At 45.6% G+C, this 72,089-nt stretch overlaps 3 protein-coding genes across 3 annotated transcripts; all 3 read left to right on the top strand.

The window, feature by feature from the left end:
• Positions 1-24,994: 24,994 nt before the first annotated feature.
• Positions 24,995-28,195, top strand: LOC146812603 (uncharacterized). The gene is made up of 2 exons (XM_085615173.1): positions 24,995-26,380; positions 28,142-28,195. Exons 1-2 carry the CDS (start codon positions 25,184-25,186, stop codon positions 28,193-28,195), a joined length of 1,251 nt encoding a protein of 416 aa, XP_085471299.1. The 5' UTR covers positions 24,995-25,183.
• A 2,055-nt stretch (positions 28,196-30,250) lies between these two features.
• Positions 30,251-32,827, top strand: LOC146812602 (uncharacterized). Its single transcript, XM_085615172.1, has 2 exons — positions 30,251-31,745; positions 32,772-32,827. Exons 1-2 carry the CDS (start codon positions 30,440-30,442, stop codon positions 32,825-32,827), a joined length of 1,362 nt encoding a protein of 453 aa, XP_085471298.1. The 5' UTR covers positions 30,251-30,439.
• A 701-nt stretch (positions 32,828-33,528) lies between these two features.
• LOC146812601 (uncharacterized) lies at positions 33,529-68,306 on the top strand. The gene is made up of 3 exons (XM_085615171.1): positions 33,529-33,585; positions 44,032-45,250; positions 68,059-68,306. Exons 1-3 carry the CDS (start codon positions 33,529-33,531, stop codon positions 68,304-68,306), a joined length of 1,524 nt encoding a protein of 507 aa, XP_085471297.1.
• The last annotated feature ends 3,783 nt before the right edge of the window (positions 68,307-72,089 follow it).

Raw genomic sequence — 72,089 nt, 5'->3', positions numbered from 1 at the left:
TCCTTTTTGCCCAGATTTCCATAAGAAATTTATAATCTGTATTTCACAGACTGATAGGGCGATAAGATAAGAGCTTGTATCGGCAGGATCCTTATCCTTTTTAAGAAAAACTATTACTACCGATTCCTTAAAGCTTTTGGGAGTATCTATACCATCCTTGATTTCATTAAACAATCTTACCAAAAAGGGAAGCAGTTCGACCTGAAATATCTTATACATTTCTACAGGGATCCCGTCTGCTCCACTAGCTTTAGCATTAGCCATACTATTTAATACTACTTGTGCTTCAGGGAGTCCTATTTGAGAGCTCAATGCCTCTGAATACTGCTGCGATAGCAAAGGTAGCTACAATGACTGAAAATATCGCTCAAGGTCTGCCTCATCCACCCCTTGTGTTTCTCCATAGATATGATTAAAATGTGAACTAAACACCTCACCGATACTCTGCTTATCATCTACTAGGAGACCTGTTGCTGGATTTTTTATTTGAACGATTAATTGTACAGCTTTTTGTGATTTTGTGGACCAGGCCAGGAATCTGCCAATCTGCTGACTCTCCTCATAAAGTTTTTGTTGGTAAGCCTTACTTCCTGCAATTTCCTCTGTTAAGAAAAAATCTTTCTGCTTCTCCATTGCCCTAGCTAGCTCTTGCTGCTGTGCCTTTATTATGGGCGCTGGGGAATCTGCAAGAGATATCTTTCGTCTAGCCTCCTCCACCGTAGTTTGAAGTGTGGCAATCTTATTTCTCCGTAGGATATTAATTCTTGCCTTATAAGAAATAACCTGGCCTCTAAATGTAGCTTTAAAGGCCTCCCATACCGTAAATAAAGGGGCCAAATTTACATTGTGTAGAAAAAACTCCTTAATAAACCGTCTGGTTTCTGTTAAACAGATCTATCTTGTAGAAGGGATTTATCAAATTGCCATCTGGATATATTTTTCATGCTCATATTTAATAATAGTGTAAAAGAAACTAGCGAGTGGTCTGAAAACGAGTTGGCGACAATTTCTGCCGGACCCCTAGCAACTAATTTATCCACTAAAAAATAATCCAAACGTGAGGCCGATCTAAATCTACCAGAGTAGCAGGTATATTGGGAGAGAGCAGGATAAGCTAATCTCCAGGGATCTGCGAGTGAGAAATCTTTTGTTAGGCTATTAATTAATTTTGCGGTTTTCGGTTTTAGTTGACGCTTCGTTTTATTTGATGAATCCAGGGCTAGATTCTGAATAAAATTAAAATCACCTCCCAGAACAATAACACCTTCCATACTTATTACTAATTGGTAAATTTGGCCTAGTGCTGCAGTATCGTCCTCGATAAGGCCATAGTAATTTACCAAATTCAGCATTGTTTCCTGAAGCTTGACTTTAACCCACAACCATCTGCCTTTCCCATCTCGCTGGACATCCTTAACCTGCCAGTCAAGTGTGTTTGTAAGTAGAATCCCTACCCCTCGAACGGCTAAATTAGCAGAAGAAAAAAAAGCCTGTGAATACCTTTTGGGAAGTCCTATCTTAGGGTTATCAGATCTAAAATGAGTTTCCTGTAAAAACACAATCTCAGGGGAAAGAGAAGTAACCCAATTTAAAAAAGCAGCTCTTTTCCGCGGGTTAAGTAATCCATTAACATTACAGGATACTATTTTCACATTCTGCATTTAAACATATTCATCTGTAAATCTAAATATTCCCAAGTAACATGGCCTGCATTGAGTAAAGTAAATATGTAAAATCGATTACATTTTTCCTGTTCATTTTTTCCTGCATCTATGCACCCCCCACAAAAAAAGAAAAACCCAGCAACCCTGAACCAACCCACCTCCCCCAGAAATGTGGTCAACCCTTCCGGTCCCGCATCCCACATCTCTCCCTCCCTTAGCAAATGGGGTGCCCTGTAACTGCACCCTAGGTGATCTGCCCCCCACCTATACAACAAAGGAGACCTGAATACCCTGGTGGACATGAATCAAAACGTAGAGCAAATTGACATAGTTGAACACAAACAACATAAAATTCATCTTGTCGTGGTAATCTCCCTCAGAAGCTCCTGAGCTTCTTCTACCCGTGAAAGCATATGGATCTTTCCTTTAGCCAGCACCCTTAATTTAGACTGTTGTGCAATGGATGCCTGTGCTCCTTGGGCCTTAAATAAATACAAAAGTTTAACAAATTCTTTATGCCTACGTGCTGCTCCTGCAGACATGTCTGGAAAAATTTGGCAATTAATACCCTCGCTGATAACAAACTGTCTCTGCTGAATAGCTTTAGTCAGGACGTTTTCTTTAATTCTATAGTCAGCGAAGTTAATTAGGAGTGTGCAGGATATTTAGAGCCTGGGATGGGGTAGGCTGGAACCCGATGAGCCCTGGTTAATGTCAAATCCCCAGTAAAATCCGGTAGCACTTTTTGTTTAAGGAGGGCTTGAACCCAGAGAAGGGTATTGGTACCCTCGCTCCACTCCGGCACTCCCATGATTCTAAGGTTAGAACGGCGTGAGTGATTTTCCAAGTCCTCCAGCTTATTCTCCAGAGCAATCTTCTCCGTCGTCACGGTATTTATTTTCTGAATTGTAGAGCTCATCTGATCCTCTAAATGAGCTATCCTCGTTTCTGCCTCATCAAGTCTGACGGGAATGCCAGAGATCGTTTCCTCAATTTTTTTCAGCCTGAGATGAAATGCAGCAGTCTCGAGCACCTGGGACTTTTTCATGTCTCTGATCTCCTCCAAAATTAGATTAAGCAAAGTCTTAATTTCCACCTGTTGCATGTTACCCCCAGTGGACAAGAGTTGCAATTCTTCTTATGGATTTTGAATCCCTGCATTAACAACTTGACCCAACGATTCCGGGCCCCTCTCCATTATTGCACAAGAAATGTCCGGTATTTGCTGCAGACTCTCTTGAAGCTGCACCGAGATGGTATCTGCAATGGAGACCAGCTGAGGGGGTGAGTGTTGAGCAAATGAGGCTGATGGACTTGCCTGGAGGGTCAGCAATTGTTCCCCCTCAGGACAGGAGGATATTACAGGTACCAGAGACATTAATGAGACCTGAGAAGGCTGAAAAATATTGAACCTCTCAGAAGGAGTTCCTGTTGGATCCTCCCCTGAGGTTACTGAGGTTACTGGCAAGTCTGTACTTAGATGTACTAAGTCTTGGATGGCTAACGACTGGGCGTTCTTCTTAGCAAATAAGGGAAAATCTTTGGAATTTTTTTAATTGTGCCTTATTGGTTCCAGGCGTGGTCTCACTCAGCTCACTGGACTGGCCTTTTTCCCCTTCATTCGGACCATTGCCCATTCCCCCTTGCTGTGACTGTAGCTCATGCGGTGGCTCAAATAAATCTTCTGTAGAGCTCTCAGAGCTTGAATTCAGTCCTGAGCAATTAATCAGACCTGGTTCTTTGATCAAAGTCCGTGCACCTTTTGCTTGTACCAGGCGATTTTTGGCTTTCAACCCGGACGCCCCATCCACTTTTGCAACGGCATTGGTTTGTTTCAAATGTCTGCCCATCTTATATATATATATATATATATATTTTTTTTTTTTTCCCCTTTTCTCGGGAGCCTCAAGCCAGCAAGTACCGGCTTTCAGGGCTAAACAAAAGCCACTTTCTCGCCTCTCTGGGGGCTTACCAGCAGACCTAATAAGCTTAATTCGCAATAGTTTTTTTAAAAAACCCAGCCATGCTCAAGATACCTCAGGCAGGAATATAAATTGGGCTCTGTTGTTTATGCTCTCACCAAGCACAGACACAGCTCCTGCCAGCGCCAGCAGCCTCCAGCCTCCAGCAGTTTAGCAGCTCACGTACCTCCTTAACACTCTCGAGGATTCAGTCTCCGTGTCCTCTGGCTGCCCTTTCATCAGATTCTCGAGATCACAATTGAGATAGGAATTAGGCTTCGTTTTAGCTCCGGAGCTCCTAACATTCCCATTAGCTTATTTCTGCTGCTCTGGGACTGAAAAAAAGTCCTGTCAGCGTCTCGACGTTCCCTGCATCCATTACAGCCTTCACTGCTGTCTCCTCTGCAGTGGGCGGGGCAGCAATCACCTGTGCTACGGAGCTGCGGGAGTCGCCATAGCCCCCGAGTCCATTCTATATAAGGTGAAGGCAACAGGAGAAGGGGAATTCACTTTTTCAGTTTCCTATGGCTGACGAGTCCTGAGACCTTGGCTTACTGATTATAAAAATGTACTGGAACCTCATGCCTGCCCAGGTTTATATCATTTGGTCTTGTGGTTCACTGGACCACTGCATCCTCTCCTAGAATCTGTGTGTTGACCCCATGGTGACAGGGCTGAAACCCTGTGGACCCACTCAGCCTTTCATCCTTCCAAGGTCAATAACACAACTTCCATTGGATAAATATAAACACCTGCCTTTTAGCGCTAAAATACCCCAAGGGTAAACATGTCTTGTCAAATGCACATGTTCTATTTTAGGGGTACGAATCACAGATCAAATACCACCAAGTAGCCTTTTAAACACCTCAGCTCTACACAGATGATGATGATGGTCAAGGACTTTGTTAAAGTACTCAATTGAACTCACAGAGCCTCATTGCGAGCACCCCTAAAATCTAAATGCCCCACATCCCCGTGAGTTACCGATACCAAGAGTATTGATAACTCAGCAGGGCAAACCACGATGGCACCCTCAGAAATGGGGACCTGCAGGTTGAGTCAGTAATTCTGCATGAATCACATGGTAATTCCTTACTTTTCTCCCCATTTTTCCAGACCGTTCACAAACTCACCTGCTTTGAACAGATGTAGTGAAGGACTCCAGAACCCATGTAAATTGCTAATCCCATAATTCCATCGGGGTCGAGAACCCTTGTTCCCGTTCCCATCAGAATTACAGGGAGACAGTATGAGGCCCGTTGTAGTCATTTAATAAGAAGCTCTTTGCTTCAAAATTGAGAGTACAAAATTCAGTTTGATTTGGTGAACCAAGCTTTTGCGAAGACAGGACACAGAGGGGGATATGTACAATGAAGTGGCAGAGCGTGTCGTTAGCCTCCTGGGCTTAACGACAAGCTCTCCCACTTCTGAAACGCAAGGCTGCACCATATTCACAAGAATGTGGTGCAGCCTTGCGTTCTCCGCTGCGATGGTGCTAAATTTAATAACTTAGCGCCAACGCAGGCACCGAGTGCAAGGGTGTCTGTGTGCAGGGGAGGATTGGTTAGGTGTAGGAAGGTGTCCCTTCCTGCACATAAACAATCCTAAAATGCCATTTTGTAACTTTCATGTGTGCTCCTTCATGCACACATGAAAGTTACAAAATGTTTTTTTTTATAAAGGTTTGTTTATTTACAGGAAGGGACACTTTTCATGCTAACCATAGCGTGAAAGGGGTCTTGTGTACAAGGCAGCATTAAGCCACATTAAGTTACATAAGGTGCAGCCCCTGTCGCCACCACAACGTCCGCAAAAGTGATGTTGTGGTGGAGATAGGGGCATGTACATATGTACAGAGATTGCAGAAACATGTAGGTCTGTTAAGCTGCTTACAACGACCCCTGGCCAATCCCTGATCCTCAGCAACTGTCTGCCTGCTCAGCTTCTCAGAATCCATACACCAGATTCCAGAAGTGGAACCATCTCTGCTGCCCAGAAACAGCATCACTGGCACCGGGAAATATAACATTACAGAATATAACAACCAAACTTTGTACAAAAAATTCCCAGAATTAGGTGTAACCTATTTATTTCAATTAAAATATTTTTATTCTAGATGCATACTTCGATTAGCTTTCAGATTCACAATTATTTGTTATCCTTTTGAGGCAACTCATGTTTTATTAAGTCACTCAGAAGCCCCTTGGTTTGCCCCGAGGTTCAGGAGAACAAGGAAATGTAATTCATTCAGAATCATGGGACATGGTCAAGATAATAAGTGGAACCTAGGAAAATGCAGTACTCTGGCTAGATGCCGAGAGTGATATTGATCAGTTAGTATCCGTTCTGATTTATACCTGTTGTGAACATTACTCCTGGATTAAGAACATTCTTAACGTGGAATGATTTGTTTAATGTGTATCTGATCATGCAGTAAGTCCCACAGCCTGGCTCAAATCATAAGTTTTAGTCAAACATAATTCTTTCCTCTTCATCTTGCATTATAACCCCTCCTAACCCTAAGAATACGATTTGTTATCATCACCTAGACAGGGACATGATAAATGCAGTGCCCTGTAAGCGCACTATGATGTCAGAGTCAGGAAAATGACTCCATACCACAAGGACACATTGTTTTCATTCCAGGCTTTCATGCAGTACATCAGTATGTTCTGGCGCTTCCATTCTTGATTACGTCCCGGGGAACATATGGCATCATCATCATGAACACAATTTTTAGGAAAGAAAAGACAACCACTAAAAAAGTGCTAAGCGTGTCACTTTATCACGCACAATGTGTACATTCTAAAATGTTGAAACTTTTGAAATGGAGCCAAGTGGAAGCCATACTAAATGTGCTATATTATATATGCAAGAGTGTGATAAGATTATGAGTGCTGGGCGTGACTTAGTGCTAAATAAATATAGTATAACATATACCAGCTTCTAAAGGAATATTCTACACTCTGTCAGAACCCCTTTCAGAGGGCCACGGGGCATTCAAGGGCTACAGGGCTCAACTGTGGGAGTAGAGGTCTTTTCGTCCTGATGTTCCCAGGCTGGACCTATTACGGATTCTGAATAGCTGGGGCAAGTGCTCCTTCTGCACTTGATTCTCAGTAGGAATGTGGTTAAGCAGTCCAAGGCTCCTCCGGGGGATGGGGGTTGGTGGGGTGGATGCGGGGTAAGGAACATGGGCTCACAACTCAACATATGCATAGCAACAGCATTAAATCATTGTCCAACCAAATACTCACTTTTATGAGAAAAGAGTATTTTATTCCTACAGCTAACAACTCAAAGGAAGAATCCAACGCTCACAAACACAGTCCGCCCTTGAGGTCAGGTATCTACTAGGTATGCCCACTAGGAGTCCAGGTCCCAAGAGTCCACTCTGACTCTGTTCTAAAGACAAAAGTGTTCCAGCTTCACAGTGCTATCCAGCAGCCAGTTCCACTGGGGCCGACTGGTCCAAATTAAGTCTTGACACACCAGCAGGCTCAGAGGATTCCTGAGTGCGTCACCTCTGCAGACGTCAGAGTGGTGGTAGCTGATCCTGATTAGTTCACCGTACGTGGCCCAAGCAGTCTGCATTCAGTGACCCTGGCATGTTCCTGCAGCAACCTGAGGCCCACAAGAACTGACCTGTTAGGTACTGCAGATGTCCGTCCGCAGCTTCTCCCAGGATACGGGAATGCTAATCCTTAGCTGCACATAGGATCCAGCCCAATCAGCACACCGTTCACCACATTTCATTTTGTGGCAGCCCCTCCTATCATATTTGTTTGTCGATCCTTAGCTGCATACGGGCTCCAGCGCAATCTGCACAGCGTTCACTACAATGCACATTGCACCAGCCCCCTCCTAGCATGTAGGGTTGCCAATCCTTCTCTACCCATGAGCTCCAACCTGATCAGCACAGGGTTCACCATGGCTCACCTCACAGCAGCCCTCCCCTGGCATAAGGGGGATGCTGACTTTGTGCTGCATACAGGCAATGACACGATCGGTGCAACAGCTGTTTCCTCCCACATCATAGCGGAGTCCACTCAACGGGATTCCCCACCGGACCTCGCTCTGTCCAATGCTCTCCTCTTCCTCACAGGGCACACTGGTCTTGGCAAATAAGCAGGCAATGGTGCTCCAGGGTAGGTAGTCTTGGATTTCCCAGGTAATGTTCACTCACCCAGCAGGGAGACTAGCAGGCCTTGGCTCCCAGTTCTGGTCTCAGGCAGAAAACCCCTTCTTACCAAGCCCATCTGGCTGCTTGGAGGATGACAATTTTTGGCGTCTATAACTTCCCTTCTTTTAGTCTATTTCCAGACACTAAATGTGATTTAGGGTCTGAGACGTTGACGTTTATGTCGGGGTTTGGTTCTTTTGAAGTGTCCACTCCTCTGCTCTCTTTCTCTGAAAAGCAGTCTGTCACCACAGGAGTGACTTCGTAGCCCCACAACACAGGCCATGGTAGTGACTAGAGTTCACACCTGGATGTCAACCACAGTGATATGCATCAAAAGGTTAGCCCAGGGCCCTAGTCCTATTCTCTATGATTCTCTTATCAGCCCTTTCTCCTTCCTGAGATGTACTCCGACCCCTTCCTTGTGACTATTCACTGAATCAAAGAATACCCTTTGGAGTGGAAACATTGTTCTCCCCCTCTCCTTGGTGTGTCCCATCTAGTTTGTAGAAATGCAGCAATCAACAAATAAATCTGGTGGGATTTCTCTATCACACCATGTGTTCAGCATGTAGTAGGCCTGGATCTCCCAAAATATAGCCCAGGGTCCTCCATGCATTGTACCATTCATAGACACAAATGCATCCACTGCATATACAGAATACACACACTGAAAAACACAGTATCCTCCATCTACAGTACCCCTCAAAGGCACATGTACACCCAGAGCATGTATATAGCATGCTCATGCTGCACAGCACTGTATCCTTCTTGTACTGAACCACTCATAGCCACACATACCCCCAGTGCATGTATGCAGCATACCCATGCTGCACAGCACTGTATGTTTCCTGTGCTGTACCACTCATGGGCACACATAATCCAGCACATATATTTAATATGCATGCACTGCACAGCACTATGTCCTCCATGTATTATGCGTACCACACACAGGCAAGCATAAATCCAGCACATGCATTTAACCTACTCACACTGCACAGCACCACATCCTTCAACACCCTTATGCATCAACCCAAAATCCAGTCGGTAAAATACCGATTCGGTAATAGCTCCTGGTATTAAGGAAAAAATACCCAATCCCAATGCATCAACCCAAAAGCAGAAATCGCTATTTAAGGAATCCTTAAATAGCGATTCTTTAAATAGGGATTCCTTAAATACCGATTCCTTAAATAGCGATTGCATTTAAGGAATCCCAAAGTGAGATTCCTTAAATGCAATGCATCAAAGTTAAAAAATTAGCGATTTCGCTAATAGGGGGAGCAAATTACCATGAAGATGAACTGCATGGTAATTTGCAAAAACTTTGAAAAATGCACTTTTGTGCATTTTTCAAAGTTTCATGTTGCGCACACACATGCCCTTAGAGCATGTGTGTGTGCAACATATGTGCACATATCATTTTCAGGGGTGCAACAGGGTGTCCTTTTGACACCCTGGCACCCTTGAAAGTGCTCCCGCTATTAGCGATTCGGTAATACCGAATCGCTAATACAGACTGGCTTTACATTCATTCCTATGGGCCTCCAAGCCCATAGGAATGAATGGGTAGGTATTCCTTATTACCGATTCGGTATTACCGATTCGGTAATAAGGAATATTAAGGAATCGCTATTTGAATAGCGATTCCTACATGCATAGCCTTTTGCTATTCCTTATTAGCGATTCCTTATTTTTCGCTAATAAGGAATCGCAAATGGCATTGTTGATGCATATGCCCCCAAGTATTGTACCACTCACAAGCACACATATATCCAGTACATGCATTCAGCATACATGCACTGCACAGTACTGCAGGATCCTTGTATTGTACCCTTCCCAGGCACACATACACCCAATGCAGATACACCACTTCTGTGCTGTGCAGCACTTCACACCAAACTGATATAGGCCAATGGTTAGTTAAGCACACAGCAGTGGAACTTTAAAATAAGTGAGACTGTAGGCCTCACTCCGGTGACACAGGTTAAAAGTGATCTATTGCATGATGCGGTATGTCGCCACCAACACCCTCGTGCTGCTTAACTCCTGTAAGCCAGTACCCTGAAGTAAGATCAAAGGTACTCAGGAACTGGGCAGCCCCTAACCTGTCAAGCAGCTGATCAGTCCGGGGAATGGGATGAGTATCAGTCTCAGTCTTGGTGACTGAGTTGATCCCTCTGTCATTCACACAGAACCGGAGTTCCGGTGTGGTGCCCATGGGATAGCTTTTGGTACCAGCACTACAGGTCTGGACCAGGGGCTACTTGAGGGTTCAAACACCCCCAACTCCAACATCTTTGATACCTCTTCCTTGATGCTGGCCCTTACTTTGTCAGACAGCCTATAGATTTTGTTTTTGACAGGACGCTGTCTCCTTTTTTCACATCATGGGTACACAGATTGGTATTCCTAGGAGTGAGTGAAAAAAGAGTAGAGAATTTCCCAGCAAGTGGACACAGTCCCTCTGCTGTCCTGAGTCTGTGTAGGGCAGAGGTTTACACTTTCCACTGACTCATCCTTCTCTTTTGAGGCTAGGAGGTCAGGGAAAGATTCACTCTCTTTTTCCTCCCCACCGTCTGTCACCATCTACATGGTGACCTCAGACCTCTGAAAGTGTGGCTTGAGACGGTTGATATTGAAAACCCTCTGGGGGTTTCTGGGGGACTTGTGGTCCACTAGGTAGGTGATCTCCCCTTTCCTCTCAACAATTGGATGGCCCTGGGCTCCATCACCCACACTTTTTGTCCGGGCTGAAATTCCACAGGGGCAGCCGTCTGGTCATACCACTGATTCATTACCTCCTGGTTGGCCCCTAAGCAGTGAAGCTGAAATTAAAGTCACATAGAAGCCAGGATTCAACATTCAAAATAATTTGGATTTGGATTTGAGCAACAAAATATTTGAGGGCAGCTAAGAAGACAAATGTCCTTTATCAATTCTGGTTTATACTATGGCATTACCTACAAGGATTCTACAACAGTATTCAAGAAGTGGTGGAATAGACTGCAACATTTTTTTAAATGAAAGAAGCCTATCTTAGTGATGGAATCGACATGCGGTACCAGTTCTACATTAGAGTCAATGAGAACTACTTTGTTACAAATGAAAGCATGCAGCCAGATTGTGGGCATATAGGCTTAGGCCACAAAAGTATTGGCAGAGTTAAAGTTGGAGCTCCTGATAATATTTCTGTTTTAGTTGAATTTAATTTTTAAACCTTGAATGACATGTACCATCTAGTGGCAGTCAAACAGTCTACTGTTGAAATTTGAGAGTGGATAACAGTATCAGAAGGAGAAAATATGCCGAAGACCGATTGAGTATCGTCAGCATATATAAAAATAATGGTAAATAAGCTCAAGGAAGCATATAAGTATTAAAAAGTAGAGGGAACAAAATAGACCCATGTGGTACACCATAATACATTTTCCATGAAGAAAAGGAATAAGGGGGTATAGAGACAATTTGCTGATGGATGGCTAAAAAGTCTTTATAAAAAGTCAAGACTGAGTTGCTCAACATAATATCATTCAGTCTTCAAATAAGGATGTTAGACTCTGTAATATGAAGCACAGTTGATGGCTCTAGAAGCACTAGAACTGCTGGACATCTGGCATCCATCATTCTTCTGAGGTCACCCACCTGGAGACCGCCACAATCTCATTACTACGTCCAGGGCGAAAGATGGCTGGTGAGACAAGCAGAGAACTGGATTACACATACTCTCGCTATTGTTCGAAGTCTAATATTTTTTATAAATATAGGAGGAGAGATATAGGTCCAAATTGTTGCAGTCAAAGCTACCTTTTTTATCTTTTTAAATAGTTTGACAACAGCTTTTTTCATACTGAAGGAATTTGCCATGATTCCAAAGAAGTATTGAAAAAAGGGACTTGTTTTTTCATTATTCTTGCAGGACAGATGTCTTTTGAGGGATATGGAAGGTTGGCTCCTATTGGTCACAGCCAAAAGCATAGTTTCTGGGATCATTACAAATTTGGAAAATGCGACATGGTTTGGCTTTAGCTGAGCTGTATTTGCATTTCTTTAAAGGTTATACAATAGATTTTTTGCCATGCTTAATCTGGTCAGGGTATTTTTTTACTTTTGCGTTTTACTTACTTTTTCAGACTGCATTAGACAATTTGCATCATGCCTTTGTAACTGGTGTAGTTCTAGTTTGCCAGCTACTGGTCTGTTGAAAAGCAGGTGTCGTCTTTTTGCAAGAAAAATTTGATTTTCATTGCAGAGGTGTGAAAAGGAGCATGTCATGCATGTCACTGCACTGCGTGGCAGGCACTGCACAGTGCCTGCCACCTGGTACAGGGACATGTAGGGGGGTACCATGGGTACCCCAGTGCACCCACACACCCCCAACACATTGGGGGCCCAAAATGGGCCCCCGGAGATGTTCTCTGCATGCCTTTCCATGGCGGTTCCACCACCGCGGAAAGTTTGGCCACCGCCGACATCATAATCATGCCAGCGGCACCTGGCCCTGCACCGGCATCATTGTAGCAATCCAGTTCCGCCCGCTATGCATGCGTGCAGACTGGAGTCGGCAGAAAATTGGCGAGAGGAGATTCTCACCGCCGCAGTCATCACAGCCATGCTAATGGAACCGGCGGTTTTCAGGGTTGCGATTGCGGGCAGATGTCCGCCGCCGGTCCCGCAGTTGCCACTGCGGGACCGGCTGCGGCCATCCGCCCGCCATCCTAATAGACCCCTTAGCCTCCAAAAGCATCTGCTCATGCTCGCTATTTGGGATCTGCAGCATTTAGCACCAGTGCTTAATTTGAGCCGGTGGTTTCCAGTGCTCGGTGCCGGCACTTAATTCTTAGCTCCGGCGCTTGTGACAATGTGCCACATGGTGGCACTGTCTGCCAAATTTGGGTAGGAGCACAACATCAGCTGTTTATTGTTTTAATATACATTAACAATCACTCATATGTGCCACCCAAGCCATTCTTATAGACTTGGGGGCCTTGAATAGTATGAATCGTCAGTCACACTTGAAGGATTGTGATGTTTAGTAGTTGTGATGGTACTGTCATTGGCAGCGCTGGCAGGTGCAGTGGATGGTGCAAGCTGCCTTGTTCTCCGGGCGAGGGCCCTGGCACTTATGTTTTAAAAATGAGTCACTGTTTAGCACTATTTCTTAATGCAAAATGTACACTTGCATCCATTTTGTAGGATGTAGGAAAATAGCACTTGTTGCCGGGAGTAATTGCGGTGAAAAGTTACCCCAACAGCATATTTAGCACTATTTCACAGCACAAACTGCATTTTCATGCCCATTTTGCATGCGTGGGGTGCATTTAGGGATAGAAAACAGCACTAAATGCCAGGGGTAAATTTGGAGAAGATCCTACCACAATATCTCATTTAGCGAGCGGGTGCTTATGCTCTCTATTTATGTTCTGTTGCATTATTCACTATTTCTTAGGCATTTTTTGCACTAAAAAATAGCACAGAATTACTCTTCTTGCGTATTTAGGGGTAATCTCTCTGTAGTGTTTGGTAATTCAGCGTGATTACACTACACTGAATTATGCGAGTTATGCCTACCCCTAGTCTCAACATCAACCTTAGCTGCACTGGTGCAGGGTTAAGCTTCTACTGAACCTTTAAATCACAATACCGCTTGACCTGTGCAGAGGTTGTTCAAATAATTCAGGGTTAAGCTCAAATGGCCTTCGACAATGAGGCTCATATCCCTTCGAGCCTTGAAAAGTTGTGATACAAGCTCGGCCAAAGAGAAAGGCCTGTCAAGGGGCATGAAAAGGTGTAGCCCTTCGATGATCTCAGCATGTCTATACTAGGGGTGGGCGGAATTTGCGAAATCCACTTTCGCAAATTATCGCGAAAATGTTAAAAATTATCGCAAACACGCGGAAATATCGCGAAGATGCGGAAGTTTTTTTCCCGCATGTTCGCGAGATTTTCTGCATGGTTGCGGCTCGCCAACTTACCCATGTGGTTGCTCGCGGGCACGGCCATCTTGTTTTCAGTTGTCTCGCTGTGCATGATCGCAAGAAGAAAGATGTGATCGCGCGACGCATGACGTCACTGCGGGCGCGAACTGTCGCGAGACAGCGCAAATGGCTAAAAACAATACAACATCTCATGGAGAACGCGACCGGATCAAGAAAACTTGTCGGCGAACGCAGGGATTCAGTTAAGGCGATCGCGCGCGCGCGAGAATGTATTATTTTACAGCGCGAGCAAGAACCAAATTATCGCTAAGCTGCGGAATGCGGAAATTTTGACATTTTCGCGCTTTCCGCGGAACGCGAAAAAGTCAAATTATCTCAATTTCCGCAAACGGAACGAAATTTTAGCCCAGGCCTAGTCTATACCAACAGATGATGCAGGTAGTCAAAGAGGCGTTTTTGAGATGGATCAGGCCAGGCAGTCTACATGATCTCGTGGTGCCAGTGCAAGAACTCCTCCTCTAATGGTCTCCCATGCAGGCTTCAGTTCAGGTGAGCTTCGTTCAGGGCACTGCTGCCAATTCATTTCTCAGTCTTCCAAGCAAGGCTCAGCAGCAGTTCTTTGCTTAATCCTGGAATGGAGAAATATATTAGCAACACAAAGGGCCAGGTTTAAAGTTAATTGGATGGAGTAATCTCTGTTGGCATTGCGGAGGATTTTAAGTCTGCCAGGCCGAGACTACTCAGCCGGCAAAATTTAGAAATGACCTCCAAGCTGGCAGTCATTTATAAAGCATTGGCAGGAACCACCATCACGACCGTTTCTGTCAATGCTGTTTACAATTTGCTGCAGGGCTCGGTCAACAAGATGGAGGCCGACATCAAAGTATTTTGTATTTAATTTTCAAAAAGAAAATCCCAAAGCTGGATTTTGGTTTTAAAAAGAATAAGAAAATGTTCTCCTTGCCATGGCAGTCCTCTGCCATGCCAAGGTGATCATTTAACAGTATTCACTGCCACTTACCGCAAGGGATTTTCTGGCGGTGACAGGCAGTGAAATCTGAGCTCTAATTCTGCCCATCTAAATTAGGTAGGCAGAATTAAACGTCTGCCTTTGACGACCCTTGCTCTGCAGGGCTATCAGAGGGGTTTGGTCATGGTGGAGAAGGAGTAGGGTCCGCCGTGATTAATCTTAAGGGGGCATATCACCAACAACCAGCGATAATTATCACTATGCGCACTTAGTGCTAGGATAATTATCGCCGGCTATCGCTGGTTTCTATCGCTGAGATAGCACGCGATCAGCGACGCTTATCTCAAAAGCGATAGAAATACCAGCGATAGCTACATATTTTACAACGATCGACGAAACGTTGGTGATAGGGGAGGGCAGACTTAACCATTATATCCACCTTCCATTGGACATAATGGCTAAGTCAGATTAAAAGCCGGCGTAAGAAAAGTAGCGATAAGCGCGGTTAGCGCTACTTTTCTTATCGCCCTGCCAATTAGCGGGAGGTTTTATAATAGGAGAAATGTCGGTTAGCTATATTTCTCCCGTTATTTGGGGGAGGAATGCCCACTTTGCATCTCATTAGAGATGCACAGCTGGGCGTTCAGGGTAAGGGTGAAAATGCATGGAAACACGCGCTAATGTGTCCATGCTCATAGGGCGTTAAGATTATCACCGTTTTAGCGGCAAAAAGTGCCGCTAAAGCAGCGATAATGCCCTTGATGATATGCCCCTAGGTCCGCCCGCTTTTACATTTGGCGGCCAGACCATTATCTTGGTGGTATGTATTCTCTGTCACAGATGCGGCGGAGTGTACATATCAGCAAGATATAATTCAGGCCCAAAGTTTGCACAACGTTTGTGCCTTAATCTGGATTATACGAGGAATATGACTAGCACTGTGCGTTTGTCCTGCACCAATTTCACCAGGTAATAACTGGTAGAATTTACGTGGTGAAAAAAATTCAATATTTTGGGCATCTGAATGGGGGCAATTTTCAATTTTACTCTGCTAACCCCATTTTGGGGCACATAACTCAAAATGGGGAGGTATAAAGGCACCTGGTAAATACTGCACTCAGCAGAATCTGTATTTACTGAGTATAATATCACCTCTTAGAATAAAGCAGATATCAGAAAAAAATTCCAGTGTGTTTGTATCTTCCTCCCCAAGTACTCGCTCTCGTCTTTTCAGCCTGCATCACTCTTGCTCTCGTCTTCAGATATGTTTTTCTCTATTCAAGTTCCTTTTGTTTCTCTATTCTTCTTGTCTCTCTTCCTTTTGTCTCTCAGTAGAACCTACTCATTGTGCCTGTACTCCCTTTCTTCGACATTCCTAAAACCAGTAGTAGACGGGTCCTTCTGGTCCCCAGACCATTTCTTCGCTCTTAGTAGTTCTTGAGTGTCTGTTGATGGGGCTCAGTGGCCTCTGCACCACTTATCTATATTCGCTTATTTCCTGGTGCCCTGTTATCTCATTCGCCCTACAGGGCGCGCGCTCTCCTCCTGGGCAACGTTCCTCCAGCTCTGACTGGCGTCCAGCATCCTCTCGGGGAATCGAGGGCAGCCCGGCCCTGGGGAACCTGGGCCTGCACATGTCAAGGCCGGTGGACAAGAATATGTTCAGGCCTACGGCCCCAGGCCCAATGACTCCTAGGTGTAGGAGGCCATGTTTTATCGTTAATCGATCGCTAACATTTGTTTTCCGTAAAACGCGGCTCGGCGGTGGGGAGTCTCGCGCCACCGCCTCCCTCAGCTGCTTCTTCTGAGCTGCTCTCGTAATGACGGCGCAGCCGGGCAGGTGACCTTTCTGTAATTGGCTCTTTCCGTGTACGTCCTGCTCGCCGCCACGCGCCACCTCAGAGCTCTGGTGCAGCGAGAGAGACCCTGGCAGGCGGGGAGTAGGGCTGAGGAGCAGCCGAGGCCTAGAGCCCTGTTATCACGTGCCTGCCCCACACTCCCTCTCAGAGCGGCGCTCCATTTCCTCTCCCTCTGATCCCGTCGGAAGCGCAGCCTAGGGAGGCACACTCGTCTCCTCTGTCCTGCGGCCCTCTCCAAAAGACAAGCTGGCGAGAGAGCTGGGAGCCACGCATCTGAGTTGCAGGTGTGAAACCCCGGTGGCGCGGCTCAGTGTTTCATCCTTTCATGGCTGATATCACGGATTTCATTTTACTGAAATCCAGTGTGTTAAAAATACAGTAAGTATACGGTGCAAGACAGTGCAAAGATACTCACTGACGGCGAGCCAGTGCCTTACAAACTGATGCTGTCTTCCGTGTAGGGGTAGTGCACAGATGTGATGAGGTTCTCCCATTAAAAGTGTAATTGAACTGCGGGAGGTGAGTTTGTGTTCCATTTGAATGCAAAGTGCTGTGAATATAAGAACTTGCACTGTCCCTTTAAGTATATAGCATGATTTATGAGATGTGTCTGCATTGCCCTTTTAAATATGAAACGACCCAGCTAAGAGATGCTGTTACTTTCCTATCGATAGTAGAGCAGCCCCTTTGTAAAGTGCATGCATTGTGCTATTAATATACAAGTTCGGGTGAAAGTGCAGATATTTTGATATTGAACGTAAAACCCTGTTGAAAATTGCCAATATTTTCGATATAGAAGTGCCGGATGTGACAAATTAAATTTGCAGTAGTTCTGCTACGACCTGATGTTAAGGACCCATTAACTTTTTATGCACTTTCCCTTCCAATGAACTACAGGTTTCCAGTCACCCAGAAACATGAATTAAGTTTCTAAATTTTATATAAAAATGCATAATGTATTTTACTTCAGGGCACAATAAAATGCCTAGGACTCATCCTGGAACAGGATGCTGTAGTGAAATTCTCAGCAATTGTGCTGAAATGCCTGGGACGGATTTTCGGCTGCATAGATCTCCTTCAACAGAGTTTAGGCCACAGCAGTGCTCTGCTCTCTTGCATGGACTATGCAAATGGAGTAAACCCAGAAATCCCTTCTAAACAAAGTACAGTAGGTGCAAAACTCAACAGCCAGGCTAATTCTACACCATAAACTCTAGGACCACAGGGTCTCAACTGCATTAGAAGTGAAAGTTCAGCACCACGGACAGTGGCGGCTGCCACTCAGGAGCTGAAATGTACTACGGAGTCAGCAGTGAGAACTGCGTCTGTAATGCTGAAAGGTGGATCACGTCAGACTAGAATCGCACAGTTCAGCACCACAGATAGTGTTGCTACTGCTTTAGAACTGAAAGTTCAGCACCACGGACAGTGGCGGCTGACAATGAAATAGCTGAAATGTACTAGAGACGACAGTGAGAACTGCGTATGTACTGCTGATAGGTGGAGCACAGGAGACGGGCGATTGATGCTTTAAAATTGAAAGATCAGCGCCGCAGACAATGGCGACTGACACTGAGGAGCTGAAATGAACCACTGTGCCGACAATGAGAACTGCGTCTCTAATACTGAAAGGCGGAGCACGGCAGACAGGCGGCTGTTGCTGTAGAATAGCACAGTTCAGCACCACAGACAGTTAGGGTGACCAACCGTCCGTAAATTTCACGGACTGCCCGTAATTTGGGCCTTTTGTCCGTTAGGGTTTCTTCCACGGACGCCCTTTGTCCGTATTTTCAGACATTGGAGCAAGCTTCCCCCTGCAAGCAGCCTGCGAGTTCTGTAACTCTCACTGCAGGGGCCAGCTCAGGCTCCTTCTGTGATCAGTGGCCTGCAGCAGCCCCTCCCTGGCCTGGCACAGGCTGCTATCAGGCCCAGGATCATTCTGTATGTCAGCCTAATTATCACATACAGAATGATGATGGGCCTCTGCGCAGTGACAGCATTTGCTGGGCCTTCTCCTGCCAGAGCCCAGGGCATGGCAAACTGCTTTTGTTTATGGGCTCTGTTAGACCTGGCACATTGGCGTGGGTCTCCCTTCCATTTTTTTGCTGTTGCCTCATGTATTTTTGCTGGTGTTAGTTGCTCAGGGCACTGTGCCACTGCTGTCCAGTGCCACAGTGCAAGTGCTCCCTATTGTAAATTAATGCATGAATTTGTGATTCCATGATTGGTTTGTTTGGTTTACCTGTCAGACCCTAGTACAGTGCACCAGGAGTGCCCAGGGCTGGTAAATCCAAATGCTGCTGGTGGGCCTGCCGCACTGTTTGTGCCACCCACAGAAGCAGCCTGTAAAAGTGTGTCTAAAGTCTGCCATTGCAGAGCCTGCGTGCAGTCTGGTACTGTCATGCTGACTGGGCAAGTGCACCCACTTGCCAGTCCCTAAACCTTTCCTTTTCTTCATATCAGACACCCCTATGGTAGGCCCAAGGGCAGGGTGCATTGTAAGGATAAGGTAGGACATGCCCTGGTGTGTGTGGCATATTCTAATAGTGAATTACAGCCATTTTCGTTTTTCACTATTGCAAGGCTACCTGTTCTCCATAGGCCAGAATGGGCAGTTTGGTTCTTACATGTTATAATCCTAACTGACTCAGGGCACATGGTAGAAATTCGAATTTAGTATGCCTGAACTAAGAATGATAAAATGCATCTTTTAGTGAAGTTGGTTTTAACATTCTGTGTTTGAAAATGCCACTTTTAGAAAGTAGGGATTTCCTTGTCTAACCATTCAAACCTGCCTCTGCTAGGCTGTGTATTCCCTGTCTGGAGTTTGAGTGACAGGGCTGGGGAATTCCAGGAGACAGGGTGAGGTGTCCCAGTGGTGAATAGAGAGATCTGCATCCAGATGGGTGGGAGCAGTTGCAACTGGGACCTGAATAGGGCTGTGCCTTCCCTCCACAATGCTGGCTCCACCTCCTGTGGTGCGCCTGATGTCTCTGCCCTGCACTCTGAAAGGAAAGAAGGAGTCAGGTAAACAAAGTGCTCCAAGACTGACCAGAACTGGTTTGAACAAGGCAAAGGCCCCTCTGCCCTCAGAGGACAAATGATTTTGGGGTATAAGTATTGGGACTCTGATCCCAAGAATTTAGATCACTTTGAGAAACAAGAAGAAACTCTGCTGAGGAGAGGAACCAAGAAGAAACTGAGGAGAGACTATTCCTGAAACTGGGGGATTGGCCTGCAGGGGTTGCCTACTACCAAAGAGAGGAGAAAGGAACTTTGTGTGTACTTTTGCTCAACTTGTGAAGGATCTCCAAGGGCTTGGAAAAGAGCGTGCCTCCTGCTGAAGTCTCAGGAACAACGGACTTCACCCCCCAGCTCCCCAGAGTCCTTTGGAAGTGCCTGCTGCTGCTGTTTGGGCCTTCTGAGGGACTGCGTGTCGCAAGGAGCTGGAAGCGCGACTCAAGAAGGAGAAGCGTGCCGCCGTCGGAGCTGTTGTCATCGCATCGCGTAAAGTGTGTCAACGCTGCAGCATCACATCGAGCGGAAGCATCTCGCATCTTCGAAGAAGTGTCTCGCAACGCCAAAGAAGCGTGTCACCATCGCAGCCATCGTAGCTGATGCATTGCACCGCATCAAGAGAAGAGTCTCGCATCGAGGAAGAAGTGTGTCGCCATCGCAGCCATCGTAGTTGTCACATTGCACTGCATCAAGAAAAGCGCCTCGCATACACGGAGAAGCGTGCCACCATCGGAGCTGCTGTCATCGCATCGCATAAAGGGGTGTCGCTGCTGCAACATCGCATCGAGCGGAAGCGTCTCGCTACTTCGTAGAAGAGTGTCGCCGCCAAGGCCGCTGTCGTCGCATCACGTAAAGGGATGTTGCCGCTGTAGCTGACACATCGAGTCGAGTCTTCTCGCAACATCGGAGAAGCGTGCCATATCAGGAAGATCTTCACGTCTTTATTTCTTTGCACCAAAAACTTCATTGCATCAACATCGTTGCAACACTCTCGTTGCCCTGCGTGTCGTATCTAAAAGGTACATTGACTTAAGGTGTCGCATCTAAGAACTTAAGAGAACTAAGCTAAATTCTACCATCTAAAGTAACAGTATTGTGGATTTTTGTTGTTTAATGGCCTTGTGGCAAATCTATATAAAGAATACTTATTATTGATATAAAACCTGTGTGGTGTCCATCTGTAGTGTTGTCACTTGGTTACTGTATGTTTTCACAAATGCTTTACACACTGCCTCTGAGATAAGCCTGTCTGCTCGTGCCAAGCTACCAAGGGGGTGAGCAGGGGTTATTTTGGAAATGTACCCCTTTACCCTGACTAGAGGAGGAGGTCCCTATTTGTCACAAGTGCATACCTGTGCCAACTAGAGACCCCCAAGTCTTACAGGCTCCTTTCACCTCACCAGGGGCCACCCTCTAGGGAGGCGGAGGTTTAAGGTTTAATGTTTGCATGTGTTACCCAGGTGAATCCACTGTTAGCCTCTTAAACTGTCACACAAGCTGTAGTATGGGTTACCCACTCCCTATGTACAACGCTAAGTTAGCATAGCCTCGATGGCTGTTAGAAAGCCAGCCTTGCTGCTTCTGCTGCTTTTGCACGCGACACTGTTGTTACATGTTATTCATTCGAGAACTGCTGACTCGACTTTGCTTCACATGAGAACCGTCTGTTGTTTAACATCCTTAACAGCGAGCTGTGACCTTGGTCTGTACACCGTGTAAAGAACGAGTCTGGGTCACTAGACGGGGCAGGTTGTTGTGTTCAGGTTGATCGTACCACTTCTTAGCCATAACATACATACAGCTGCCAATACCTTAAAGACAAGCCCTTTAATATTACAGAGCAGCATGTTTTCTGTTACATTCGAAACGAAGAGCTGTTGCAGGAGAGAGCCTAGCTGATCCTGTGATGTGATTCCACTAAGCTGATCTATAAGGTATGGGGTCCCCCATGCAAGCCTAAGAGACCTTCTATTAGTCTTCTTTATTAGTTGCTAGAGAAAGGAGGGTGGTTGCTTTCCACTGTCATTATTATTATGATTGCTCCTTTCATTTTCTATGGTTTTGTAACAATGCTGATCCTAACCATTTGTCTGCTTGTGTTAGCCAAAGTACTGCATCTTAGGACGCGAGGTTTATAAAATAAACTCTTTAAACTTTACCGTGTCTTTGTTATTCTGTCGTGGACTGATATATAGCTACCAACGGGTACTTCGGATTCCCACCACTCCTGAGAGTATCTAAGTCGCTTGTTCTGGGTTGTCTATACATTGGGACCGCCGAGCTAAATCTCGGATAACGAATGTGACACTAAGCTAGTCGGATAGGGGTTCTTAGTTCTGAGGGGAGTTTCTGGTACACCACAATTATCTGAGGTCCTGGTTTCCTGCGCATAGTTCTGTGCATAAGCAGAATCCCTGCAACATGGCGCACCTAACGTTTGGTCTTTTGCTCTGAAACGCCTTAGTAGTGCTTTTATTAGTCCACAACGCTCTCACTCTGGTTTCCGGATAATGGGAGTGACGGCTTAACCTACCTAGGTTTCGACTAAAGGTTCTTTCAAGCTTGATAATTAAAAAGGTTTTCTTTTCTGAACCCCAGTGCTACAGTATAGCTTTTCGTTGTTCGTGTGAGTGTTCCGATGGCGGTCAATGTTGCCGCGCATAGTAGGGTTCCCCTGACCGCACATTTGAGGGTCTATGGGGTCCCGGATGATGGCTTGGCTGTTATTTTAGTGGTAGGCGCTGATGCGGCATTCCCGTATGAGTTGTTTTACTCTTGGGTGACGTTTGATAAAGTGGATGCAAACGACAATTTGTTCCACGAATATACTCACACCGCGATGCCTGCAGCCTATGCCCCTTATCGGACACTTGAGATTCCCCTTACTGCCTGGCAGCATACTATTTGGTTTAATGGCGCCCTTCCCCATGCGGTAGCACCGGCGAGAATGGGCCCGTTGTCAATTGCAGGGGCCACATTGCCGGTGCTGGCCAGTTATACACCCCATCCCCGCTACATGACTGTGGCGGTGGCGGAGTTACGAGTACTACACACTGCCCTGATTACAGTCCATAGGGCGTTAGTGCAGTACGTGTCTCGCAATGTACAGGTAGGGGCACCTGCAGTTGCGGGCCACACGACTGACCATCATGCGACGGTCATCAGTCCTGTTATGGTTAATTCGGTTGTCGGCAAGCGCCCCCAAAATAGGGATGAATTCCCTTACTGGCTTGCTGAAAAATTTGATCAATTTGAAGCCGTGTTTCCAAATACTTCTCCTGTGGATAAACACAGGATCCTCACTATAACTTTGCCGAAGGATCTAGTCCCAGATATTGTCGACTGTGACAATTGGGGCAAGGTCTTTGCTGTGACCTATGCGAAGTGCTATGGCACTCCGTCTCTGTCTGTACTGCCCTCAGTCATCAAGAAGGTCCAAGACAATCATGGTGCTGAGGCAGCGATTGAGTTGGGATTGAGGCTTGTCGATAGCTTCGATGTGGTTTATTCCATGGTTATGGGCAACCTCAAAGGAGATACCATGCAATTCCAGGTGTGCAATATGTTGGCACTTGTGGATCCAGGCGACAGGCCAAAGGAATTCGCTAAAATTATAGCGAAAGCCTACAGAATGGTGGGTCGTAGCACCTTGGGTGTGAAACCCGCCGTGATCATTCCGACTGCAGTGCAGCAGCCTAAAGTGAGTTTGTCTACCAAGGACAAAAAGCCCAACTTTCCAAAACAAAGTTGGCGAGCTAAAAAACAGGGGAAGCAGCAAGAGAAACGGAGGTCTCGTTCTGCGTCGCCGGTGCAGATACAAAGTGAACGCACTTATGATTTGCGCGATCATTCTAATATTAAGTCACCTGATAGATTTCAGGTTCCTGAACAACGCTCTCCTCGTTCTTCACAGGAAACATCGGCTTTTCAATCCGGTGGCGGAGATCGTGGGAAAGGAAGGGGTGCTCAAGGTCGTGAGCAGCCCCGTCAGACTGACGGTAAAGGCAAGCAGGACGAGTCTGCACGTCAAAGACCCCCGTTTCAAAAGAAGAAAGTTGCTGCTCTGACTGCGAGATATGCCTCAGATTGTACGGATGCAGCTTCTGAACCAGACATGGGCGCTAACGCTGCTAGACAGCGCGGCGGAAGTTACAGTATTGCGACAAGCGCTGCGTCCGTTTCTGGCGGCGACAGCAACTGATACATTTGTAAGTGTTGAAACTGCTGATACTCGCGTAGCTCCCCCTGAACGGATGTTTACAATTGACCTTTTAATTGAGGGTGACATACAACGTAAAATTAAAGTGGTATTTTGGGATATCTAACCTCCACCTATGATATCCTTTTGGCGGAGGCGGATTGGCCCCCGGCTTTCGTGTTAGAGGCTCCTAGAGGGGAGGTGGTAATCCTCCTGTCCTTTGGGCACACAGTGCCACTGGAACATTCTAATAGGTTAGCTGGGGAGTGGGCGCAGGTGCTCGCACCTGCATTGTACCGTACTCGGTGGGCTGGGACAAATTTTCTCCCAATCATACTATTCCGTTGCGGTCGGAACCCCAGCCACAACCCCAATACCCGATGCGTCGCGAAGCTCGATCTCACGTCGCGTCCATCCTTGAGCAATTGGAATATCAGGGAGTAATTGAAACATGTGTGTCACCTATGAATAATCCTTTATTCACTGTGACAAAGCCTGACGGATCGTACCGCCTAGTTTTGGATTAACGGCACTTAAATTCGCACTGCCGGACATGTGCGGTACAGAATACACACAGTTCGGCTCTTGTCGATAGTCTCGTGAGAAAACGATTTAAAACTACTCTTGACATCTCCAATGGCTTTTATAGCCACAACCTGTCTCCTCATAGCTATGAGTGGACGGTGTTTACCTCGGGTGGCAAACAAAAGAGGTTCAAAAGGCTCCCGATGGCCTAAAAAAACAGCCCCGGGTTCTTTGCTGCTCGTGTGGTCTCACTTTTGGAGATGATTGACCCGAAAGCATATTCGTATGTAGATGACATCTACCTGACGGACGACGAGTTGCTTCCACACCTTGCTCGCGTGGGTAACATGATAACTATGTTTGCTGATATCGGTTACAAGTTCAACTTTGCCAAGTCCCACATTGCCGAGTTCACAGTGTTGTTCTTGGGGTACGAACTCAATGATGGGGGTCGAGGCTTGGCTCCGCAGTTCCTTGAGAAATGCGCACGCCTTAGTACTCCTACGACACTGAAGAAATTGCAATCTTTTCTGGGTTTTCTGAATTTCGGTCGTACCTACATTCCTGATTATGCCCAGCGTATCAAGTCGCTTTATGCCTTGGTACAACCTACTTTTACCAAATCTAGCTGTCTGCCTGAGCATTCGGCTGCATTGCAATCTTTGCAGTCTGATCTTCTTGCTTCAAAGTTTTTACAAACTCGTGATAACCACACTAACCTAGTCATTAGAATTGTACCGGGTGCAGTGGGTTTCACCTACTTGACGTTCAATGAGGGCGACACCGTCCCCATTGCATATAAATCTCATCTGTACACTTCGGCTGAGCTGCGCTTCTCCGCTGTCGAGAAAGTACTGACAGCAGTTCAGATGGCGATCCTGAAAGAGCGAGCGCTATCACAGGGGAAGCACATGCTGGTGGTAACACCGTACCCTGCCCTTGAGGTGGTCACTAAAGCCAGTGTACCTAATTCTAAGGCTTTGCATCCAAGGTGGATACAATGGGCAAACTCCTTGACTTCGCCTGACGTCACATATATCTTTGACGCGGCATTACAGACACAGGAGTTCTTGGAGTATGAATTTGTTCATCCGGCTCCTGTGACTTTGCGCCCGCTCGAGGAGTACCATTGTGTCATATACACTGATGGGTCTGCGCAACCCGCAACTGGATCAAAGCTCGCCTATTCAGCAGCCTGCGCAATTGTTGCGGGCACTTTCGTGAATGGTGAGTTCCAGTCTGATGTCGTGTATACGCAGTCTTTGGGTGATGTTACCGCGCAGTTGGCTGAGCTGAAAGCTCTGGTGCTTGCACTGGAGTTTCCTGATCCTCGAGTGACCACCCTTATAGTGAGTGACTCGTTCTATTGTGTTCAATCGTACAACGAGAATCTACACTTTTGGAGTCACAATGACTTTCGTGATTCGAAAGGTAGCACAGTGAAGCACAAAACGCTTTGGGTTCGAGTGGCAGAACTTAAAGAAGGTCTGCCCCTCATGAATGTAATTCACACTCTTGGTCACCAGCGTGTTGGTGTCCATGCTGTCGGTAACAGTTTGGCTGACGAGGCAGCAAAAACCGCAGTGGCGACATATTTAGTAGCAGCAGTTACAAGATCCAAAACTAGGATTGATGATGACATCTTGGCAGCTATTGCTGCGTCCGAGACAGGGACGGGCTTTCCGAAAGGATTCCCTTCCCACTACCATTATCGTTTAAGTCCTGATAACGTCCCGTTAGTGAGGATTAACGACGTTGGTGACAGATTGATTCCCAACGCGGACTGCAGACCATCTCTGATTGCAGCTGCCCACGAAGGTGTTGCGTCTGCGCACGCCGGCGTTTCGGCGACTGTATCTCTTTTGCAGCAACGTTACTGGTGGTACGGTTTGTACAAACAAACGCAAGCTTATGTTCTTTTATGTGACATTTGCCAGCAGATTAAACCTTCTACTGTCGCGCGTCCACCACAGACGCAGCTGTTTATATCTAATCAACCACTTGCGTGTGTTTATTTAGATCACTGCGGTCCTTTTTCCTCTGATACTGCGCACAAGTACATTTTGGTTGCAGTGGATTCGTGCATACGTTTTCTGTGGGTGTGGCCGCAAAGGAGTACTGATGCCCGGACGGTCATCAAGGATTTACGTGTCTTTATTGGAAGTTTTGCATGTGGTACCCTTCATTCTGACCAGGGCCCTGCGTTTGCCTCTAGGGCTTACAAAGAAGCCATGAGAAGTTTGGGGATCCAAGTCAAATTTTCGTCTCCATACCGGCCTGAGGGCAATAGTGTTGTGGAGCAAATGAACCGTGACCGAAAGCAATCTATGACAGCTGCCAATACCTGAAAGACGAGCCCTTTAATATTACAGAGCAGCATGTTTTCTGTTACATTCGAAACGAAGAGCTGTTGCAGGAGAGAGCCTAGCTGATCCTGTGATGTGATTCCACTAAGCTGATCTATAAGGTATGGGGTCCCCCATGCAAGCCTAAGAGACCTTCTATTAGTCTTCTTTATTAGTTGCTAGAGAAAGGAGGGTGGTTGCTTTCCACTGTCATTATTATTATGATTGCTCCTTTCATTTTCTATGGTTTTGTAACAATGCTGATCCTAACCATTTGTCTGCTTGTGTTAGCCAAAGTACTGCATCTTAGGACGCGAGGTTTATAAAATAAACTCTTTAAACTTTACCGTGTCTTTGTTATTCTGTCGTGGACTGATATATAGCTACCAACGGGTACTTCGGATTCCCACCACTCCTGAGAGTATCTAAGTCGCTTGTTCTGGGTTGTCTATACATTGGGACCGCCGAGCTAAATCTCGGATAACGAATGTGACACTAAGCTAGTCGGATAGGGGTTCTTAGTTCTGAGGGGAGTTTCTGGTACACCACAATTATCTGAGGTCCTGGTTTCCTGCGCATAGTTCTGTGCATAAGCAGAATCCCTGCAACATGGCGCACCTAACGTTTGGTCTTTTGCTCTGAAACGCCTTAGTAGTGCTTTTATTAGTCCACAACGCTCTCACTCTGGTTTCCGGATAATGGGAGTGACGGCTTAACCTACCTAGGTTTCGACTAAAGGTTCTTTCAAGCTTGATAATTAAAAAGGTTTTCTTTTCTGAACCCCAGTGCTACAGTATAGCTTTTCGTTGTTCGTGTGAGTGTTCCGATGGCGGTCAATGTTGCCGCGCATAGTAGGGTTCCCCTGACCGCACATTTGAGGGTCTATGGGGTCCCGGATGATGGCTTGGCTGTTATTTTAGTGGTAGGCACTGATGCGGCATTCCCGTATGAGTTGTTTTACTCTTGGGTGACGTTTGATAAAGTGGATGCAAACGACAATTTGTTCCACGAATATACTCACACCGCGATGCCTGCAGCCTATGCCCCTTATCGGACACTTGAGATTCCCCTTACTGCCTGGCAGCATACTATTTGGTTTAATGGCGCCCTTCCCCATGCGGTAGCACCGGCGAGAATGGGCCCGTTGTCAATTGCAGGGGCCACATTGCCGGTGCTGGCCAGTTATACACCCCATCCCCGCTACATGACTGTGGCGGTGGCGGAGTTACGAGTACTACACACTGCCCTGATTACAGTCCATAGGGCGTTAGTGCAGTACGTGTCTCGCAATGTACAGGTAGGGGCACCTGCAGTTGCGGGCCACACGACTGACCATCATGCGACGGTCATCAGTCCTGTTATGGTTAATTCGGTTGTCGGCAAGCGCCCCCAAAATAGGGATGAATTCCCTTACTGGCTTGCTGAAAAATTTGATCAATTTGAAGCCGTGTTTCCAAATACTTCTCCTGTGGATAAACACAGGATCCTCACTATAACTTTGCCGAAGGATCTAGTCCCAGATATTGTCGACTGTGACAATTGGGGCAAGGTCTTTGCTGTGACCTATGCGAAGTGCTATGGCACTCCGTCTCTGTCTGTACTGCCCTCAGTCATCAAGAAGGTCCAAGACAATCATGGTGCTGAGGCAGCGATTGAGTTGGGATTGAGGCTTGTCGATAGCTTCGATGTGGTTTATTCCATGGTGATGGGCAACCTCAAAGGAGATACCATGCAATTCCAGGTGTGCAATATGTTGGCACTTGTGGATCCAGGCGACAGGCCAAAGGAATTCGCTAAAATTATAGCGAAAGCCTACAGAATGGTGAGTCGTAGCACCTTGGGTGTGAAACCCGCCGTGATCATTCCGACTGCAGTGCAGCAGCCTAAAGTGAGTTTGTCTACCAAGGACGAAAAGCCCAACTTTCCAAAACAAAGTTGGCGAGCTAAAAAACAGGGGAAGCAGCAAGAGAAACGGAGGTCTCGTTCTGCGTCGCCGGTGCAGATACAAAGTGAACGCACTTATGATTTGCGCGATCATTCTAATATTAAGTCACCTGATAGATTTCAGGTTCCTGAACAACGCTCTCCTCGTTCTTCACAGGAAACATCGGCTTTTCAATCCGGTGGCGGAGATCGTGGGAAAGGAAGGGGTGCTCAAGGTCGTGAGCAGCCCCGTCAGACTGACGGTAAAGGCAAGCAGGACGAGTCTGCACGTCAAAGACCCCCGTTTCAAAAGAAGAAAGTTGCTGCTCTGACTGCGAGATATGCCTCAGATTGTACGGATGCAGCTTCTGAACCAGACATGGGCGCTAACGCTGCTAGACAGCGCGGCGGAAGTTACAGTATTGCGACAAGCGCTGCGTCCGTTTCTGGCGGCGACAGCAACTGATACATTTGTAAGTGTTGAAACTGCTGATACTCGCGTAGCTCCCCCTGAACGGATGTTTACAATTGACCTTTTAATTGAGGGTGACATACAACGTAAAATTAAAGTGGTATTTTGGGATATCTAACCTCCACCTATGATATCCTTTTGGCGGAGGCGGATTGGCCCCCGGCTTTCGTGTTAGAGGCTCCTAGAGGGGAGGTGGTAATCCTCCTGTCCATTGGGCACACAGTGCCACTGGAACATTCTAATAGGTTAGCTGGGGAGTGGGCGCAGGTGCTCGCACCTGCATTGTACCGTACTCGGTGGGCTGGGACAAATTTTCTCCCAATCATACTATTCCGTTGCGGTCGGAACCCCAGCCACAACCCCAATACCCGATGCTTCGCGAAGCTCGATCTCACGTCGCGTCCATCCTTGAGCAATTGGAATATCAGGGAGTAATTGAAAAATGTGTGTCACCTATGAATAATCCTTTATTCACTGTGACAAAGCCTGACGGATCGTACCGCCTAGTTTTGGATTAACGGCACTTAAATTCGCACTGCAGGACATGTGCGGTACAGAATACACACAGTTCGGCTCTTGTCGATAGTCTTGTGAGAAAACGATTTAAAACTACTCTTGACATCTCCAATGGCTTTTATAGCCACAACCTGTCTCCTCATAGCTATGAGTGGACGGTGTTTACCTCGGGTGGCAAACAAAAGAGGTTCAAAAGGCTCCCGATGGGCTAAAAAAACAGCCCCGGGTTCTTTGCTGCTCGTGTGGTCTCACTTTTGGAGATGATTGACCCGAAAGCATATTCGTATGTAGATGACATCTACCTGACGGACGACGAGTTGCTTCCACACCTTGCTCGCGTGGGTAACATGATAACTATGTTTGCTGATATCGGTTACAAGTTCAACTTTGCCAAGTCCCACATTGCCGAGTTCACAGTGTTGTTCTTGGGGTACGAACTCAATCATGGGGGTCGAGGCTTGGCTCCGCAGTTCCTTGAGAAATGCGCACGCCTTAGTACTCCTACGACACTGAAGAAATTGCAATCTTTTCTGGGTTTTCTGAATTTCGGTCGTACCTACATTCCTGATTATGCCCAGCGTATCAAGTCGCTTTATGCCTTGGTACAACCTACTTTTACCAAATCTTGCTGGCTGCCTGAGCATTCGGCTGCATTGCAATCTTTGCAGTCTGATCTTCTTGCTTCAAAGTTTTTACAAACTCGTGATAACCACACTAACCTAGTCATTAGAATTGTACCGGGTGCAGTGGGTTTCACCTACTTGACGTTCAATGAGGGCGACACCGTCCCCATTGCATATAAATCTCATCTGTACACTTCGGCTGAGCTGCGCTTCTCCGCTGTCGAGAAAGTACTGACAGCAGTTCAGATGGCGATCCTGAAAGAGCGAGCGCTATCACAGGGGAAGCACATGCTGGTGGTAACACCGTACCCTGCCCTTGAGGTGGTCACTAAAGCCAGTGTACCTAATTCTAAGGCTTTGCATCCAAGGTGGATACAATGGGCAAACTCCTTGACTTCGCCTGACGTCACATATATCTTTGACGCGGCATTACAGACACAGGAGTTCTTGGAGTATGAATTTGTTCATCCGGCTCCTGTGACTTTGCGCCCGCTCGAGGAGTACCATTGTGTCATATACACTGATGGGTCTGCGCAACCCGCAACTGGATCAAAGCTCGCCTATTCAGCAGCCTGCGCAATTGTTGCGGGCACTTTCGTGAATGGTGAGTTCCAGTCTGATGTCGTGTATACGCAGTCTTTGGGTGATGTTACCGCGCAGTTGGCTGAGCTGAAAGCTCTGGTGCTTGCACTGGAGTTTCCTGATCCTCGAGTGACCACCCTTATAGTGAGTGACTCGTTCTATTGTGTTCAATCGTACAACGAGAATCTACACTTTTGGAGTCACAATGACTTTCGTGATTCGAAAGGTAGCACAGTGAAGCACAAAACGCTTTGGGTTCGAGTGGCAGAACTTAAAGAAGGTCTGCCCCTCATGAATGTAATTCACACTCTTGGTCACCAGCGTGTTGGTGTCCATGCTGTCGGTAACAGTTTGGCTGACGAGGCAGCAAAAACCGCAGTGGCGACATATTTAGTAGCAGCAGTTACAAGATCCAAAACTAGGATTGATGATGACATCTTGGCAGCTATTGCTGCGTTCGAGACAGGGACGGGCTTTCCGAAAGGATTCCCTTCCCACTACCATTATCGTTTAAGTCCTGATAACGTCCCGTTAGTGAGGATTAACGACGTTGGTGACAGATTGATTCCCAACGCGGACTGCAGACCATCTCTGATTGCAGCTGCCCACGAAGGTGTTGCGTCTGCGCACGCCGGCGTTTCGGCGACTGTATCTCTTTTGCAGCAACGTTACTGGTGGTACGGTTTGTACAAACAAACGCAAGCTTATGTTCTTTTATGTGACATTTGCCAGCAGATTAAACCTTCTACTGTCGCGCGTCCACCACAGACGCAGCTGTTTATATCTAATCAACCACTTGCGTGTGTTTATTTAGATCACTGCGGTCCTTTTTCCTCTGATACTGCGCACAAGTACATTTTGGTTGCAGTGGATTCGTGCATACGTTTTCTGTGGGTGTGGCCGCAAAGGAGTACTGATGCCCGGACGGTCATCAAGGATTTACGTGTCTTTATTGGAAGTTTTGCATGTGGTACCCTTCATTCTGACCAGGGCCCTGCGTTTGCCTCTAGGGCTTACAAAGAAGCCATGAGAAGTTTGGGGATCCAAGTCAAATTTTCGTCTCCATACCGGCCTGAGGGCAATAGTGTTGTGGAGCAAATGAACCGTGACCGAAAGCAATCTATGACAGCTGCCAATACCTGAAAGACGAGCCCTTTAATATTACAGAGCAGCATGTTTTCTGTTACATTCGAAACGAAGAGCTGTTGCAGGAGAGAGCCTAGCTGATCCTGTGATGTGATTCCACTAAGCTGATCTATAAGGTATGGGGTCCCCCATGCAAGCCTAAGAGACCTTCTATTAGTCTTATTTATTAGTTGCTAGAGAAAGGAGGGTGGTTGCTTTCCACTGTCATTATTATTATGATTGCTCCTTTCATTTTCTATGGTATTGTAACAATGCTGATGGTGCTGATCCTAACCATTTGTCTGCTTGTGTTAGCCAAAGTACTGCATCTTAGGATGCGAGGTTTATAAAATAAACTCTTTAAACTTTACTGTGTCTTTGTTATTCTGTTGTGGACTGATATATAGCTACCAACGGGTACTTCGGATTCCCACCACTCCTGAGAGTATCTAAGTCGCTTGTTCTGGGTTGTCTATACATTAGGACCGCCGAGCTAAATCTCGGATAACGAATGTGACACTAAGCTAGTCGGATAGGGGTTCTTAGTTCTGAGGGGAGTTTCTGGTACACCACAATTCTCTGAGGTCCTGGTTTCCTGCGCATAGTCCTGTGCATAAGCAGAATCCCTGCAACATGGCGCACCTCACGTTTGGTCTTTTGATCTGAAACGCCTTAGTAGTGCTTTTATTAGTCCACAACGCCCTCACTCTGGTTTCTGGATAACAGGAGTGACGGCTTAACCTACCTAGGTTTCGACTAAATGTTCTTTCAAGCTTGATAATTAAAAAGGTTTTCTTTTTCTGAACCCCAGTGCCAGTAATAATGGTACAAATACAATTGTCCTTTATTATTTGTTTTTTTTCTCCAATAGTGCAAAGTTTCTGCTTTTGTGCTATTATTATTTTCATGTTTACCCTGGTCTTCTGAGCCCCCTTAGCTGTTACACATCACATCCCCTTGGGATGAATGATCAGATTGGGTGTTTTTTTTCACTGGGGTAGAGGGGGCATGTAAGATCTGAAAAGCCTTCAGCTTCGATCTTTTTCTTCAATGTATTTAATATGCAAACACAGGTGTTTAAGTTTCACTTGCACACACAACGGATGCAGTGCAAGGTTCTCTCAACCTAATATAAACTTATTTTGACTTGTACTTGTGTTGGTTGTCTATTTACTTATGTAATATTGTGCGACCTCCTCTGATGTGTCTGCAAAACGTACATTTTATCCCAAAGTTTTGTCCTGCATTCTGACCTTCTGGCCTGAATTTTTGTCCTGAATTCTGACCTTCTGGCCTGAATTTTTGTCCTGAATTTTGACCCTTTGTCCTGAATTTATACACTCACTGTCCTGAATTTGCACCTATGCCAGTTGGTCACGCTACAGACAGTGTCGCTTCTGCTTGAGAACTGAAAGTTCAGCACCATGGACAGTGGCGGCTGACACTGAGCTGAAATGTACTAGAGTCGACAGTGAGAACTGCGTCTGTAATGCTGAAAGGTGGAGTATGGCAGACAGGCGGCTGCTGCTTTAAAACTGCTCAGTTCAGCACCAGAGACAGTGCCGCTACTGGTTTAGAACTGAAAGTTCAGCACCACGGACAGTGGCGGCTAACACTGAGGAGCTAGAATGCTGAGTGCTGACACTGAGGAGCTAGAATGTATTAGAGTCGACAGTGAGAACTGCGTATGTACTGCTGAAAGGTGGAGCACAGGAGACGGGCGATTGATGCTTTAAAATTGAAAGAGCAGCGCCGCAGACAATGGCGACTGACACTGAGGAGCTGAAATGAACCACTGTGCCGACAATGAGAACTGCGTCTCTAATACTGAAAGGTGGAGCACGGCAGACAGGCGGCTGCTGCTGTAGAATCACACAGTTCAGCACCACAGACAGTTAGGGTGACCAACCGTCCGTAAATTTCACGGACTGCCCGTAATGGGCTTCTTGTCCATTAGGGTTTCTTCCACAGACGCCTTTTGTCCGTATTTTCAGACATTGGAGCAAGCTTCCCCCTGCAAGCAGCCTGCGAGTTCTGTAACTCTCACTGCAGGGGCCAGCTAAGGCTCCTTCTGTGATCAGTGGCCTGCAGCAGCCCCTCCCTGGCCTGGCACAGGCTGCTATCAGGCCCAGGATCATTCTGTATGTCAGCCTAATTATCATATACAGAATGATGATGGGCCTCTGCGCAGTGACAGCATTTGCTGGGCCTCCTCCTGCCAGAGCCCAGGGCATGGCAAACTGCTTTTGTTTATGGGCTCTGTTAGACCTGGCACATTGGCGTGGGTCTCCCTTCCATTTTTTTGCTGTTGCCTCATGTATTTTTGCTGGTGTTAGTTGCTCAGGGCACTGTGCCAATGCTGTCCAGTGCCACAGTGCAAGTGCTCCCTATTGTAAATTAATGCATGAATTTGTGATTCCATGATTGGTTTGTTTGGTTTACCTGTCAGACCCTAGTGCAGTGCACCAGGAGTGCCCAGGGCTGGTAAATCCAAATGCTGCTGGTGGGCCTGCAGCACTGTTTGTGCCAACCACAGAAGCAGTCTGTAAAAGTGTGTCTAAGGTCTGCTATTGCAGAGCCTGCGTGCAGTCTGGTACTGTCATGCTGACTGGGCAAGTGCACCCACTTGCCAGTCCCTAAACCTTCCCTTTTCTTCATATCAGACACCCCTATGGTAGGCCCAAGGGCAGGGTGCATTGTAAGGATAAGGTAGGACATGCCCTGGTGTGTGTAGCATGTTCTAATAGTAAATTACAGCCATTTTTGTTTTTCACTATTGCAAGGCTACCTGTTCTCCATAGGCCAGAATGGGCAGTTTGGTTATTACATGTTATAATCCTAACTGACTCAGGGCACATGGTAGAAATTCGAATTTAGTATGCCTGAACTCAGAATGATAAAATGCATCTTTTAGTGAAGTTGGTTTTAACATTCTGTGTTTGAAAATGCCACTTTTAGAAAGTAGGGATTTCCTTGTCTAACCATTCAAACCTGCCTCTGCTAGGCTGTGTATTCCCTGTCTGGAGTTTGAGTGACAGGGCTGGGGAATTCCAGGAGACAGGGTGAGGTGTCCCAGTGGTGAATAGAGAGATCTGCATCCAGATGGGTGGGAGGAGTTGCAACTGGGACCTGAATAGGGATGTGCCTTCCCTCCACAATGCTGGCTCCACCTCCTGTGGTGCGCCTGATGTCTCTGCCCTGCACTCTGAAAGGAAAGAAGGAGTCAGGTAAACAAAGTGCTCCAAGACTGACCAGAACTGGTTTTAACAACGCAAAGGCCCCTCTGCCCTCAGAGAACAAAGGATTTTGGGGTATAAGTATTGGGACTCTGATCCCAAGAATTTAGATCACTTTGAGAAACAAGAAGAAACTGAGGAGAGACTATTCCTGAAACTGGGGGATTGGCCTGCAGGGGTTGCCTACTACCAATGAGAGGAGAAAGGAACTTTGTGTGCACTTTTGCTCAACTTGTGAAGGATCTCCAAGTGCTTGGAAAAGAGCTTGCCTCCTGCTGAAGTCTCAGGAACAACGGACTTCACCCCCCAGCTCCCCAGAGTCCTTTGGAAGTGCCTGCTGCTGCTGTTTGGGCCTTCTGAGGGACTGCGTGTCGCAAGGAGCTGGAAGCGCGACTCAAGTAGGAGAAGCGTGATGCCGTCGGAGCTGTTGTCATCGCATCGCGTAAAGTGTGTCGACACTGCAGCATCACATCGAGCGGAAGCATCTCGCATCATCGAAGAAGTGTCTCGCAACGCCGAAGAAGCGTGTCGCCATCGCAGCCATCGTAGCTGACACATTGCACTGCATCAAGAGAAGAGTCTCGCATCGAGGAACAAGTGTGCCGCCATCGCAGCCATCATAGTTGTCACTTTGCATCGCATCAAGAAAAGCGCCTCGCATCCATGGAGAAGCGTGCTGCCATCAGAGCTGCTGTCATCGCATCGCGTAAAGGGGTGTCGCTGCTGCAACATCGCATCGAGCGGAAGCGTCTCGCTACCTCGTAGAAGAGTGTCGCCGCCAAGGCCGCTGTCGTCGCATCACGTAAAGGGATGTCGCCACTGTAGCTAAAGTAACAGTATTGTGGATCTTTGTCGTTTAATGGCCTTGTGGTAAATCTATATAAAGAATACTTATTTTTGATTTAAAACCTGTGTGGTGTCCATCTGTAGTGTTGTCACTTGGTTACTGTATGTTTTCACAAATGCTTTACACACTGCTTCTGAGATAAGCCTGTCTGCTCGTGCCAAGCTACCAAGGGGGTGAGCAGGGGTTATTTTGGAAATGTACCCCTTTACCCTGACTAGAGGAGGAGGTCCCTATTTGTCACAAGTGCATACCTGTGCCAACTAGAGACCCCCAAGTCTTAGAGGCTCCTGTCACCTCACCAGGGGCCATGCTCTAGGGAGGCGGAGGTTTAAGGTTTAATTTTCGCATGTGTTACCCAGATGAATCCACTGTTAGCCTCTTAAACTGTCACACAAGGAGTAATAATGGTACAAATACAATTGTCCTTTATTATTTGTTTTTTTTCTCCAATAGTGCAAAGTTTCTGCCTTTGTGCTATTATTATTTTCATGTTTACCCTGGTTTTCTTAGCTGTTACACATCACATCCCCTTGGGATGAATGATCAGATCGGGTGTTTTTTTTCACTGGGGTAGAGGGGGCATGTAAGATCTGAAAAGCCTTCAGCTTCGATCTTTTTCTTCAATGTATTTAATATGCAAACACAGGTGTTGAAGTTTCACTTGCACACACAACGGATGCAGTGCAAGGTTCTCTCAACCTAATATAAACTTATTTTGACTTGTACTTGTGTTGGTTGTCTATTTACTTATGTAATATTGTGTGACCTCCTCTGATGTGTCTGCAAAACGTACATTTTATCCCAAAGTTTTGTCCTGAATTCTGACCTTCTGGCCTGAATTTGTGTCCTGAATTCTGACCTTCTGGCCTGAATTTTTGTCCTGAATTTTGACCCTTTGTCCTGAATTTATACACTCACTGTCCTGAATTTGCACCTATGCCAGTTGGTCACGCTACAGACTGTGTTGCTACTCATGAGAACTGAAAGTTCAGGACCACGGACAGTGGCGGCTGACACTGAGCTGAAATGTACTAGAGTCGACAGTGAGAAGTGAAATTTCAGCACCACGGACAGTGGCGGCTGACACTGAGGAGCTAGAATGTATTAGAGTCGACAGTGAGAACTGCGTATGTACCGCTGAAAGGTTGAGCACAGCAGACGGGCGGCTGATGCTTTAAAACTGAAAGAACAGCACCGCAGACAATGGCGACTGACACTGAGGAGCTTAAATGAACTACAGAGCTGACAATGAGAACTGCGACTCTAATGCTGAAAGGTGGAGCACGACAGAAAGGCGGCTGCTGCTGTAGAATCGCACAGTCCAGCACCACAGTTAGGGTGACCAACCGCCCGTAAATTTCACGGACTGCCCGTAATTTGGGCCTCTTGTCGGTTAGGGTTTCTTCCACGGACGCCTTTTGTCCGTATTTTCAGAAATAGGAGCAAGCTTCCCCCTGCAAGCAGCTTGCGAGTTCTGTAAATCTCCCTGCAGGGGCCAGCTCAGGCTCCTTCTGTGATCAGTGGCCTGCAGCAGCCCCTCCCTGGCCTGGCACAGGCTGCTATCAGGCCCATGATCATTCTGTATGTCGACCTAATTATCACATACAGAATGATGATGGGCCTCTGCGCAGTGACAGCATTTGCTGGGCCTTCTCCTGCCAGAGCCCAGGGCATGGCAAACTGCTTTTGTTTATGGGCTCTGTTAGACCTGGCACATTGGCGTGGGTCTCCCTTCCATTTTTTTGCTGTTGCCTCATGTATTTTTGCTGGTGTTAGTTGCTCAGGGCACTGTGCCACTGCTGTCCAGTGCCACAGTGCAAGTGCTCCCTATTGTAAATTAATGCATGAATTTGTGATTCCATGATTGGTTTGTTTGGTTTACCTGTCAGACCCTAGTACAGTGCACCAGGAGTGCCCAGGGCTGGTAAATCCAAATGCTGCTGGTGGGCCTGCCGCACTGTTTGTGCCACCCACAGAAGCAGCCTGTAAAAGTGTGTCTAAAGTCTGCCATTGCAGAGCCTGCGTGCAGTCTGGTACTGTCATGCTGACTGCGAAGTGCACCCACTTGCCAGTCCCTAAACCTTTCCTTTTCTTCATATCAGACACCCCTATGGTAGGCCCAAGGGCAGGGTGCATTGTAAGGATAAGGTAGGACATGCCCTGGTGTGTGTGGCATATTCTAATAGTGAATTACAGCCATTTTCGTTTTTCACTATTGCAAGGCTACCTGTTCTCCATAGGCCAGAATGGGCAGTTTGGTTATTACATGTTATAATCCTAACTGACTCAGGGCACATGGTAGAAATTCGAATTTAGTATGCCTGAACTCAGAATGATAAAATGCATCTTTTAGTGAAGTTGGTTTTAACATTCTGTGTTTGAAAATGCCACTTTTAGAAAGTAGGGATTTCCTTGTCTAACCATTCAAACCTGCCTCTGCTAGGCTGTGTATTCCCTGTCTGGAGTTTGAGTGACAGGGCTGGGGAATTCCAGGAGACAGGGTGAGGTGTCCCAGTGGTGAATAGAGAGATCTGCATCCAGATGGGTGGGAGCAGTTGCAACTGGGACCTGAATAGGGCTGTGCCTTCCCTCCACAATGCTGGCTCCACCTCCTGTGGTGCGCCTGATGTCTCTGCCCTGCACTCTGAAAGGAAAGAAGGAGTCAGGTAAACAAAGTGCTCCAAGACTGACCAGAACTGGTTTGAACAAGGCAAAGGCCCCTCTGCCCTCAGAGGACAAATGATTTTGGGGTATAAGTATTGGGACTCTGATCCCAAGAATTTAGATCACTTTGAGAAACAAGAAGAAACTCTGCTGAGGAGAGGAACCAAGAAGAAACTGAGGAGAGACTATTCCTGAAACTGGGGGATTGGCCTGCAGGGGTTGCCTACTACCAAAGAGAGGAGAAAGGAACTTTGTGTGTACTTTTGCTCAACTTGTGAAGGATCTCCAAGGGCTTGGAAAAGAGCGTGCCTCCTGCTGAAGTCTCAGGAACAACGGACTTCACCCCCCAGCTCCCCAGAGTCCTTTGGAAGTGCCTGCTGCTGCTGTTTGGGCCTTCTGAGGGACTGCGTGTCGCAAGGAGCTGGAAGCGCGACTCAAGAAGGAGAAGCGTGCCGCCGTCGGAGCTGTTGTCATCGCATCGCGTAAAGTGTGTCAACGCTGCAGCATCACATCGAGCGGAAGCATCTCGCATCTTCGAAGAAGTGTCTCGCAACGCCAAAGAAGCGTGTCACCATCGCAGCCATCGTAGCTGATGCATTGCACTGCATCAAGAGAAGAGTCTCGCATCGAGGAAGAAGTGTGTCGCCATTGCAGCCATCGTAGTTGTCACATTGCACTGCATCAAGAAAAGCGCCTCGCATCCACGGAGAAGCGTGCCACCATCGGAGCTGCTGTCATCGCATCGCATAAAGGGGTGTCGCTGCTGCAACATCGCATCGAGCGGAAGCGTCTCGCTACTTCGTAGAAGAGTGTCGCCGCCAAGGCCGCTGTCGTCGCATCACGTAAAGGGATGTCGCCGCTGTAGCTGACACATGGAGTCGAGTCTTCTCGCAACATCGGAGAAGCGTGCCATATCAGGAAGATCTTCACGTCTTTATTTCTTTGCACCAAAAACTTCATTGCATCAACATCGTTGCAACACTCTCGTTGCCCTGCGTGTCGTATCTAAAAGGTACATTGACTTAAGGTGTCGCATCTAAGAACTTAAGAGAACTGAGCTAAATTCTACCATCTAAAGTAACAGTATTGTGGATTTTTGTCGTTTAATGGCCTTGTGGCAAATCTATATAAAGAATACTTATTATTGATATAAAACCTGTGTGGTGTCCATCTGTAGTGTTGTCACTTGGTTACTGTATGTTTTCACAAATGCTTTACACACTGCCTCTGAGATAAGCCTGTCTGCTCGTGCCAAGCTACCAAGGGGGTGAGCAGGGGTTATTTTGGAAATGTACCCCTTTACCCTGACTAGAGGAGGAGGTCCCTATTTGTCACAAGTGCATACCTGTGCCAACTAGAGACCCCCAAGTCTTACAGGCTCCTTTCACCTCACCAGGGGCCACCCTCTAGGGAGGCGGAGGTTTAAGGTTTAATGTTTGCATGTGTTACCCAGGTGAATCCACTGTTAGCCTCTTAAACTGTCACACAAGCTGTAGTATGGGTTACCCACTCCCTATGTACAACGCTAAGTTAGCATAGCCTCGATGGCTGTTAGAAAGCCAGCCTTGCTGCTTCTGCTGCTTTTGCACGCGACACTGTTGTTACATGTTATTCATTCGAGAACTGCTGACTCGACTTTGCTTCACATGAGAACCGTCTGTTGTTTAACATCCTTAACAGCGAGCTGTGACCTTGGTCTGTACACCGTGTAAAGAACGAGTCTGGGTCACTAGACGGGGCAGGTTGTTGTGTTCAGGTTGATCGTACCACTTCTTAGCCATAACATACATACAGCTGCCAATACCTGAAAGACGAGCCCTTTAATATTACAGAGCAGCATGTTTTCTGTTACATTCGAAACGAAGAGCTGTTGCAGGAGAGAGCCTAGCTGATCCTGTGATGTGATTCCACTAAGCTGATCTATAAGGTATGGGGTCCCCCATGCAAGCCTAAGAGACCTTCTATTAGTCTTCTTTATTAGTTGCTAGAGAAAGGAGGGTGGTTGCTTTCCACTGTCATTATTATTATGATTGCTCCTTTCATTTTCTATGGTTTTGTAACAATGCTGATCCTAACCATTTGTCTGCTTGTGTTAGCCAAAGTACTGCATCTTAGGACGCGAGGTTTATAAAATAAACTCTTTAAACTTTACCGTGTCTTTGTTATTCTGTCGTGGACTGATATATAGCTACCAACGGGTACTTCGGATTCCCACCACTCCTGAGAGTATCTAAGTCGCTTGTTCTGGGTTGTCTATACATTGGGACCGCCGAGCTAAATCTCGGATAACGAATGTGACACTAAGCTAGTCGGATAGGGGTTCTTAGTTCTGAGGGGAGTTTCTGGTACACCACAATTATCTGAGGTCCTGGTTTCCTGCGCATAGTTCTGTGCATAAGCAGAATCCCTGCAACATGGCGCACCTAACGTTTGGTCTTTTGCTCTGAAACGCCTTAGTAGTGCTTTTATTAGTCCACAACGCTCTCACTCTGGTTTCCGGATAATGGGAGTGACGGCTTAACCTACCTAGGTTTCGACTAAAGGTTCTTTCAAGCTTGATAATTAAAAAGGTTTTCTTTTCTGAACCCCAGTGCTTCAGTATAGCTTTTCGTTGTTCGTGTGAGTGTTCCGATGGCGGTCAATGTTGCCGCGCATAGTAGGGTTCCCCTGACCGCACATTTGAGGGTCTATGGGGTCCCGGATGATGGCTTGGCTGTTATTTTAGTGGTAGGCGCTGATGCGGCATTCCCGTATGAGTTGTTTTACTCTTGGGTGACGTTTGATAAAGTGGATGCAAACGACAATTTGTTCCACGAATATACTCACACCGCGATGCCTGCAGCCTATGCCCCTTATCGGACACTTGAGATTCCCCTTACTGCCTGGCAGCATACTATTTGGTTTAATGGCGCCCTTCCCCATGCGGTAGCACCGGCGAGAATGGGCCCGTTGTCAATTGCAGGGGCCATATTGCCGGTGCTGGCCAGTTATACACCCCATCCCCGCTACATGACTGTGGCGGTGGCGGAGTTACGAGTACTACACACTGCCCTGATTACAGTCCATAGGGCGTTAGTGCAGTACGTGTCTCGCAATGTACAGGTAGGGGCACCTGCAGTTGCGGGCCACACGACTGGCCATCATGCGACGGTCATCAGTCCTGTTATGGTTAATTCGGTTGTCGGCAAGCGCCCCCAAAATAGGGATGAATTCCCTTACTGGCTTGCTGAAAAATTTGATCAATTTGAAGCCGTGTTTCCAAATACTTCTCCTGTGGATAAACACAGGATCCTCACTATAACTTTGCCGAAGGATCTAGTCCCAGATATTGTCGACTGTGACAATTGGGGCAAGGTCTTTGCTGTGACCTATGCGAAGTGCTATGGCACTCCGTCTCTGTCTGTACTGCCCTCAGTCATCAAGAAGGTCCAAGACAATCATGGTGCTGAGGCAGCGATTGAGTTGGGATTGAGGCTTGTCGATAGCTTCGATGTGGTTTATTCCATGGTTATGGGCAACCTCAAAGGAGATACCATGCAATTCCAGGTGTGCAATATGTTGGCACTTGTGGATCCAGGCGACAGGCCAAAGGAATTCGCTAAAATTATAGCGAAAGCCTACAGAATGGTGGGTCGTAGCACCTTGGGTGTGAAACCCGCCGTGATCATTCCGACTGCAGTGCAGCAGCCTAAAGTGAGTTTGTCTACCAAGGACAAAAAGCCCAACTTTCCAAAACAAAGTTGGCGAGCTAAAAAACAGGGGAAGCAGCAAGAGAAACGGAGGTCTCGTTCTGCGTCGCCGGTGCAGATACAAAGTGAACGCACTTATGATTTGCGCGATCATTCTAATATTAAGTCACCTGATAGATTTCAGGTTCCTGAACAACGCTCTCCTCGTTCTTCACAGGAAACATCGGCTTTTCAATCCGGTGGCGGAGATCGTGGGAAAGGAAGGGGTGCTCAAGGTCGTGAGCAGCCCCGTCAGACTGACGGTAAAGGCAAGCAGGACGAGTCTGCACGTCAAAGACCCCCGTTTCAAAAGAAGAAAGTTGCTGCTCTGACTGCGAGATATGCCTCAGATTGTACGGATGCAGCTTCTGAACCAGACATGGGCGCTAACGCTGCTAGACAGCGCGGCGGAAGTTACAGTATTGCGACAAGCGCTGCGTCCGTTTCTGGCGGCGACAGCAACTGATACATTTGTAAGTGTTGAAACTGCTGATACTCGCGTAGCTCCCCCTGAACGGATGTTTACAATTGACCTTTTAATTGAGGGTGACATACAACGTAAAATTAAAGTGGTATTTTGGGATATCTAACCTCCACCTATGATATCCTTTTGGCGGAGGCGGATTGGCCCCCGGCTTTCGTGTTAGAGGCTCCTAGAGGGGAGGTGGTAATCCTCCTGTCCATTGGGCACACAGTGCCACTGGAACATTCTAATAGGTTAGCTGGGGAGTGGGCGCAGGTGCTCGCACCTGCATTGTACCGTACTCGGTGGGCTGGGACAAATTTTCTCCCAATCATACTATTCCGTTGCGGTCGGAACCCCAGCCACAACCCCAATACCCGATGCGTCGCGAAGCTCGATCTCACGTCGCGTCCATCCTTGAGCAATTGGAATATCAGGGAGTAATTGAAACATGTGTGTCACCTATGAATAATCCTTTATTCACTGTGACAAAGCCTGACGGATCGTACCGCCTAGTTTTGGATTAACGGCACTTAAATTCGCACTGCAGGACATGTGCGGTACAGAATACACACAGTTCGGCTCTTGTCGATAGTCTCGTGAGAAAACGATTTAAAACTACTCTTGACATCTCCAATGGCTTTTATAGCCACAACCTGTCTCCTCATAGCTATGAGTGGACGGTGTTTACCTCGGGTGGCAAACAAAAGAGGTTCAAAAGGCTCCCGATGGGCTAAAAAAACAGCCCCGGGTTCTTTGCTGCTCGTGTGGTCTCACTTTTGGAGATGATTGACCCGAAAGCATATTCGTATGTAGATGACATCTACCTGACGGACGACGAGTTGCTTCCACACCTTGCTCGCGTGGGTAACATGATAACTATGTTTGCTGATATCGGTTACAAGTTCAACTTTGCCAAGTCCCACATTGCCGAGTTCACAGTGTTGTTCTTGGGGTACGAACTCAATCATGGGGGTCGAGGCTTGGCTCCGCAGTTCCTTGAGAAATGCGCACGCCTTAGTACTCCTACGACACTGAAGAAATTGCAATCTTTTCTGGGTTTTCTGAATTTCGGTCGTACCTACATTCCTGATTATGCCCAGCGTATCAAGTCGCTTTATGCCTTGGTACAACCTACTTTTACCAAATCTTGCTGGCTGCCTGAGCATTCGGCTGCATTGCAATCTTTGCAGTCTGATCTTCTTGCTTCAAAGTTTTTACAAACTCGTGATAATCACACTAACCTAGTCATTAGAATTGTACCGGGTGCAGTGGGTTTCACCTACTTGACGTTCAATGAGGGCGACACCGTCCCCATTGCATATAAATCTCATCTGTACACTTCGGCTGAGCTGCGCTTCTCCGCTGTCGAGAAAGTACTGACAGCAGTTCAGATGGCGATCCTGAAAGAGCGAGCGCTATCACAGGGGAAGCACATGCTGGTGGTAACACCGTACCCTGCCCTTGAGGTGGTCACTAAAGCCAGTGTACCTAATTCTAAGGCTTTGCATCCAAGGTGGATACAATGGGCAAACTCCTTGACTTCGCCTGACGTCACATATATCTTTGACGCGGCATTACAGACACAGGAGTTCTTGGAGTATGAATTTGTTCATCCGGCTCCTGTGACTTTGCGCCCGCTCGAGGTGTACCATTGTGTCATATACACTGATGGGTCTGCGCAACCCGCAACTGGATCAAAGCTCGCCTATTCAGCAGCCTGCGCAATTGTTGCGGGCACTTTCGTGAATGGTGAGTTCCAGTCTGATGTCGTGTATACGCAGTCTTTGGGTGATGTTACCGCGCAGTTGGCTGAGCTGAAAGCTCTGGTGCTTGCACTGGAGTTTCCTGATCCTCGAGTGACCACCCTTATAGTGAGTGACTCGTTCTATTGTGTTCAATCGTACAACGAGAATCTACACTTTTGGAGTCACAATGACTTTCGTGATTCGAAAGGTAGCACAGTGAAGCACAAAACGCTTTGGGTTCGAGTGGCAGAACTTAAAGAAGGTCTGCCCCTCATGAATGTAATTCACACTCTTGGTCACCAGCGTGTTGGTGTCCATGCTGTCGGTAACAGTTTGGCTGACGAGGCAGCAAAAACCGCAGTGGCGACATATTTAGTAGCAGCAGTTACAAGATCCAAAACTAGGATTGATGATGACATCTTGGCAGCTATTGCTGCGTCCGAGACAGGGACGGGCTTTCCGAAAGGATTCCCTTCCCACTACCATTATCGTTTAAGTCCTGATAACGTCCCGTTAGTGAGGATTAACGACGTTGGTGACAGATTGATTCCCAACGCGGACTGCAGACCATCTCTGATTGCAGCTGCCCACGAAGGTGTTGCGTCTGCGCACGCCGGCGTTTCGGCGACTGTATCTCTTTTGCAGCAACGTTACTGGTGGTACGGTTTGTACAAACAAACGCAAGCTTATGTTCTTTTATGTGACATTTGCCAGCAGATTAAACCTTCTACTGTCGCGCATCCACCACAGACGCAGCTGTTTATATCTAATCAACCACTTGCGTGTGTTTATTTAGATCACTGCGGTCCTTTTTCCTCTGATACTGCGCACAAGTACATTTTGGTTGCAGTGGATTCGTGCATACGTTTTCTGTGGGTGTGGCCGCAAAGGAGTACTGATGCCCGGACGGTCATCAAGGATTTACGTGTCTTTATTGGAAGTTTTGCATGTGGTACCCTTCATTCTGACCAGGGCCCTGCGTTTGCCTCTAGGGCTTACAAAGAAGCCACGAGAAGTTTGGGGATCCAAGTCAAATTTTCGTCTCCATACCGGCCTGAGGGCAATAGTGTTGTGGAGCAAATGAACCGTGACCGAAAGCAATCTATGACAGCTGCCAATACCTGAAAGACGAGCCCTTTAATATTACAGAGCAGCATGTTTTCTGTTACATTCGAAACGAAGAGCTGTTGCAGGAGAGAGCCTAGCTGATCCTGTGATGTGATTCCACTAAGCTGATCTATAAGGTATGGGGTCCCCCATGCAAGCCTAAGAGACCTTCTATTAGTCTTCTTTATTAGTTGCTAGAGAAAGGAGGGTGGTTGCTTTCCACTGTCATTATTATTATGATTGCTCCTTTCATTTTCTATGGTATTGTAACAATGCTGATGGTGCTGATCCTAACCATTTGTCTGCTTGTGTTAGCCAAAGTACTGCATCTTAGGACGCGAGGTTTATAAAATAAACTCTTTAAACTTTACTGTGTCTTTGTTATTCTGTTGTGGACTGATATATAGCTACCAACGGGTACTTCGGATTCCCACCACTCCTGAGAGTATCTAAGTCGCTTGTTCTGGGTTGTCTATACATTAGGACCGCCGAGCTAAATCTCGGATAACGAATGTGACACTAAGCTAGTCGGATAGGGGTTCTTAGTTCTGAGGGGAGTTTCTGGTACACCACAATTCTCTGAGGTCCTGGTTTCCTGCGCATAGTCCTGTGCATAAGCAGAATCCCTGCAACATGGCGCACCTCACGTTTGGTCTTTTGATCTGAAACGCCTTAGTAGTTTTTTTATTAGTCCACAACGCCCTCACTCTGGTTTCTGGATAACAGGAGTGACGGCTTAACCTACCTAGGTTTCGACTAAATGTTCTTTCAAGCTTGATAATTAAAAAGGTTTTCTTTTTCTGAACCCCAGTGCCAGTAATAATGGTACAAATACAATTGTCCTTTATTATTTGTTTTTTTTCTCCAATAGTGCAAAGTTTCTGCTTTTGTGCTATTATTATTTTCATGTTTACCCTGGTCTTCTGAGCCCCCTTAGCTGTTACACATCACATCCCCTTGGGATGAATGATCAGATTGGGTGTTTTTTTTCACTGGGGTAGAGGGGGCATGTAAGATCTGAAAAGCCTTCAGCTTCGATCTTTTTCTTCAATGTATTTAATATGCAAACACAGGTGTTTAAGTTTCACTTGCACACACAACGGATGCAGTGCAAGGTTCTCTCAACCTAATATAAACTTATTTTGACTTGTACTTGTGTTGGTTGTCTATTTACTTATGTAATATTGTGCGACCTCCTCTGATGTGTCTGCAAAACGTACATTTTATCCCAAAGTTTTGTCCTGCATTCTGACCTTCTGGCCTGAATTTTTGTCCTGAATTCTGACCTTCTGGCCTGAATTTTTGTCCTGAATTTTGACCCTTTGTCCTGAATTTATACACTCACTGTCCTGAATTTGCACCTATGCCAGTTGGTCACGCTACAGACAGTGTCGCTTCTGCTTGAGAACTGAAAGTTCAGCACCATGGACAGTGGCGGCTGACACTGAGCTGAAATGTACTAGAGTCGACAGTGAGAACTGCGTCTGTAATGCTGAAAGGTGGAGTATGGCAGACAGGCGGCTGCTGCTTTAAAACTGCTCAGTTCAGCACCAGAGACAGTGCCGCTACTGGTTTAGAACTGAAAGTTCAGCACCACGGACAGTGGCGGCTAACACTGAGGAGCTAGAATGCTGAGTGCTGACACTGAGGAGCTAGAATGTATTAGAGTCGACAGTGAGAACTGCGTATGTACTGCTGAAAGGTGGAGCACAGGAGACGGGCGATTGATGCTTTAAAATTGAAAGAGCAGCGCCGCAGACAATGGCGACTGACACTGAGGAGCTGAAATGAACCACTGTGCCGACAATGAGAACTGCGTCTCTAATACTGAAAGGTGGAGCACGGCAGACAGGCGGCTGCTGCTGTAGAATCACACAGTTCAGCACCACAGACAGTTAGGGTGACCAACCGTCCGTAAATTTCACGGACTGCCCGTAATGGGCTTCTTGTCCATTAGGGTTTCTTCCACAGACGCCTTTTGTCCGTATTTTCAGACATTGGAGCAAGCTTCCCCCTGCAAGCAGCCTGCGAGTTCTGTAACTCTCACTGCAGGGGCCAGCTAAGGCTCCTTCTGTGATCAGTGGCCTGCAGCAGCCCCTCCCTGGCCTGGCACAGGCTGCTATCAGGCCCAGGATCATTCTGTATGTCAGCCTAATTATCATATACAGAATGATGATGGGCCTCTGCGCAGTGACAGTATTTGCTGGGCCTCCTCCTGCCAGAGCCCAGGGCATGGCAAACTGCTTTTGTTTATGGGCTCTGTTAGACCTGGCACATTGGCGTGGGTCTCCCTTCCATTTTTTTGCTGTTGCCTCATGTATTTTTGCTGGTGTTAGTTGCTCAGGGCACTGTGCCAATGCTGTCCAGTGCCACAGTGCAAGTGCTCCCTATTGTAAATTAATGCATGAATTTGTGATTCCATGATTGGTTTGTTTGGTTTACCTGTCAGACCCTAGTGCAGTGCACCAGGAGTGCCCAGGGCTGGTAAATCCAAATGCTGCTGGTGGGCCTGCAGCACTGTTTGTGCCAACCACAGAAGCAGTCTGTAAAAGTGTGTCTAAGGTCTGCTATTGCAGAGCCTGCGTGCAGTCTGGTACTGTCATGCTGACTGGGCAAGTGCACCCACTTGCCAGTCCCTAAACCTTCCCTTTTCTTCATATCAGACACCCCTATGGTAGGCCCAAGGGCAGGGTGCATTGTAAGGATAAGGTAGGACATGCCCTGGTGTGTGTAGCATGTTCTAATAGTAAATTACAGCCATTTTCGTTTTTCACTATTGCAAGGCTACCTGTTCTCCATAGGCCAGAATGGGCAGTTTGGTTATTACATGTTATAATCCTAACTGACTCAGGGCACATGGTAGAAATTCGAATTTAGTATGCCTGAACTCAGAATGATAAAATGCATCTTTTAGTGAAGTTGGTTTTAACATTCTGTGTTTGAAAATGCCACTTTTAGAAAGTAGGGATTTCCTTGTCTAACCATTCAAACCTGCCTCTGCTAGGCTGTGTATTCCCTGTCTGGAGTTTGAGTGACAGGGCTGGGGAATTCCAGGAGACAGGGTGAGGTGTCCCAGTGGTGAATAGAGAGATCTGCATCCAGATGGGTGGGAGGAGTTGCAACTGGGACCTGAATAGGGCTGTGCCTTCCCTCCACAATGCTGGCTCCACCTCCTGTGGTGCGCCTGATGTCTCTGCCCTGCACTCTGAAAGGAAAGAAGGAGTCAGGTAAACAAAGTGCTCCAAGACTGACCAGAACTGGTTTTAACAACGCAAAGGCCCCTCTGCCCTCAGAGAACAAAGGATTTTGGGGTATAAGTATTGGGACTCTGATCCCAAGAATTTAGATCACTTTGAGAAACAAGAAGAAACTCTGCTGAGGAGAGGAACCAAGAAGAAACTGAGGAGAGACTATTCCTGAAACTGGGGGATTGGCCTGCAGGGGTTGCCTACTACCAATGAGAGGAGAAAGGAACTTTGTGTGCACTTTTGCTCAACTTGTGAAGGATCTCCAAGTGCTTGGAAAAGAGCTTGCCTCCTGCTGAAGTCTCAGGAACAACGGACTTCACCCCCCAGCTCCCCAGAGTCCTTTGGAAGTGCCTGCTGCTGCTGTTTGGGCCTTCTGAGGGACTGCGTGTCGCAAGGAGCTGGAAGCGCGACTCAAGTAGGAGAAGCGTGCTGCCGTCGGAGCTGTTGTCATCGCATCGCGTAAAGTGTGTCGACACTGCAGCATCACATCGAGCGGAAGCATCTCGCATCATCGAAGAAGTGTCTCGCAACGCCGAAGAAGCGTGTCGCCATCGCAGCCATCGTAGCTGACACATTGCACTGCATCAAGAGAAGAGTCTCGCATCGAGGAACAAGTGTGCCGCCATCGCAGCCATCATAGTTGTCACTTTGCATCGCATCAAGAAAAGCGCCTCGCATCCATGGAGAAGCGTGCTGCCATCAGAGCTGCTGTCATCGCATCGCGTAAAGGGGTGTCGCTGCTGCAACATCGCATCGAGCGGAAGCGTCTCGCTACCTCGTAGAAGAGTGTCGCCGCCAAGGCCGCTGTCGTCGCATCACGTAAAGGGATGTCGCCACTGTAGCTAAAGTAACAGTATTGTGGATCTTTGTCGTTTAATGGCCTTGTGGTAAATCTATATAAAGAATACTTATTTTTGATTTAAAACCTGTGTGGTGTCCATCTGTAGTGTTGTCACTTGGTTACTGTATGTTTTCACAAATGCTTTACACACTGCTTCTGAGATAAGCCTGTCTGCTCGTGCCAAGCTACCAAGGGGGTGAGCAGGGGTTATTTTGGAAATGTACCCCTTTACCCTGACTAAAGGAGGAGGTCCCTATTTGTCACAAGTGCATACCTGTGCCAACTAGAGACCCCCAAGTCTTAGAGGCTCCTGTCACCTCACCAGGGGCCATGCTCTAGGGAGGCGGAGGTTTAAGGTTTAATTTTCGCATGTGTTACCCAGATGAATCCACTGTTAGCCTCTTAAACTGTCACACAAGGAGTAATAATGGTACAAATACAATTGTCCTTTATTATTTGTTTTTTTTCTCCAATAGTGCAAAGTTTCTGCCTTTGTGCTATTATTATTTTCATGTTTACCCTGGTCTTCTTAGCTGTTACACATCACATCCCCTTGGGATGAATGATCAGATCGGGTGTTTTTTTTCACTGGGGTAGAGGGGGCATGTAAGATCTGAAAAGCCTTCAGCTTCGATCTTTTTCTTCAATGTATTTAATATGCAAACACAGGTGTTGAAGTTTCACTTGCACACACAACGGATGCAGTGCAAGGTTCTCTCAACCTAATATAAACTTATTTTGACTTGTACTTGTGTTGGTTGTCTATTTACTTATGTAATATTGTGTGACCTCCTCTGATGTGTCTGCAAAACGTACATTTTATCCCAAAGTTTTGTCCTGAATTCTGACCTTCTGGCCTGAATTTGTGTCCTGAATTCTGACCTTCTGGCCTGAATTTTTGTCCTGAATTTTGACCCTTTGTCCTGAATTTATACACTCACTGTCCTGAATTTGCACCTATGCCAGTTGGTCACGCTACAGACTGTGTTGCTACTCATGAGAACTGAAAGTTCAGGACCACGGACAGTGGCGGCTGACACTGAGCTGAAATGTACTAGAGTCGACAGTGAGAAGTGAAATTTCAGCACCACGGACAGTGGCGGCTGACACTGAGGAGCTAGAATGTATTAGAGTCGACAGTGAGAACTGCGTATGTACCGCTGAAAGGTTGAGCACAGCAGACGGGCGGCTGATGCTTTAAAACTGAAAGAACAGCACCGCAGACAATGGCGACTGACACTGAGGAGCTTAAATGAACTACAGAGCTGACAATGAGAACTGCGACTCTAATGCTGAAAGGTGGAGCACGACAGAAAGGCGGCTGCTGCTGTAGAATCGCACAGTCCAGCACCACAGTTAGGGTGACCAACCGCCCGTAAATTTCACGGACTGCCCGTAATTTGGGCCTCTTGTCGGTTAGGGTTTCTTCCACAGACGCCTTTTGTCCGTATTTTCAGAAATAGGAGCAAGCTTCCCCCTGCAAGCAGCTTGCGAGTTCTGTAACTCTCACTGCAGGGGCCAGCTCAGGCTCCTTCTGTGATCAGTGGCCTGCAGCAGCCCCTCCCTGGCCTGGCACAGGCTGCTATCAGGCCCATGATCATTCTGTATGTCGACCTAATTATCACATACAGAATGATGATGGGCCTCTGAGCAGTGACAGCATTTGCTGGGCCTCCTCCTGCCAGAGCCCAGGGCATGGCAAACTGCTTTTGTTCATGGGCTCCTGTCACCTCACCAGGCGCCACGCTCTGGGGAGGCGGAGGTTTATTTTTTGCGTGTGTTACCCAGGTGAATCCACTGTTAGCCTCTTAAACTGTCATACAATCAGCGATAATGGTACAAATACAATTGTCCCTTATTATTTATTTCTTTTTCTCCAATAGGGCAAAGTTTCTGCTGTTGTGCTGTTATTATTTTCATGTTTACCATGGCCCTCTGAGCCACCTTAGCTGTTGCACATCACATCCCCTTGGGATGAATGATCAGATCGGGTGTGTTTTTTTCACTGGGTAGAGGGGGCATGTAAGATCTGAGAAGCCTTCAGCTTTGATCTTTTTCTTCATTTGTTTTTAATATGCAAACGCAGGTGTTTAAGTTTCACTTGCAGACACAACAGACGCAGTGCAAGGTTCTCGCAACCTAATATAAACTTATTTTGACTTGTACTTGTGTTGGTTGTCTATTTACTTATGTAATATTGTGCAACCTGCTCTGCTGTGTCTGCAAAATGTAAATTTTGTCCTGAATTTTTGTCCTGGATTCTGACCTTCTGGCCTGAATTTTTGTCCTGAATTTGGACCCTTTGTCCTGCATTTTTACATTAACTGTCCTGAATTTGCACCTGTGTCAGTTGGTCGCCCTACCCACATCACCCGGCTCATTTGAACTTGCGCTGACTCCCAGTGTCTCGACATATTGCGCTCAAATGACTGCGTAACACACTAAGCATTGCATGTCATAAAAACCGACATTCCATCAACAAAGTTTTCAGGGCCGCAACCTTAGACGAATCTCTGCTACTACACACTCCTACAACTCTAAGTTCACGATTCAGCACTCAGAGGTCAGTCTCGTCCAGTCCAAGCTAGAAAACTGTGGAACTCCCTCTGCACCTAGGCAATGAAACTTGAAAACCACCCGAAAGACCATAAAAACGTTTTCACATTTTTAGGGCCTTATTGATCTTCAAGCAACCCACGACAAAAACACCCAATTACGAAACTATTGAACCACAGCACAAAACAGCTTAATGCTTCTTCCAGTGGAAACAGGCCAATTTCTGTTATAATAAAGCCGCAGAAAGCACAATTTCTTATCTTTCTCACATATCCTTAAACCTCAGCATGCATACCAGCATTGTTATATTCAATGCAACATTATCAGACTTCATGTCAGATGCTCACACACCTCACCGAATTCTTCCTGCAAGGGTCATCCCCACAACCAGTAGCGACCCGTGGTGGTAGTGCTGTGGGGCGCTGACCAGTGGCGTAACGAAAGGTGAAGGGGCCTCCCTGCAAGGTACACAGAGATTTAATCCGGAGCTCTCATGCCCGAGTACTGTGCTGAGGGGGCCCCCTGCAGCTCGGGGCCCCCCGCTCCACGGGGGCTGTGGGGGCCTGTGTTACGCGTCTGGCTCTGACATGGGGCGGGAGAGGGGAAGGGTGGTAGTAAACTGCGGAATACGGCCGCACAGAGGTAAGTACACAAATAATAAAACGAATTTCGTTGCGCGCGCTGCATCGCAAAATGCATTTGGCGATGCAGCGCGCGCAACAAAATTCGTTTTATTTATTTGTGTACTTACCTCTGTGCGGCCGTATTCCACAGTTTACTACCCCCACTCTGCCCTGCCCCCACCCCACATCAGCGCCCAGCAGCACTCCCACCACAGGCCGCTACTGCCCACAACAGTCCTATCAAACAAACAGGTCGCTTGGACCTGTGGTGTGTACTTGCACTAGTGTTTTACAATGACACAGTAATGGTAAGTGCAAATGCCAGGTAACACAACATAACATGACAGTCACTCAATTTAACAAACTAGTGACGTATTGCCACCTTTTTTCCTGTACTAAGTGAATGAGAGTGTCTTTGCACAGAAAGATGAATGGAGATCAATGAACTCTTAAGAACCTATGCAGAAATGTAACTCTTAAGTTTGATTTGCAGGTAACTTTTGCCAAAGTTCCGAGAAGAATGATTTGTCACACAAATGTAAAATCCTATTAATTGACCCTTCCGTGCACCAGTACAATGGTGCGAACTAGCCCACACCGGTGCCTTTAAATGTCATTACGTCAGCATGTTTTATACTTCAAGAAGGCTCAGCACCATTGTTTTCTGGCACCCACTATAGCCCTGCTACCAGTGGCGGCTCCTCGAGGGAGTGCTGCGGGGCGGTGACGTGGGGCGGGGGAGGGGCAGGGTGGGGGTAGTAAACTGCGGAAATGGGCCGAACGGAGTTGAGTAAATAAATAAATAAAATGAATTACATTGCGTGCTGCATTGCCGATTTGGCGTTGCAGCGCGCGCAATGTAATTTGTTTTATTTATTTATTTCTTTACTGAACTTTGTTCGGCCTAATTCCAGAGTTTACTACCCCCCACCCTGCACCTTCCCCTGCCCCGCCTCACCGCCCCGCAGCACTCCCTCGAGGACCCGCCACTGCCTACATCTGCTCATGTACATTGATGACTGCCTAACTTCGTATCCACCCCATGTAGCTCGCAGTTGACACATATCTCCTAGCAACACCAGAACTGCCTGCTTCTGTTGCAGCAGATTTGTTTTCTCTTTTATGGGAAAGATCTTTAAGAAACTCTTGGCCCCTGGCTCTTAGGCCAAGAGATTGAGAAACGTGTTTGATGCACGAAAAGGGCGAACACTGATAAAATTACAGGACCAAATTCTGAGAGCAAAATGGAAGTCATAGCAATCAATAGGGGTTGCAAGAGTCCTAATCAGAGGGAATAGAGAAAGGGAGATGTCAATGGGAAATAAAATAGGATGTTAACTAGTTAAGAATATTTCCAAGGCTCCAGGATGGAAGGCATATTTTAAACACAATGTAAACGATCAAAGTCTTTGAGATTCTGGTTCATATTATAAGATAATTTTTGGCTTCTTCAGGATTTAAAGACAGCCAGAAGAAGCCCACCTGAAGAACAGAGTCTCACAGATGTGAGTTGGCATTTCTGCGAGGCTGAATGGTTGCTTAGGTACTCTGTGCATCATTTATGGCAGGTAGTCTCCATCCTTGTCAGAGAGGATGACTAAGCTCTTGTCCTCCACGTGAGGCACCTGGACCTCGATGCGTCTACGGCCTAGAGCAGGAAGGTAGGAACAGACTTTACCGCAGGGTATTTCCGGCTCTTTTATGAGACATGCGTTGATCCTTAAAAAATGTACGTACAAACATCTCCCAACACATCCTAACAGGCAGGAGGGATATGATCCGATGGAGCTGGCATATAGGAATACAACTAGTTGATTCTGCTCTGGACTATCCATGATGATCCTTTCACTGCCCCAAAGTTGTTCAGTGATACTAGCTCAAAATCCTATAGTGTGAAGGAATATACGGTTGATCCCAGTCAAAACTTAGATCCATAACTTGCATTCATCACACTCAATTGTCTCAGTCAATCATGTGAACGTGCATCTTACATACAAATGGACACGAGCCCTTGGTGTGGCGTTTTGTGCATTTCTCCCACTGCCAGAAAAGGCCCATACAGTTCCACCTCACTCCATATTAGCACAAGTTTTCCAAATGTAGCATTCATATCTTGAATGTTGGCCATAACACTAGGCTACAACTACAACCCTTTATGCACATCTGTTTCCCCAGAGGTTAATTGGTGTAACTACAGTCTCAATGTCATGGTGAGAAGTTTGCTTCTGGCTGACTGCCAGTGCTGTTTCTGATGTCTTCTGGAGCCTAAGATGGTCTCTGGAATATGAAGCTGATTTGCAAAATATTCTTGGCAGGTGAACCAGTTTCAAAAACATGTATCTATAAGGTAGTTCATGTGTACTTGAATCTACAGTGTTTTTTTCATGATGAAATTGTGTCTTGCTGGTGTCGTTCTTTTTGGTGTTTTGGTGTGGTAGCTAATAGGCAGGACACCTTCCATTGAAAGAGCATAAAAAGTACCCAAGTGCTGCCATTAACCAGATAGTGATCACTAAGTTACTGTGATCCATCAACAAATAGACTGGGTGGGCATCAGGTTGTTCTGACCGTCTATGGTCTGAGCATGCATGCTACAAGTTAGAAACCTTCTAAATTTGATTGGACAAAATTTAAAACAAATCTGGCAAAATTAGGAGCTTTCCTCGACTTGTACATATCATATGGAATTGAAGATTTTAGCCCTTGTACATACCTTGCAAAGCTATTGAACACAACATTTTGGGAATATATAAAGTTTACACAATAAACTCTAAAATATCCACCACGCAAAATTAGGCACACATTATGCACTGATCATAACTTCATACGCAACAGTGAAAATGACACCACAAATGGAATTTTCCAAAACATCACTTATATCATTAAATCTGACATCACCAATGACACCATTGATGACATCACCGACAATGTGGCAAATAGCATTGCCAGTTATATTGTCAATAGCATCATTGATGAACACCACACACAAAGAGTTGAGCGACCAGGCATTTCCACCTGGCTTCAATGTGCTAGCATACACAAATATTACTTCTGCACGCCAGTGTTTTAAGCTTGATCTGTAGGCTTTGCCAATGCTTGCTTTATTTCTAGCACTGACTGGGAATGAAAAGGCTCGTGACTAATAGGAACAGCTGATTAACCATAGTATAAGTGCAAGACAGAGCTGGAGTGTGTGGTGCTGCAGCACACACGACTTAAGAAAGCATTGTCGGTCTGAGCCTTATCTAACACGAGCCTATACTGGTGCCTCATTCCAAAACATGTCCATTAGATGCATATGCTGTTCAATGAAGTAATTTGCCAGACAAGCAAAGGAACAATGAGTCACTCGTTTTGTTTTGACAAAGATGAAAACGTACATTCAGGACAGCCACTTCCAGGTACTGAAGAGAAAGAGGGCAGCAAGAGTCTCTTAGGCAGAAGAGGATTAAAGGTGCTGGGAACATTGCTTATAGAGGATTGAAAAGGGCTCTGTAGAATGTAAATTAAACAGATTTTAAAAGTATCCTCTGGAAACACAATCTGTTCTGGAGTGAGGTGTTGCCTTTTATTCCATGAGGGATTCCTTAAAGCCAAGATAGCAAATCGGGTTAGTGTGCTTACTGCAGAAAAATGCTGGCACTTCATAAATTACTAATTTTAAACCCGACATGGATGATGGATCTGCCTTATATAATTGTAAGGGTGATAAAAAGAGTACCATAAACCTGGGAACAGAGGCATCTAAGGCCAGATGTACGACCCGTACATTTTGCGACTCACAAATTGCGTTGCTTTGCGACTCGCAATTTGTGACTCGCAAAATGCAATTTACAACAGCGTCTCAGACACTGTTAGCAATTCCTAATGGGGTCGCAAATTGCCTGCCTCATTAATATTCATGAGGGAGATGCTATCAGCCATAGAGACGGAAACGTCGACTAGCGCATCTATTTCCACAATTATTTGCTTTTCTGGAATTGTTTTCTGTTGCCTCAGATTCATTTTCCATTACACAAAAACCTTGGAATAGATGTTTACATACTGGACCCTGAGGTCACAATTTTTGTACAGAACTGATTTACCTCAGTCTCTGTATGTAGGTATATTATTTTGTACCCTGTCTATTTGCTTGTATTAAATATTCTGATTTGTTAAACTATACACACACGCTTGTTTAAACTGTTTACTGGAAGATTAATCAAAGTATAAATAAGTTGATTCTAATCTTGATTGTTCATTAGTCAGTCACCATTGCTGGGCTTGACAACAGATTTATTCATGTGATTGGTGTTTATTTGATTCCTTTATAGTAATCCCTTGTTGGCACTTTTACCTATTTATTGTTACATGCCCCAAGCCTTCAAGGGTTTATTGGGTTCCCCACGTCTTATTTACACTACCTCATTAGGAATGGCCAGCACTCACAGGGATGGTGGCCTACTGGGGTCATCAGACCACTATGTCTGTGACAGCTTTTTAAATAAAGCAGTTTTTGTTTACAAAAAGCAGCCCGTTTTCCTTAAAGGAAAATGGAATGCATTAAAAAAAGAAAAATTAAACGTTTCTTTTCATTTCTTAAGAGCAGGCAGTGGTCCCTGGGACCACTACCTGCTCTTAAAAAATATTTTCGCACACACTCGTAAAGGAGAAGGGGTCCCTTGGGGACCCCTTCCCGTTTGCGAGTGGCTTGCCACCTACTTGAAGTAGATGGTAAACTGCGTGTGTTTTGCGACCGAAAATGCGGTCGCAAAACAATCGTACATTGAAGTGCCAGTCACTATAAGGAAGGGACGCCCTTGGCTCGCCCCTTCCTAATAACGAGTCGCACACCCTATTTTGCGAGTCGGTAGTAGCTTACCAACTCACAAAATAGGGTTTGTACATGGGACAGACCAATTTTGCGGTCGCCACTGGGCCGATTTCCCATTTGCGACTGCAAAAAACGGTCGTACATCTGGCCCCGAGTGTTCCCAGCTGGTCATGGATAGAATTAACTGCCTCAGGAGCTGTGCTTTCCTTTCTCACGAGCGCATTACAAATATTCACCTTTGTCTTCAGTTCTGTAACCTCAACCTAAAGGACTGTTTAGCAGGAAGCGACCATTATTGATACTTAACATAAGTCCTTAGTGCTTGCAGCAAGACCTATGCTAGTCTCACAAAAAATTAAAAGTCGACAGCCACCACAGTGATTCCAAATAAGGTGGCCATGCTGGAATGGTAGGACACTGAGACAGTATGTGTAAGTCTGTGCAATACTATTCCAAGATGGCTGCTACATGGATTATAAGGGTGATGACCATTTTCAAATTGTAAAATAATGACATATTATGTTCAATACGGATGACTATCATAGTGCTTCTAAATGTAATGGTTTTCAGTAAAACCATCATGTGCAGTACTTTCATGAAGGCTACCATGTTTGGTTGGTGCTCTGGCTTGTGAGTTGCACACTTTAACTCTGATACATTTATGATGCAATGAAAAAAAGGACTGATTAGTCAGTCAAAATAGTTTATTTTGACTGAAAGCCTTAAAACATCTACATTACCAGATAAAATAACATGGTACTTGTTATGGGTAGTGGTATTATTAATAGGTAATAGGCGCTTGTGGTTGATTCACCTGTTATCTAGTGGAGATTGCGTTATTTACGGTGCTAAAGGGTTGGGGAGAACCACCAGCCTCCCTAAATTATTGTGGCAGAGCAACAAAACAGTCTTCAAAAGGTATACCCAAGCACTCGTCAAGTATCAGTTAGCATAAATGCAAAACCATTTACGGCATGAAACACAATAAGTTAGTCTTTTGCTTCTTTCTTTGCAGTTTCTTTTCTTTAATATTCCTCTTTTAACAGTAGTTCATCAAGCCAGCACGTGTTTCGTCGCCTCCGTAAGATAGTACATGCGACTTGATCACGGCTAAATAAAGAATAATATGATATTCTACATTAATGTTGTCATTCTTGTCCACATTTTTCATTATTATTCAACTTAATTGCTCCCAGGGTGAATAAAGTGGCATTGATTTATTTAAGGTGAAGCTGTCACACAATTGTGACATACACTCATGCGGGGTGCACAGATGGTGATGAGCGGTCCGGTCATAGTCCATATACGTGCTAAACAAAAGGGATGATCTGTGCCGAATATGCGAAGTGCACGTGAGAAAACGAGTGGTAATGTGGTAGGAGGTAATGTTATTTGTCACGCATTCTTATGGGACTGTAAGGTATGTATAGTCTCCAAAGATCAATCCCCCGGTGGAAAAATTAAATAAAAGCGGTACTTTTCTTAGGAATTTTTTATAAGCGGAAAGGTCTCAAATCTAAGGATCAGAATAAATCAGACCAGCAAGAAACAGACCAAAAAAGGACCAGTAACCTGAAAACTGTTCTCAATAGTGGTCTGAAAATATAAAGAGAAACCCATACAACTATGTAAATGGATGCTCAAGAGAAAACATTTGTAGTTCTCTACGCGTCTCACAAAAAAAATATTTTCTGGAATGCCTTTCAATACAAGCCACTTACATTCGTCGGCTGAGAATGGACAACAGGAAAATGGTCAAAAGGGAGACAACGAATTATAAATGATACAAATTTATTAAAAATTCATCGATAATCATAAATATCAAACAATAAACATTGTCATGTAGCTAATTATGAGGCAATGACAGTGTCATATGATGCAATACACAAGTAATTATCATATGTTCATAAACAAATGTCACTTTAAAAAAAAAATACATTTACAAATGCAATGAGATAAAAAACACAAAATGTAAAATTGGGAACAGAAAAAGAAAGAACATATAAGTCCTATTGAATCAAAGAAAACCACCAAATCAAAGCTTCATCAATTGTGACCCTACTCGATCTCACTTCCGTTTATATATGTCACAAAAATGAACATAGGTTTCGTGTGGTTTCCTTTTTTAAGGGCATCGACGCGTTTCGGTGGGCACTGATTCACAGCCAACACCTTCTTCAGGAAATGTTATAAAAGATCCCAATATCGGTAACAATTAAAAACAATAATCTGAAAAAAACCATATACAATAATTTTAGTGGCAAACAGAATAAATTAATTATCTCCTTATTTGACTCATCCTACTGTCCAACAACTCATACCACACCCTAAGAGGTGAGACTAGCAATTATACATCTCACGCATTCCTGAAACTATACATTGTATATGGGTTCTATGCGTTATTATAAACCACTTAATGCTATAGTGGAATATCTTTATAAAGTGCACACAGAACATATTTATAAACTTTGAGATAGTCCAAGATTTTTTTTGGGTACTCCTCATGTTACAATCTCATTTAAGGCTATGACTTCTACACTACTGTTAATGTTTAATAGCTGGTAGGAGTTTTCCTTATATTCTTAGATAGCCAAAAAAAACGCAATTAACGCACTATCCTATTTATTATGCATTGTTTGTCAGTCTTATTTCTTTTAATTTTTAAAAAACTCACATTTCTTGTTTGGAAACAAATATCCTTATGTATCCTGCCGTGGTTTTATCCGTATATCTGGTCCATAAAATGTCTTCATATGATTTTAGACAGAGTTTTTATTCAGATAGAACATGTGCGCTGTAATAGTAACACGACAGTCCATTAAAATCGAAATTCAGAATATTGCCAGTTAGTAAAGTATGAAAGCTATTTATCTTTAATACCTCGATTGTGTCATCTCCGGATTAAAAAACCCTCAGGACACTAATCTATTCATTCGAATACAGTCCTCATTCGTATTCTGATCATGAACAGTCAAAAGACCTATTGATAGAAATATCTACACTATTTCTTGGGCAAATAAATATGAGATGTCTTCTGTATCCTGGAAATGTAACTGCATTTGATTTCTTTTTCTCTGTATGAACATGTAATATGTTGAAAATAGTATCCTGAGGGTGGGATCGCGCCTTACAAGATATCTTTCCATTTCTGATGCTGCAATGCTATGTACACGGGTCTGTCAAAAGTTTATAACAGTCACTGAACGTCGATACGGAAAGAAGGTATTATCCGACCACACATAGACCGGTATGTGTAGTCTCTAATGATTCTTTAAAAAAATTTTTTTAATTAAGCTGGGTTTTGGTTAGTGCTTTAATATAATGATAGCAGTCGTCTAAGTTCCTCTCCTTCTCACAATACGAACTTATATGTCAAATAACGGAATTAGATGGCAACATTTATGGGTTAGAGATTTTTACAAATGGATTCGGATTTGAGTAAACACATGATCGTTGCTTACACTGAGCAGACAATCATTTCTGATTTGACCGCTTTTCGATTTCGTGTTGTGCATTAACACACATACTCGGGGCTAATAAAGTTTCAACATTTTTTTCGGTTCGAAATCTGATCCCAATACAAAATGGCCACTACGTAGGCTTTGTATACACTTACACAGTTAGAAAATATTACGTGTGGCTTTGAAGAAACGGCAAGAAACGATTAACTACACTCCGTCTGGTATACCCATGTTAAAGGTATAATTTTGATAATAATCCAGACTGTATCACACTTTAGTAGTTACGCGACCCCAAACGCAATGGTCACATACTGATTAGCTTTCCTGTGCGCCATGCCCTAACTAGCCCTCCCACTAGCTTTGGCAGTATCCAATCACTTTGATGGTTGATCACGTGGTACGGAAGCACCAGATAAGCCGGTTTGCAACGCGGAGACCGGCAGTTGTATTTGGAGTCCGGCACGAGGAGATAGCGATACACCCCCCAATCGAGATCTACGATAAAGTAAAGGAAGGTAAGGGGATGCTACTAATACCTGCTCTCACACGACGATAGATGTGTGAGGACTCAGAAATACGAAGAAATTAGCCTTGACTCATAATGAGGGAGTGGACACCAGGTCATAATAGCAGATACATTGCTTTTATCTTTTTACGTTTAGACTTAACGAAATAAACCTGGAATCCAAAATCTCACATGATAACGTGCCAAACCCTCAACAGGGGACCTCCTTGCGTCACAGGATAGTGTGACCTGGAATTATCGTCACACTTTATGTATGTATTGAAAGGCATTCCAGAAAATATTTTTTTTGTGAGACGCATAGAGAACTACAAATGTTTTTTCTTGAGCATCCATTTACATAGTTGTATGAGTTTCTCTTTATATTTTCAGACCACTATTGAGAACAGTTTTCAGGTTAGTGGTCCTTTTTTGGTCTGTTTCTTGCTGGTCTGATTTATTCTGATCCTTAGATTTGAGACCTTTCCGCTTATAAAATATTCCTAAGAAAAGTACCGCTTTTATTTAATTTTTCCACCGGGGGATTGATCTTTGGAGACTATACATACCTTACAGTCCCATAAGAATGCGTGACAGATAACATTACCTCCTACCACATTACCACTCGTTTTCTCACGTGCACTTCGCATATTCGGCACAGATCATCCCTTTTGTTTAGCACGTATATGGACTATGACCGGACCGCTCATCACCATCTGTGCACCCCGCATGAGTGTATGTCACAATTGTGTGACAGCTTCACCTTAAATAAATCAATGCCACTTTATTCACCCTGGGAGCACTTAAGTTGAATAATAATGAAAAATGTGGACAAGAATGACAACATTAATGTAGAATATCACATTATTCTTTATTTAGCCGTGATCAAGTCGCATGTACTATCTTACGGAGGCGACGAAACACGTGCTGGCTTGATGAACTACTGTTAAAAGAGGAATATTAAAGAAAAGAAACTGCAAAGAAAGAAGCAAAAGACTAACTTATTGTGTTTCATGCCGTAAATGGTTTTGCATTTATGCTAACTGATACTTGACGAGTGCTTGGGTATACCTTTTGAAGACAGATAAAATAACACCAAATCATAAAAAAAAAAATTAAAGTATATAAAGTGAGGAGTAACAAATAACAAACTTTGATAAATCACCATACATAAAATCACAAGAAAACCCATCTGTCTGTGACTAAAGCAGTGGGACTATTAGCATTTTGGGGAGTTTACCAAATTTACATTATGTTAAAAGTTTCCTTTCTCTGGCATTTCCCAGAATCTGTTCCATACCAGGACATGTTTTGATTAAAGTATGTGCTCCCACACAGGGTTATCACAAATCTGCCACCATTGAGTTTGGGTTATCATGGTTCTTCTGGATCTTTCCATTGTCCATTTAGTCCTACATCTACTGCAGCCATTGGTCTAGGTTCTCCCTAATCCAAATTCCCTATAATTGGGTCCTCCTGACCCTGGAAATTTTGGTCCTGGTCCTCCTAGCCACCACTGTCCAGTCCAGTTGGTCTTCCAGATTCTGGTTGGCCTTCTTATATCTTATCCTCCTCACCCTGTTCCTGTGATTTGTAATGATTGTCCTTTGCCCCACTTTGTAATCCGAGCGCTGGTCCCCTAGGTTATGATCTTCATGACCCTCTCAGCCCTGTGTCTGGTCCTCCTGGTCATGATCCTTTTAGTTTACCTAGTCCTCTTGTTCCGGTTGGTCTTCTGGGTGCCCTTGGTAATGCCACCCTGGTGTTTCAGGTCCCTGTCCTGCTTATCCTAGCATCCTAGACATACTATCCATTGCCCTCCAGGTCCTGATCTTTGTAGTCCTCTTCACTCCGGTCCTGATCCTCCAGGCCCACATCCCCCTGCTCCTTGCTCACATGGCTCTGCAATAACTTGCCCTGTCAAAGATCATCCTAGCCTTTCCTAGATCTGATGTTCGTTGATCATCGGTGCAATCTAGTCTAAGAACTTCATGGCCCTGTACTACCTGGTTTGGCTGGTCGTCATTCCTATGTATTCCTGCCCCTAGTCCTTTGGATTCTGTGCCTCTTCTTTCACAGGCTTCCAGTACTGGATCTTTTCATCTTCCTTACCCTAATTCTCATCCTAGTCCTGGTTCTGGTCCCCTGGGTTATCTGGTCCCATTGGTGTGTCTGTTCCTAATCTTTCTATTCCTGGTCACCTTGGTTCATACAGTCCTGGTCTTAGTTCTGGTACCCTTTTGTCTGGTCCTTATGTATTGGTCTTATGGAGCTGGTCTCACTGGCCTTGGTTTCCCTAGCCCTACTAGTCCCCTGGTTCTCCTTTCCATCCTAGCGCTTCTAGGCATCCTGACCTCTTGGTTTGCCTGTTCTGCCTTCTTTCTGTCCATCTGAATATGGTCCCGTCCATCATTGTCCTCCGTGTAATGGTCCTCTTGGGTCTGGTCTTCCTCATCCCTGTGACTCTGGTCCTTCTAGTTTTCATATTGTGTTTCTTCCTTGTTCATGTCGTTCTTGTCACCCTGGTTTAGGATGCCTGTGAGTCTGACCCTCATATTCTTTCTGATTCTAGTCCAACTGGGCTTGGCTGGGCTTCCTGCTCCTTTATATCCATTCTAGTCATTATGATCCAAGGCCTCCTGGTCCTGATAGCCCTAGTCCTATGCGGTTGTGGTCTTCTCGATCCTGGTCCATTCACTTTTGGCCCAATGGTCCTCCTTGATCTGATTATTGTGGTTTGGTTCTTCTGTGTCTGATCCTTCTTTTCATTTGTCTCCTGGTACTGGTCATATTCGTTCCGTTTACCTGAATCTTCTACTCATGACCCTGGTGTCCTCTCCTCTCTGATCCTGATCGGTGCACTCAGGCCCTCCTAGCCCTCATTGTTGCTGAGGTTCTTCTGTTCCTCATCAACACTAATTTTAGAAGAGCATGTAGGGGTGTATGTGCAGCGATTGAAACAACTCCTAGATGGTGCTGAGATTTTAGTGAACATGAAAACTTTAAATAAGAACACATGTGGGAATAAAGCATGGGAAAAGGTGTTGGTGTATGTTTTTAGGCCAGGGATTGTAAACCATAAGGAAGTGAAAGTAGGGGGAAAAGGAAGATTCTATCCTGGATTTTGTGATATCAGAAGAGGAATGGGATAACCATTTTCGGAAATTATTTGAAAGTCTTGATTTGGAGGTCACATGCAAACATCTTTTGCCAATTGGCCATAAAGACTTAGAGATTTGCATCTGAGAAGTTAGGAAATCAGCCGAGGAGACCATGGACAATAAGAACCAAGGCCTTATTGAGTATCAGTTGATTTATATAAGCACAATAGTACCTTATGGCCTCCATTGCTGACCTAAGTATATAATGTGGCCTGTAATTTGGGTGAACTGCCTGACAATAAGGCACACTCTATACATATTCCTATCTTTAAGAAAGGACTGGGTGAATCTCAGCTGAAATCAACCCGTATGCCTCTTGGATTCATCAGTTATGTATTAGGTAGAAGTGAACAATGAAGTATCTGCTAATTGCCACATTGGTTTAGATTATGAAAGGGGTGGATGTATCTAGCTTTTATGAGTCTTTCAATAGCATTTGATTTTGTGGACAGGTCAAAACTGTGAGAGGCGGTATATAAGATTGGGGTCGAACCGGGTTTAGTGAACATGTTGGAAAGGAAACATCAATCACTTTGGTTTTCAGTCCTACAGGAGTAAAGGGTCATGCAGATGGTGATTCATGTTAGGCTGAGGAGTTTGACAAGGTTGTCTGGCGGCTCCCTTTTTTCATAGTATATTAGCAGCTCAGGGAGGGAGTTGGTCTTTGTGCATGCTGATCCACCTCTGGTTGAGAGGTCTAGTTACTCCCTGCTCCTTCATGCAGAGGACACAGTATTATTGTAAAGAACCCCTGTGGGGCTTCATCAGCTGGATCCTAAGTATGTTGAAGTCATGGTGAGTTAAGTGCTAAAAATAGATATGTCTGTGGGCCCAAAAAGTCCTCAAAACTAAATGCATCAGTGTAAACAAGAGATCTATTGAACAGGAAGCATTCTTCCCTTAACTGGGGATTATTTTTGATGGTAATTTATATTGGCGGTCTTTATTAATGAACATGTCACCTAATTTGAGTAAAACCAATAGATGAATCCTGAGCCTTGCAAGAATGCAAGACAGAATGCACATTACACCTATTTTGAGGATTTATAATGCAAGAGGGTGGTCATGGCCACATATGGGGGTAGTGTGCCAGGTTATATGAATATGCATGCCTGAAAAACTCAGGAAAACAACTTTGTAGGACAAATAATAGGGCTGCCTCACTCTGCCTATATGTTTACTGCACAGCCTGGAAGAAGGTTTACCTTAAGGAAGTGGTAATTTACTAGGCCGCTGCCCAAATAATACATAATCTCTGCTATTTATCCAATGGTCAGCAAAAAAGTACATAATCTCTGAAGCTGTTTCGATGGCTGTAGGCTAAATAGTAGAGATGATGTACAATTTGACCGACAGCTGGATAAATTGTGTGAAGGACCTTCTTATTTAGGAGCTCAATTCCTTGGAGGAGCAGGTGTCCACAGTTATCTGTGAGGAGTCAGTGGTTGGAGTAGCAGGACAGGACAGTGCTGACTATGACCAACTACATCAGCAACAGGGTAATTACCAACAAGTGACAATGGGGGGAAATACGTAGGGTCGTGCAGTCCAGGTAGCTATGTCTGCAGGTCAAACGGTAGCCAACTGTTTACTTGATGCTTGGAAATTACAACAATGGGAAGCTCATTGGTGTTTTGCTCACATGTTTGCATAGGGCAGCATTGCTAGTGTCACAGCTGGGCTATCCTAACTCACAGATATGGTGCATTCCTGTAGTAAATACATGCGCCGGGGCACATATATAAGATGTACACCAGTGCAGGAACCCCTGCACCATAGGCCAATAGGCGCCTCTATTGGTCCTACCCAGCTGAATGTGCACCAGCAGAGAGGAAAGCACAGGAATGCATTGTACTGACCTACACACAGTGCAACCCTGCACTCCCCTATTCACACTGTTTGGGGCAGCAAAATGCTTTTTTGCACTGTGCTGAGCTGCACATACACCTGGGCCCATGCACATCAACCTAGGCTGGTAATTCATAGCATACAAGTGGTATCCCACACGATCAACAATACACCTGAGAGACGGAGGATCGGTGGACCATGGCTAGTACCTACACATGGGGATATGCATACTGTCACTTCCATACTCAGCTTGAGCAAACTACATGGCACACAGCTGTCATGGCATGCATGGTCAGCCAACACATGTGCCAACTGCCATGGCAGAGACCACCTGAACTCCTCTCAGCAACACTGAAATGACTGGGTGTGGGGATGAATGCAACCTACGTACACCTGTGGAACATGGGCCATAGTTAAAGTGAAAAGGGTGACGGCGTAAATGTATACATATCGGAATTGCCAACATGCATCCTTTCACAAATACATGGAAGGGCCGTATACACTAGAGTATGTCCCATCCCTCGGCACACCCCTGCGCTGCTGCAAGAAGGACAGCTGTGCACCAACACAAGCACCCTTGCACCATGGCACAAGGTTGTCTGTGTTGGTGCTTGCCAGTCATCATCATTGCCAGTGCAAGGGAAAACACATGGGGTGCGCACAATTCTTGTGATTATGGTGCTGTCCTGTGTATGCCCAATGATTCAGGGTTGCATAGAAAAAGTGCCTACTGCACCATGTTGTCCCATAAAATTGTGAAAATTCCCCTCAGTAAGCACATATCACCATTCCCAGAAACACTATAATCTTGGGGTGCTGCTGACACATGTCACCCTGTAACAGCCTGCCATTTCAGCTTATTGGAGGTGCATAAACATGATGTAGGTGTTGTAGGCACTGGAGAGTCTACATATGATCAAGCTCCCATCACTGTGTGGCAGTCAGTCGTCTGCCAGGACTTTATTTGAAACAGTCAGAAGGATCAATGAGCACCTTCAAGTGCATAGACCAGATCAAAGAGATGTCTGACTCTCTGCAGATGACCAACTCTACATATGATGAAATGGCATGAGTGTCAGTGATTACATTTAGACTACTAGTAAAGGTCCCATCCACTCAGTGTAGGCACACAGTGGTGCTGATCACAATGCTGAGGTCCTGTTATTTTAAATTAAGATACAGCACCATCCACAGCCTAGTGTGGCAGCTGACCTATGTATCAATGGAGAACGTAAAATATAATGTCATGCCCTTTTGCTTTAAACCAACATGTAGAAGACTGCACCAATAGCATTTCCCCTTTTCATTGCAGAGGATGAACCCTTACCTCCTGGCCAGCACCCTGACCCGGACATTACAGATGATGGTGATTATGACAACCTGCCAACCATCAATCACGACACCCTCCAAGAGATGCTGGACTCCATTGGGACACCATCTCCGGATACGGGGAGTGTCAGCAGGGTTGTGGTGCCTAACAACCAACGGGCGCCCCCTACCACCACACCCACACCCCTGGACTCTGATGACCACAGATCACCTTCCAACGGACAGCAATAGGAGTCCAGCGGGAGTTGACAGATATGGTGCAGGTGGGGATAGAGACACTGGCGGCCTCAGTCTCGATAGCGACAACTCTACTGCCATCAGAGGATCCTATTCAGCGATCCGTGGCCTCCAGGAGTCCTTGGCTGGCGTCGCTGCTGGCATGAAGCAGAGGCATCAACAACTGCTCTGCCAAATAATAATAGACAAATATTTTGTTTATTGATTGTGATTGTTATTGCTGTTATTTATACTCTCTAGTATATATGGAAGTTTATAATACTGTATGGACCTATACTACCGTACTAAGCTGCCTCTTTTTGATATTGCTTGTGATTTACTCGAGTTGTAGTCTATTCTTGATTTTTTTTGTGCCATAGTGCTTGATGCAAACATCACTTTTGTCTCACAGTCTTGTTTCCTACAAAATCTTAATATTTACTGAACTCTAAAATCTTGAGTGAGACATCAGTGATGAATTAGAGTATTGAGTTACAAGACCGCCTTCCCCGCTCATGACGGAACCACTCCGTCATGAGCCACGGGTGCCGTGTGCTCATGACGGAGTGGTTCCGTCATGCCGCGGCCGTTGGCGGCCGCTCCTCCCACGCGGCGCTAATTCCCCGCCTGTGCGGGCGATTAGCGCCGTGGGCGGAGTCTTGACGGAACCACTCCGTCATGAGCACAGCTCAACCGTGACTCATGACGGAGTGGCTCCGTCATGAGCACAGCCCCACCGCGCTGCCCCCAAACCCCCCCCAGCGCTGCGGCGGAATTCCTGCCGCAGCCAAGGGGTTAAATAAAGGCAGGCACCACTGTGAGGATCTTTTCTCAGAACCTTCATGAAGTGCTATTCACACTTTACAACTTCACAAAGTTGCAACGCTTTATGCTTTCCCACATTTGTTTTAAAATCATTACTTCTGCTGCATACAGTTCTCAATGTGCACAAAAAAACTACAAAACTCTGCAATAGTAACCTTCCAGAGAAAAATGATTGACACAGTTTCCATTTTGGCTGGGGTTGATTAGAAAGAGAATAATTCCTCAATGCAGGGACTACAATCTCTCAATGTGCAGAAAAACGTTAAACGGGTGAAGAACATCTTCAATCAGGAAACTTTGCAAACTTCCTATAATGCAAACAAATAAAAAAAAATCGACAACTTTACTGTTGTACAAAAAATCCAAACTCCTAGGGGCAGATTTATGTTCCCTGGCGCATCCCTGCAAATCAGCATGGATGCGCCAGGGAAGATGCGTCACGCAAGTTTGCCCTTGCGCCACCGCAGATGCGCCGCATTTACAATGCGGTGCATCGTGGCGCAAGGACAAGCAGATGCATGACGTATCTGCCGGCGTAAGGTTGGCGCAGTGCTGAAGTTGTGTCGCAAGCGCGACGCAACTTCAGCACTGTGCCAACCTACCCCATACCTAACATGGGGCGTCAAGCCTTACGCCTGCTTCAAGCAGGCGCAGAGTTTTGACGCATCAGCGTTGGGAAAGTGACTCAGTGAAATCTTATAGATTTCACTGAGTCACTTTTCAGGGGCGTTCCTGCGACGGAACGCCCCCCCCTGCGTGGAAACGCCCACATGAAACCTGACGCAGGTTTCATGTGGCGCAGGGCTTTACACCATGACGCATCTCCATAGATGCGTCACGATGTAAATAGGGCGCAACGTGGCGCAGGGTTTACGCCGCCGCTGCGTTACAAAAGTGACGCAACGGCGGCGTAAAAGTGGCGCAACTCCAACATAGATCTGCCCCCTAGTTTTCAGTCAAATACATGTAAAAAAATAAAACTTGTAAAAGGATTCGATTCAAAGTATATTAACATTTAGAAAGGGTATAGCATTGCTTGTAAGAAAACTGCAAATTGCACATTCCTCACACCAGAGAATTCCCAATTTTTGTTTTTGTTTTTATCAAAACGGACGATTAGAGGAGAATAACATTTATACGTCCACTGTCCTGGTCTTGGGGTTATAAATAAATTGATAGAGAGTTTAAGTTTAGAGCATCTCACATTCTGACGAGAAGCACTGCCATGTTTGTCACTGAAATGTGTTCTACACTTTTGGAGTCATCTGAAGAACTCTTACTTTTAGCTGAGACAATTTCTACTTTTGCTTTCTTTTTATAATAAAATTTTTCACATTTTGTCTTATGTTTACGTTTGGTGTTTAAAGTAATCGCACAGACCTCTTTAACCCCTTCCATGCTCATGACGAGCCCAGCTCGTCATGAGTCACAGTGGAGCTGTGCTCATGACGAGCTGGGCTCGTCATAACAGCCGCGGCCTGCCCACGCGTGATTGATTCCCCGCCTGTGCGGGAGAATTAATCAGTGGGCGGGGTCATGAGTCACAGTGGAGCTGTGCTCATGACGGGCTGGGCTCGTCACGAACACCGCGGCACCGTCCCCCCCCCTCTCCCCCTGCGCCGTGGGGAATTACCCCCACAGCGAAGGGGTTAAAACATTCCCTGAGTAAGAGGATCTGCAACTGCTTATTCAAGAATACCCATAAGAAGAAGAGTGTACTGCTTCCAATTTTAGTTATTTGTGTTGTTTTACATTGAACAATCTCTACAATCTCCTTCAAACCGGGTGTTAGAGAACAGTTTACATTGTCAGTGGGAACTGCAAGACACAAAAGTACACTATGCATTGACTATCGGTGCATAACAGACAGTGGAGTATATTTATTGTTATTATGTGCAACACAGCACAAGGGGGAGAAAGGAGCCATATTTATAAAAAATAACCCGTAGCTGCTCTCATCCTGTGTGCTTTTGCCGAGGGCCACCACAACCTTTCCACCAAGGCATAGAAATGTGTGTGGGATATCTAGACATCAAACATACGCCTTTTCACAATTTCCCCAAGTTAGCACCTGTTTCAAGGAGCATTTGTTTTTTTACACAAAGCCTGGTCTGTCAATCTTAGTAGATTGGGCTTTACGTCAAAAGCGTTGGGTGCGTGAGGCAATCCACCTTTTATAAACCTATATAATGCCCCCTTGGTGCAAAGTGGCACAAAGCAGAGTAAATAACTATTTATGGTGAGAAAAAGGTACCTTTCTGGTGCAAAATAAATGTTGCCCTAGAAAGTTAATGTCCTTCCACAAATTTGAGTTGCTTTGTGTCACTTTGCGTGACTTTGATCAAGACCAAAGTTTCGGTAAATCTACCTCAAGATGTTTAACTTGGTGCACAATTGCTCAAAGTATTTCTAGAGTTAATTAAAATTGCAGCACTCAAGCCAAGAAGCTTGAGGATAGGTTTGAAGGGGCTAGATTTGGAAAAAATGATTTAAACATTAAATGACAACTTACATCATTTCCATAACATTTGGGGCCCTATTTTAGGTTCGTTATGATCCAACCTTTTATTATCCACTCATTATTGATGTTTGCATAATCTCTTTTGTTTTATTGCATAAAACTATATATCGATGAGATGACTGATCCTTTATGTATGTACACGATGTACTTGGAGATTTTTTCTTCTATTATTCTTTTGTCATTGTTCTACTTATACATTTATGTATCACCAGTGCTTTATGTTTCTGTGATGGTATTTGACTAGTGATCATAATTTGCCTTAATTAAAAAAAAAAGAACAATTTAATAAAGAATTGAGATACAAAAAAAAATTGCAGCACTCAGAATGTAAATATATGGTCAATGATGGATACACGCCATCACTAAAAAACTAAATTAGCAGCAGCGTATTGATACAGTAAAGGAACAGAGAGAAGTTAACATTTGCAGGGTTAAGTTAAAGGTAATCACTT

This window comes from Triturus cristatus, chromosome 7, assembly GCF_964204655.1.
Source record: "Triturus cristatus chromosome 7, aTriCri1.1, whole genome shotgun sequence".
Taxonomy (NCBI): Eukaryota; Metazoa; Chordata; class Amphibia; order Caudata; family Salamandridae; genus Triturus; species Triturus cristatus.
Note: the sequence above shows the minus strand (reverse complement) of the source record. Positions and strands in the feature narration are given on the sequence as shown.

Bases quoted from the DNA above. Each gene is read 5' to 3' on its own strand.
- LOC146812603 (XM_085615173.1), top strand. From the start codon at position 25,184: ATGGCGATCCTGAAAGAGCGAGCGCTATCACAGGGGAAGCACATGCTG. The intron at 26,381-28,141 runs GTTGCAGTGGAT...GGATAAACACAG, and splicing joins CTGCGCACAAGTACATTTTG to GATCCTCACTATAACTTTGC.
- LOC146812602 (XM_085615172.1), top strand. From the start codon at position 30,440: ATGGCGATCCTGAAAGAGCGAGCGCTATCACAGGGGAAGCACATGCTG. The intron at 31,746-32,771 runs GTACCCTTCATT...TTTCTCCAATAG, and splicing joins TATTGGAAGTTTTGCATGTG to TGCAAAGTTTCTGCTTTTGT.
- LOC146812601 (XM_085615171.1), top strand. From the start codon at position 33,529: ATGCTGAGTGCTGACACTGAGGAGCTAGAATGTATTAGAGTCGACAGT. The intron at 33,586-44,031 runs GTATGTACTGCT...CAATCTTTGCAG, and splicing joins GAGTCGACAGTGAGAACTGC to TCTGATCTTCTTGCTTCAAA. The intron at 45,251-68,058 runs GTTTGTACAAAC...TTTTCATTGCAG, and splicing joins GCAACGTTACTGGTGGTACG to AGGATGAACCCTTACCTCCT.